We start from the raw sequence: 72,089 nt of genomic DNA on the forward strand, positions 1-72,089 counted from the left end.
TAGGGGCATTGTGGCCATTTGACACTCCGAGTTACCTTTTGACTTAAATTTCCATTAAAAATAAATGATATTAAGCTTTGAAAATATCATGAAAATTAAAATTATGATACATTATTGGAATAGTAAAAGAAATGAGGTAAAATGTGGGAATTGTAAAACTTTGGACTATTTAACTCCTAAATAATAGTAAGTTCTCCACTAACTCATGTTATATGACACATATGCAAGCCTTTGGACAGCCATCTCCACTAAGTCACCTTCTTCTTCCTTTTTCATCTTCATTGCTGAAACCAAGTTGCTCTCCCAACTCTCCCATGGCCGTTCACATGCAATGGCCAATCCACCATCTTCAAGCCACCATTTCCTTCAGAGTTCTTCATTAAATTTTTGTATACACCTTGGGCAGTAGTTTGGGAGCAAGAAGGGAGAGATTTGAAGAGGTTTAACAAGTTCCACTTGAGGTACATGTCCATTTCTTCATCCTTTCTTCATTAAAGCTTGTGTGGGTGTTGTGGTGAGTTGATTTATGGAAGAAAAGTTGAGGTTTGATAAGTTAAGGTGATACTCCATTTTGGCAGCCATGGAAGTTCAACATATTAACTTGTTTTCATCATGTATTTGGTGATTTGGGGGTATTAATTTAAGTTCTTATATGTATAGGAGTGAATTACCATGTATAAAGTTTGATTTGTGAGTTTGAAAAGTTAAAATGGAAAGCTTGATGCATATGTATTACTTTGGCAGCCTCATGGTGAAGATTGGTAATGTTTAAGTTCATAAAAAGTTATTGAGTCATGGTACAAAAAGTGGCAGCACATGGATATCAAATAGTAGTGATAATGTATGTAATTTGGTAGTGTAAATTATATGTATTGGTTAGGAGTATTATATGGAAAATTGTTTAGAATTGGATATTGTAAATTAGGAGTTATATTTGGTGTATGTAAGCTCATTGTATTAAGCCCAAAGTTGCTATAATGTAAACTATTGAATGAGTAGTGGGATGATACAAGTGCAGGATGGTTTGGGAAGTAAAGATATAGTTGGTGAATGTTTGATTAGTTTAGCGTTTAAGAGACATGCAAAGGCAATATGCAAATAACCCTATAAACCTAAGCGTGTGACTCCAATTGGTATGAGGCCAATTAGAGGTGAAACTAGGCACAAAATGTGCAAACTTTCATGAAGAAAGCCTACCTAAATTCTGTCCAAAAAGTGACATGAGAAATGACCAAATTCGGATTAGTGACTTTGCAAAGCTGAAAATTGACCATTTGAACAGCAGTCAGTATTTTGGCCATAACTCACTCAAAACAGGTCCAAATGACCAAAACCCATAAATAACAATAAGCAAGTCAAAATGCTTGCATAAGTTCGAGTATAAAAACTACCAGAATCAGAAATGACCTAAAAATGATATAAGTTTGCCATTTTAGTGCAATCTGTCCAGCAATAGTAAAATGACCATAACTTGGTCTTGTAAACTCCAAATAACCTAAAATTTGTGGCAAAAGTTCACTAAGACATAGACCTACAAGTTTGTAATTCGAACCAGAACCCGAAAATCGAGGGAACTAGGTCATCTGGTTAGGTCAAAACGGCATACTGAAATTTGATAAATTGCGATAAAATGCAATACACTTAAAAATGAATTTGGTAACATGTACCAACACTAAAGGACTATAAAATGTGACATATTGGTAATATTAAAATTTATTCCCCTAGAGTGCATCAAAGTTCAACATTATAGGTTGACTAAGGAAAGCAATAGTATTAAATAAATTTAATTATTGAACTTTGTTATTAGAAACAATATAAAAGAGTTATGAAATACTTCAAATTATGAGTTTTAGTTAGCAAAGACTCAAAGTAGGAGAAGGAACCACTGAGTCAAGGCCAAGAGGCATTTATCAGACGTTTGTACACAATAGTTATTTCTTTTGAATTTTCAATTGAAATAAATTATGATAATTTGTATGTTATTGTTTTAAATTGTGGAAAATTGTTTGAATGATATTTGATGGATACTTATTTCTTGAAAAATATTACAAATGGTTTGAAACCATAGCTATCATGTATATTTGATTGAATTCCTCGCTAGCTTATCTAGTGGGACGAATTGACTTTGAATTCCCTCTCTGGCTGAAGTATTAAGGTGTGTGCCAGTTGAGGACGAATAGGATGAGTACTCATATAATTGCTAGCTAGCTATGTTATTCCTTACTAGCCATCGGCTTTTGGGACGAATTGGACTATGGAATTATGATTAAGCTGTGTGTGTGATTTATTGATATTTATTGTGATATTGTGAAATGGAGTTTAAATTCTTTATGACATTCTCTGTCTTTTGAATTTAACTATGATTTTAAGTATCGACAGTTTATATGATTTATGATTTATGGTTTTAAATTATATTTTCTTAATGTTGTGCACCACTGAGACATTGGCTCAGTGATAGTTTTTTCATTGCTGTCGCAGATAGACAGACAGACAAAGCAGCAGAGTAGGCTGCTTGTGCTATATTTTGGGATTCCGCCAAGTATATTGAGTATATCATATTTTTGTAATTTTTATTATAATATATGTGCACTGTATGTATATATTGTACTTGGTATTGAGCAGTTGTAATATAAAATTGTAAATCTTTTTGGCCTGTAAAAATATTGTGACATAATTCTCTTATCTCAGCTTTTGAAATCACTAAAAAAATGATGTTGAATTGAGTTGAAAATTGTTGAGAAATTTATTGTGTTGAATTATTATTGGAGTTTGGGATTGAAGAAAAATATTGGAAGTGCTTTTTACAGGTTTTTGAAGAACTGTTTTATTCAAAAAACAGATGGCACTATGCAAAAATTTTTACAGAAATTATTGATACTTCAGATTTGTTAATTGGTTCACTTTAGATAAAAAAAAAATTTACACCTATCAAAAGTGCTCACCACTGTAAAAAGAATTAAGAAAAGGTTTAAAATCCCTTGTAGTGTATTTAATGAGTTATCAGTAGGTAAAGTTTGGTAATTCATTAGGTATACTACGGGATCATATTATGCCTTACGGAGGGGTAAGGTGTGACATGTTTTAGTGGCATTAGAGCTACTTTTTAAATTCTATTTTGACCTGTAATTTGAATATTCTTTCTTCATAGTACAACTGCTCAATGTCTTTGTTTGATAAATACAGTACATTACATTATAAATATAAACTAATGGGAGGAAATTTCTTTGTGTTATTTGTCCAGGAGGTGTAATATCCTCTAATTAACTATGGAAGAAGGGGACTGTTCAGTCGATCAGTCAATAAAGGCTGAGGTACAAGGGGATGCCTCAGCCCTACATAATGTGAGTGGATCAGCCGCACCAGCCTCCTCAGTACTGCAGTTTCCTACTCAGTTTGCTCAATAGATGGCTGCAATGTTCCAACAGATGGCTAGTAATATGCCTACTCAAGCTCTACTACAGACAGCAGTGGTACAATCGCAGCCTTCAGCTAGGCAGTATGACAAGTTGATTAAATACGGGGCTACTAAGTTCAAGGGGGCAGTACATCCTTTAGAGGCAGAACAATGGTTGGAATGAATGGATAGGGTGTTCAAGAAATTACACTGTATAGAAGAGCTCAGATTTGAGTATTCAGTGTTACTACTACTACAAGGGGATGCATATGACTAGTGGAAAACCATTCCTCATAGTTTGGTGGAACCTCCAATACTAACCTGGGATGACTTTCTTTGGGAGTTCAGACAAAAATATGTCCCAGATACCTATGTGGACCAGAAGCTATAGGAGTTCTTAAGTCTGAAATAAGAAAGTAGATCAGTGGCAGAATATGAAAGGGAATTTTCCCACCTGAGCCACTATACAGGAAGTCTCCTTTCTACCAGCAGGGAAAGATGTAAGAGGTTTGAAACCGGCTTGAAGCCCAGTTTCAGACTACAAGTAGTTGGATTCAAACATAGTAACTTCTCTGAGCTCATTTCTCAAGCACTTGAATTAGAAAGAATTGAGTCAGAAGCGGCCCGAAAGAAAAAGAAATCAGATAAGACAAAAAAAGAGAAAGAGGGAAAGTCAGTAGATCAGAGTTCCAGTGGTCCTACTGGAATGAGAAAGAACTTTGGGGGACACAGCAGGGGTGGTAAAAAGTCTGGTAGGGGAAGATTTTTAGGATAGAGACCTCCACCATCTGGTCAGCAGACTACCAGAAGTTCATACCCTCCCTGCCAATGTGAAACTTGTGGTAGAAATCATGGTGGGGTATGCTACAAGACCACATGAGCCTATTATAACTGCAGAGGCACAGGACACTTTGCTAAAGACTGCACCAATGCTCGTAGAGTTAGGCTACCTCGTCCTACTATAGAAGGGTCAGTTCAAAATCTTGTCACCAGAGGTTCACAACCACCTAGCATAGGTAGAGGCAGGGGTAGAGGTAGTCCAGCAGGATGCCAAGGTACAGTGAATCAGTCAGAGCAAGGTAGTGCTTCAGTCAGAGTCTGCACAATGAGACAGAGAGAAGAGGCTGAGACATCTAATATTGTGGCTGGTACCTTCTCAACTTTTAATCAAGATGTGTTTGTGTTATTTGATTTGGGTTCTACCCACTCCTATGTGAGTGCTAGCATCATTGATTGCACTGCTATTCCGTGTACAAAAATGAACTTTGAGGTGCTAGTAACAAGTCCGCTAGGACAAGAGGTCAGGGTTCATAGAATGTATAGGGATTGTCCTTTGGTGATCCAAGGACATACTTTTCTATCTGATCTAATTGAAATGCCCTTCAGAGATTATAATATCGTCTTGGGCATGGATTGGTTAGCCAGGCATCACACCATGATTGACTGTAGACTAAAAACAGTCACTTTTGGTCTCCCTCAGTACAGTGATGTGGTAATACATGGGGAGAGGCAGCTATTGCCATCAAACATCATTTCGGCTGCACTAGCCAGAAAAATGATCAGAAAGGGGTGTGAAGCATACTTGGCACATGTGGTAGACACCCAAGTGGGAAGCCTAGCATTGAGGGACATCCCTATAGTATATGACTTTCCAGATGTGTTTCCTGATGAATTGCGAGGATTACCTCTAGAGAGAGAAGTGCAGTTTGAGATTAATATTATGCCTAGTGTGTGACACCCCTTACCCGTCTACAGTATATCCAAATAAGGTATGTCACACGGTGTACCGGAACACTCAATTTTATCTCAATCATTTTTATTCTTCCATACCACTAAATGTGACACCCCTTACCCGTCTACAGTATATGCAAGTAAGGTATGTCACACGGTGTACCGGAACACTCAATTTTATCTCAATCATTTTTATTCTTCCTTAATTTATTTTTATCATAGTTTTGAATATAATTTATGAAATATAATTCATTTAAGTCATTTATTGAAATTATAATTTATTTGAGGTTCCTAAAATTTTATAGAAAATCCAGTAGAGTACCGACTAAAAATGGAGAAAACAGTTCTTCAAAACCTGTGAAAAACACTTCCAATATTTTCAATCAATCCCAAACTCCATTTCATCAACAAAATCTCAATATGTTTTTCAACAACATTTCCATTTCTCAATCATTCATCTCATATGATAATCATGTAAAAGTCATAAATAAATGTTCACTTTTTCATTCATAAACACAATTTCTACTATTTACATTAATACCAAAATACATTACATAAGTTTCAATTACATATGAGAAAATAAAAGTTAATTACAAAATATCAAAATAAAACCTAGTGTCCCACCAATGCACTGATGACGGTGAGGTGACACGGACACTATGCAGAGCTGCAGGAGGTCTTACCCAGTCTGTGGTCTACTGGGCTCTCGGTCAGTATCTCCAGAACCTACGTGCGGCAAAAGCAACGCGCTAAGCAATAATGCTTAGTGGTGCTAATAATAAAATAAAAATAAATAACAGAAAATAAATATGCAGTGAATGTATTGATATCTCATTGCAAATAAATTTTCGTTGAGTATTTGTAGATTTACTTATTTTGTACTTATTATATTCATTATTTCATTAAATTTATCCACTTTCATTTTTGGTTGCCCAAGTAACCTATAGTGGACGACTGGACTGGATAAACGGGTAAATTGGCACTGGGTATCAAGTACCTCGAGCCGTCACACCATCGGTCACATATGTATCTCCGTGGCAAATGTAACGGCTAATAAGTCAGAATAACATTAGCGTAAGGCCAAGTCTCAACATAATGTCGAATGGCTAAAAGCCATGAAATCACGAATGGCATAATGCCATGTGCGATCGCTAACTGAAGCCTATTGGCATGCCAAACTATCCAAACCAATCTTGTTAGGTATACTAGGGCATTTGACACTTTTGAATTTTTCAATTTTTGAATTTCAAGTTTTGGTGTTACTATTCCCTTCATTAGTCAACAAAAATGTTGACTTTCGTATAGAAAATAGGTGCATTGGTTTTAACACTCCCAACATACCACATTTTGCATTCAAAATTTGTTGGCATTGATTACCAATACCATTTCTAAGCTTAAAATTTATGGAGCAGAATTTTCAGTTTTAATACCCTATTTTACTGTTCTATTAGTTACTGTTGCAGTGGGAATTTGAGAAACTGATAAACATGAAAGTTGTTCCTCATTTTGTCTAGTTGAATTTCCTTTTTTGAATCACTCCATTTGGAGATTTGTAACTCAAGTTATGGTCCAAAAACCAACTGCCCGGATTGGAATTTTTCTGGACAGACCATATCTACAGTGCATTGAACAGTGACTGCAACTCCCTTGTTTGATGGGTTCTGTTCATAATTTGGGGTAGGTTTCTTCATGAAAGTTGTTGGTCTATATCTAAGCTTGTCGCTGGTAAAAGTTCAGGTCAATTGGACCATTCTACACTGAGTTATGGCCAAATGAACAATCACTGTTCATTTGGTCATTCTGCAGAAACAGATTGCAGGTCACCCAGATTGGGGCAAGCTTTTGGTCCACTTGGTTTGGTCTTATGGGCATGGTTTCTTCACCAAAGTTGTGCCATTATGTGTCTAGTTTCATGTCCAATTGGCTAAACACCAATTGAACCGCTACAATTTAAGTTATGGCTGCCCAAACCTGCTGGACTCATGTCTAATTCTGCAGGTCACCTAGGGCAGCCACACTAAACCTAAATCCCATCACTAAACACACTTCATTTCTTGTTTACCAATAACCAAATGGTCACTAATTGACCATTAAAACTCACTTTCATCATTACATGAGCAAACCCTATTGTTGTTAATTGTCCACATTTTCCATGTTCATACATGCTTAAATTTTGTATTTCACTTACACAATTTGGTTCAATTAATCATTTAATACCAAGGGCAGCCTATAAACCACTTTACTTCAAGAAAACTCATCAACCCTAATCAACCCTAAGCTGCCAAAATTCTAGGAAATAAACACACATAATTTTTATTTAGTTTTTCTCACATTTTCTACTTATCTCATGGCATTAAGCATGAATTAAGTAAAAGTAGTAAGAGTTTGGACACTAACCTTATTAAAGCTCCCACTTGAGCTTATCAATCTTTAAGATTTCTCCCTCTAATGGCTGTCTAAATATGATTTAGGGTGTGAGGATAAATTTTAGTGAAGTGAGGATGAGGTTTTATGGTGTAAAGGGTGAGGTTTTAGCAAGAAAAAGAGAAAGTTTTAATGGAGATAGTGAGGGAAAGAGGGGCTGCCGGAAATGGAAGAAGATGAGCAGAAAAATTTTTCAATTTTTAACTCCTTTTTGTCCTTTTTAATTGATTTAAAAGTGCTTGTTAAAAGATGATTGGTGGAGCTCTTTTTAAAGACATCACATGATGTCATAATTAAGTATTTTCTTTCATTTTCTTTTCTTCTTTTCTCAACTCATTTTCAATTCAATTTTTAGCAATATTTATTCACATTTTATATTATAATAATTATTTACTTAACTGGACAAGTCGGCCAAAAATCGCCTCTGAAGGCGAAATGACCAAAATGCCCTCCGTTTGGCTTAACGGGTCAAAATTGTCTGTACCGATTGAAAAATTTTTCTAAATATTTTCTTGGCATTCTAATGCCATAGGAACCTCAATGACCCTTCTCTGGAGTCCCAAAAATTATTTTATGAATTTTTCCCTGGGTCTAGGGCTCCTAGTTGCGAGAACCGCAACTTCTCACTAGGTTACCCATCGCTAGGGCACCGGCTCATTTAACTTGGTTGTATTTTATTTCTAAAATTTTTCCTAAATTTTTCTTATTAATATTTGAGTTAATTATGGTTCCTCACTTTAGTTTAAATATTTTTTCCAGACGTTCTAGCTGTCCGGACCGACACTGGTTACCGGGACAGTAGAATGTACGGAGTTGCTACAGGGAGGGTGTTACAACTCTTCCCCTCTAATTTAAATTTCATCCTCGAAATTTACCTGATGCAAACAGTTGAGGGAACTGTTGCCTCATTGTCTCTTCACTTTCCCAAGTTGCCTCTTCGGTGTTGTGGTGCCTCCAAAGCACTTTCACCAGTGGAATCTGCTTATTCCTCAATTATTTCACTTCCCGAGCCAGAATTCTTATGGGTTCTTCTTCATATGTCAAATCCGGTTGTACTTCAATTTTTTCCATGGACATGACATGTGAAGGATCTGAGCGGCATCTTCTTAGCATAGATACGTGGAACACATTGTGGATCTTGTCCAGCTCTGGTGGTAAAGCTAGCCTGTAGGCTACTGGTCCCACACGTTCAATGACTTCATATGGGCCAATGAACCTAGGGCTCAACTTACTTTTTCTTCTAAACCTCAGTACCTTCTTCCACGGTGACACCTTGAGGAACACTTTATCGCCAACCGCATATTCTATTTCTTTTCTCTTCAGGTCGGCATAAGATTTCTGTCTATCTGAGGCAACCTTCAGATTGCCTTTGATTAGTTTTACTTTCTCCTCAGTCTGTTTCACCAGGTCTGGCCCCACCAGTTTGTCTTCGCCCAATTCAGTCCAGCACACTAGAGTTCTACATTTTCTCCCATACAGTGCTTCATACGGGGCCATTTGGATAATAGCTTGGTAGCTATTGTTGTATGCAAATTTTGCCAGTGGGAGGTATCTATCCCAACTTCCCTCAAACTCAATTACACAACTCCTCAGCATATCCTCAAGGACCTGACATATATTTCATGTTATTATTATCATTTTTGTTCAATATTTGTATTGATTCAATTGGTTCAATTGTTTACCTGGATTACTCTTTCTGATTGCCCATCCGTCTAAGGATGGAAAGCTGTGCTGAAGTGGAGTTGTGTACCTATGGATTCATGCAACTTCTTCCAAAATCTCGATGTAAACCTTGGGTCTCGATCAGATATGATGGAAAGTGGAATTCCATGTAGTCTAACTATCTCACTGATATACAATTCTGCTAACTTCTCCAGTGAGTAGTCAGTCCTAACTAGCAGAAAGTGTGCTGACTTCGTCAATCTATCCACTATCACCCATACTGCATCATATTTCTTCTGGGTGAGAGGTAGACCACTTACAAAATCCATGGTGACCCGATCCCATTTCCATTCAGGTATGCGTATAGGCTGTAGCAAACCTAATGGAACTTGATGTTCTGCCTTGACTTACTGACATGTCAAGCACTTAGTCACATAGTCAGCTATGTCCTTCTTCATACCAGGCCACCAATACTGAAGTTTCAGATCACGATACATTTTTGTACTTCCTGGGTGCATAGCATAAACACTGGCATGTGCCTCTTTCAGAATATTAGCTTTTAATTCCCCATTATCTGGTACACATACTCTTCCTTTGTAGTATAGACACCCATATGCTTTTACTTAATAGTCAGTTGCCTTCCCTTCTAGGATTTTTCTCATAATAGCCTTTAGCTTCTCATCTACTTTCTGCCCATCTAAAATCTGCTGTAACAGGTTTGGCCTCACTTGCAACTCAGCCAAAATAGCTATATCTCGAACCACAGTTAGACGGGCATTCAATGATCTCAAAGCTGTGATGGATTTTCTGCTAAAAGCATCTACAACTACATTTGCTTTCCCAGGATGGTAGTGAATTACACAATCATAGTCCTTCAGGAACTCAATCCATTGTCTCTATCTAAGGTTGAGCTCCTTCTGGGTTGGCAAGTATTTCAGGCTTTTGTGGTCTGTATAAATGTAGCACTTTTCACCATACAAGTAATGCCTCCATATCTTCAGTGCGAAGATAATTGCTGCAAGCTCTAGATCAAGGGTAGGGTAATTCTGTTCATGTGGCCTTAGCTGTCTGGAAGCATAAGCGACCACCTTCCCCTCTTGCATCAATACACACCCTAACCCATTATGAGAGGCATAACTGTAGACCACAAAGTCCTTTCCTAACACTGGCTGTGTTAACACTGGTGCCTCTGTCAACATAGCCTTCAACTTCTCAAAACTGGTCTGACACTTGTCATTCCAGTCAAATCTAACATTCTTGTGTAACAACTTGGTCATTGGAGTAGCTATTAAGGAAAATCCCTTCACAAATCTTCTATAATACCCAGCTAGCCCCAATAAGCTTCTGACCTCAGTTGTATTTCTGGGAGGCTTCCATTCCATCACTGCTTTTATTTTCTTGGGATCCACTCTAATCCCATCAGCTGACACTATGTGTCCAAGGAATGCAATCTCATTCAACCAAAAGTCACACTTGGACAACTTAGCATACAACTTCTTTTCTTTCAAGGTTTGCAGAACAATCCTCAAATGTTCATCATGTTCTTCCCTAGTCTTGGAATACACCAAAATATCATCAATAAAGACCACTACGAACCGATCTAGGTATGGATGGAAGATACGGTTCATAAGGTCCATGAATGGTGCTGGTGCATTTGTTAGACCAAAGGGCATCACCAGAAACTCATAATGCCCATACCGAGTCTTGAATGCAGTCTTTGGCACATCTACCTCCCTCACCCTCAACTGATGATACCCTGATTTGAGATTAATCTTAGAAAATACTCCTGCTCCCTTCAACTGATCAAACAGATCATTAATTCTAGGCAACAGATACTTATTCTTCACTGTCACTTTATTCAACTGCCGGTAATCAATGCATAACCTCAAAGTCCCATCTTTCTTCTTTACAAACAGCACTGGAGCTCCCCATGGTGACACACTGAGGCGTATGAACCCCTTATCAAGAAACTCTTGCAACTGAGTTTTCAACTCCCTCAATTCAGTGGGTGCCATCCTATAAGGAGCAATGGAAATGGGTGTTGTACCCGGCATTACCTCAATAGCAAACTCGACTTCCCTTTCTAGTGGCAAACCAGGCAATTCTTCAGGGAACACATCTGGGAAGTCTTTTACTGTGGGTATGTCACACAGATCTGGCTTAGCCTGCCTAGTATCCACCACATGTGCTAGGTAGGCTTCACAGCCTTTTCTCATCAGTTTTCTTGCAGCTATGGCTGAGATAACATTGGACAGGAAATCTGTCATTTCACCCACAACAGTGATTTCATTACCCTCAGAAGTTTTCAGAGAAATTCTCTTCAATTTGCAATCAACTATTGCCTGATGATGTGATAACCAGTCCATTCCCAAAATCACGTCAAACTCGTGGAAGGGCAACTCAATTAAATCTGCCGAGAATTCATATCCCTGAATCCTTAACGGGCAACCCTTGTACACTTTGTTCACCACTACACTGTGGCCAAATGGATTAGTGACCAGAATGTCTTGGTCACTCTCCTCTACTAGTATCCCCCTTTCTACGGGTAGGTTGATGCAGATGTATGAATGAGTGGATCCTGGATCCACCAATGCATGCACAGATGTATTGTAGAGGGAGAACGTACCCCTGATGACATCCGGGGCATCTTGCTCCTCCTGGGCTCTCATGGCATAGGCTCTGGCAGGTGGTATGCTCTCAGGCCTCTCGGCTGGCTCAGATACAGGCCTCTGTGATGGTCCCACTGCCTCAGATTTGCCAGATTTCCTACCCCTTTGTGGTGCAGGAGCAGGTCTATCTACTTGTGTTGGAGCAGCTGTAGTAGTTCTGCGTGGACAATTCCTCAACTGATACTCTGTTGACCCACACCTTAAGCAGGCACCAGTCACTCTCCAACACTCCCCCTTATGCCACTTCAGGCAATGTGGACATGCAGAAGTTGCTGGGGCTAGTCCCCTGAACCCCATCCCTGGAGAGCTGCCCACTGATGGTGTGGACTGACCTCTCCTAGGGGTAAACTGTGGCCTGGGCCCCTGAGACTGACCCTGACCTTGTGATTGACCTGAACTCTGCGCAGGTGGACCCTTGAACTTCTTCCCAGATGCAGGAGATGAACTAGACTGACCTGGGCCCCTCTTCTGCTGTCTCTCTCTTCTGGTCTGCTCACTTATTCTTACTTTTTCAACTTTTATTGCAGCTTCCACTAACTTGGTGAAGTCGGTGATTCCCAAGGCAGTGATCATGATCTTTATGTTGTCATTTAATCCCTCTTCAAATCTCTTACACCTTTCGGCCTCATTAGGGACTATCTCCCTTCCATAGCGGCTCAATCTGACGAATTCCTTTTCATACTCGGCCACTGTTAGCTGTCTCTGCCTCAGGTTAATGAACTCTCTTCTTCTCTCTTCCAGGTATACACTACCCACATATTTCTTCTTGAATTAGGAGAGGAAGAAGTCCCAAGTTATTACTTATGGCTGTACTTCACTGGACACCGTATCCCACCATTCATATGCATCATCTTGCAACAGAGATACAACAGCTTCTAGATTTTGCTCTGGAGTACAGTGGAGTTGCTTTAAAACTCTGCCTGTTCTGTTCAACTAATTTTCGGCTGTAACAGAATCATCTTCTCTCTTGCCAAAGAAGTCCATTGCTCCAAATTTTCTTAGTCTTTCCAAGTGTGATTTCTACTGTGGAGGTGGTGGTGGTGCTGGCATTACCCCATCCATTTGTATGAAGAATTCGGCCATTCGCTGGAACATGGCCTATGGAGGCCGAAAGGTGCTCGCTTGAGTCAAGTGAGTTCTCCCTACCCCGCCTCACCGCCGCAGTGGAGCATGACTCTCCACTTCCTCCTCAACTGCCCTCTGAGATGTAGGGTCCACATTCTATTCAAAATAACAAAGACAAACAGATCTGCATTAGTGTCACCTCAACTCTTACAAATGCAATGCATGGTATGGACTCAATTTAGGCCCAGAAATGCCTAAACCGTGCTCTGATACCACTAAATGTGACACCCCTTACCGGTCTACAGTATATCCAAGTAAGGTATGTCACACGGTGTACCGGAATACTCAATTTTATCTCAATCATTTTTATTCTTTCATACCACTAAATGTGACACCCCTTACCCGTCTACAGTATATCCAAGTAAGGTATGTCACACAGTGTACCGGAACACTCAATTTATCTCAATCATTTTTATTCTTCCTTAATTTATTTTTATCATAGTTTTGAATATAATTTATGAAATATAATTCATTTAAGTTATTTATTGAAATTATAATTTATTTGAGGTTCCGAAAATTTTATAGAAAATCCGGTAGAGTACAGGTTAAAAATGGAAAAAATAGTTCTTCGAAACCTGTGAAAAACACTTCCAATATTTTCAATCAATCCCAAACTCCATTTCATCAACAACATTTCCATTTCTCAATCATTCATCTCATATGATAATCATGTAAAAGTCATAAATAAATGTCCACTTTTTCATTCATAAACACAATTTCTACTATTTACATTAATACCAAAATACATTACATAAGTTTCAATTACATATGAGAAAATAAAATTTAATTACAAAATATCAAAATAAAACCGAGTGTCCCACCAATGCTCTGATGACGGTGAGGTGACACGGACACTATGCAGAGCTGCAGGAAGTCTTACCCAGTCTGTGGTCTACTGGGCTCTCGGTCAGTATCTCCAGAACCTATGCGTGGCAAAAGCAACGCGCTAAGAAATAATGCTTAGTGGTGCCAATAATAAAATAAAAATAAATAACAGAAAATAAATATGCAGTGAATGTATTGATATCTCATTGCAAATAAATTTTCGTTGAGTATTTGTAGATTTACTTATTTTGTACTTATTATATTCATTATTTCATTAAATTTATCCACTTTCATTTTTGGTTGCCCAAGTAACCTATACTGGATGACTGGACTGGATAAACGGGTAAACTGGCACTAGGTATCAAGTACCTCGGGCCGTCACACCATCGGTCACATATGTATCTCCCAGGCAAATGCAGCGGCTAATAAGCTGTAATAACATTAGGCAGAAGGCCAAGTCTCAACACAATGTCAGAATGGCTAAAAGCCATGAAATCACAGAATTGCATAATGCCATGTGCAGTACTGCTAACTGAAGCCTATTGGCATGCCAAATTATCCAAACCAATCTTGTTAGGTATACTAGCGCATTTGACACTTTTGAATTTTTCAATTTTTGAATTTCAAGTTTTGGTGTTACTATTCCCTTCATTAGTCAACAAAAACGTTGACTTTTGTATAGAAAATAGGTACATTGGTTTTAACACTCCCAACATACTACATTTTGCATTCAAAATTTGTTGGTATTGATTACCAATACCATTTCTAAGCTTAAAATTTATGGAGCAGAATTTTCAGTTTTCATACCCTATTTTACTGTTCTATTAGTTACTATTGCAGTGGGAATTTGAGAAACTGATAAACATGAAAGTTGTTCCTTATTTTGTCTAGTTGAATTTCCTTTTTTGAGTCACTCCATTTGGAGTTTTGTAGCTCAAGTTATGGTCCAAAAACCAACTGGCCAGATTGGAATTTTTTTGGACCGACCATATCTAAAGTACAGTGAACAGTGACTGTAACTCCCTTGTTGGATGGGTTCTGTTCATAATTTGGGCTAGGTTTCTTCATGAAAGTTGTTGGTCTATAACTAAGCTTGTTGCTGGTAAAATTTCAGGTCAATTGGACCATTCTACACTGAGTTATGGCCAAATGACAATCACTGTTTATTTGGTCATTCTGCAGAAACAGATTGCAGGTCACCCAGATTGGGGCAAGCTTTTGGTCCACTTGGTTTGGTCTTATGGGCATGGTTTCTTCACCAAAGTTGTGCCATTATGTGTCTAGTTTCATGTCCAATTGGCTAAACACCAATTGAACCTCTACAATTTAAGTTATGGCTGCCCAAACCTGCTGGACTCATGTCCAATTCTGCAGGTCACCTAGGGCAGCCACACTAAACCTAAATCCCATCACTAAACACCCTTCATTTCTTGTTTACCAATAACCAAATGGTCACTAATTGACCATTAAAACTCACTTTCATCATTACATGAGCAAACCCTATTGTTGTTAATTGTCCACATTTTCCATGTTCATACATGCTTAAATTTTGTATTTCACTTACACAATTTGGTTCAATTAATCATTTAATACCAAGGGCAGCCTATGAACCACTTTACTTCAAGCAAACTCATCAACCCTAATCAACCCTAAGCTGCCAAAATTCTAGGAAATAAACACACATAATTTTTTTTTTGTTTTTCTCACATTTTCTACTTATCTCATGGCATTAAGCATGAATTAAGTAAAAGTAGTAAGAGTTTGGACACTAACCTTATTAAAGCTCCAACTTGAGCTTGTCAATCTTTAAGATTTCTCCCTCTAATGGCTGTCTAAATATGATTTAGGGTGTGAGGATAAATTTTAGTGAAGTGAGGATGAGGTTTTATGGTGTAAAGGGTGAGGTTTTAGCAAGAAAAAGAGAAAGTTTTAATGGAGATAGTGAGGGAAAGAGGGGCTGCCGGAAATGGAAGAAGATGAGCAGAAATTTTTTTCTATTTTTAACTCCTTTTTGTCCTTTTTATTTGATTTAAAAGTGCTTGCTAAAAGATGATTGGTGGAGCTCTTTTTAAAGACATCACATGATGTCATAATTAAGTATTTTCTTTCATTTTCTTTTCTTCTTTTCTCAACACATTTTCAATTCAATTTTTAGCAATATTTATTCACATTTTATATTATAATAATTATTTACTTAACTGGACAAGTCGGCCAAAAATCGCCTCTGAAGGTGAAATGACCAATATGCCCTCCGTTTGGCTTAACGGGTCAAAATTGTCTGTACCGATTGAAAAATTTTTCTAAATATTTTCTTGGCATTCTAATGCCATAGGAACCTTAATGACCCTTCTCTGGAGTCCCAAAAATTATTTTATGAATTTTTCCCCATGTCTAGGGCTCCTAGTTGCGAGAACCGCAACTTCTCACTAGGTTACCCATCGCTATGGCATCGGCTCATTTAACTTGGTTGTATTTTATTTCTAAAATTTTTCCTAAATTTTTCTTATTAATATTTGAGTTAATTATGGTTCCTCACTTTAGTTTAAATATTTTTTCCAGACATTCTAGCTGTCCGGACCGACACTGGTTACTGGGACAGTAGAATGTACGGAGTTGCTACAGGGAGGGTGTTACATAGTGTGGATCCAATCTCCATGACACCATATAGAATGAAACCAACAGAATTGAAGGAGTTGAAGGTACACTTGCAAGAACTACTTGAAAAGGGCTTCATCTGCCCTAGTGTGTCACCTTGGGGAGCACCAGTATTGTTTATTAAGAAGAAAAATGACACCCTCCGCTTCTGTATTGACTACTGGCAGTTGAATAAGGTATCAATAAAGAATAGATATCCATTGCCTCGCATTGATGATCTGTTTGATCAGTTGAAGGGTGCAGCTGTTGTCACACCCCGGCTTAGTGGGCCCCAGCTCAAGCCCCTCTATGGGTGGCCATCTTGCCGGTGTACCCCTCTAGAGGCCGGCGATGCAACTCAAATCGGTACTGTCCGCTTTGGTGGAGTTCAATCCCTTCGCCCTGCAGAGCTAGGATTCGAACCCATATCACCTCACGGGTTTGCTTCGCCTCTTACCAATTGAGCTGTAGTTGTAACATCCTCCCGGTAGCAACTCCGTACATTCTACTGTTCCGGTGACCGGTTTCGGTCCGGACAGCTAGAACGTTCGGAAAAATATTTAAACTAAAGTGAGGAACCATAATTAACTCAAATATTAATGAGAAAATTTTAGTAAAAATTTTAGAAATAAAATACAGTTAAGTCAAATGAGCCGGTGCCCAAGCGATGGGTAACCCAGAGGGAAGTTGCGGTTCTCGCAACGAGGAGCCCTAGACCCGGAAAAAATTCATAAAATAATTTTTGGGACTCCAGAGAAGGGTCATTGAGGTTCCTATGGCATTAGAATGCCAAGAAAATATTTAGAAAAATTTTTAATCAGTACAGACAATTTTGACCCGTTAAGCCAAACGGAGGGCATTTCGGTCATTTCGCCTTTAGAGGTGATTTTTGGTCGACTTGTCCAGTTAAGTAAATAATTATTATGACTCAAAATATGAATAAATATTGTGACATATTATGATATCACTCACTTACTTCCAACCAATCACAATTAAACAACCTATTAATTAATAAATAAAAAGAGATAAATATGGCCAAAAACAAAAGAAATCAGCAGCCCTTCTTCTCCTTAGAAAAATGTTTTACACCCCCTCCCCTCTTCCTCCATTGAATCTCAACCAAAGCTCCATTTTCATCCTTATTTCATCACAAACTCTCCTAAGTCCTTTTACTAAAAACTTGTCTATACCTCTTGGGAAGTGTTTGGCAGCCAAGAAGAAGAAAGAAAGTGAATATTGGGACTTGGAAAAATCTGCCTACAAGAGGTTAAAGTGAGGTTAGTGCACATATGTATTTAAAACTCCTTAATTCCATGTTAGAGATGTGTAATAGGTAAGAAATTGTGAAATAAATGAACTAAACTCATGTGTATGAAGCCCATGGATTTTGGCTGCCCCTAAGGAAGGAACAAGATTAAGTGTTTGGATGGACTTGGAGTGCACTAGAGATTATGTTTAAAGTGTATGAACATAAGGATAATGAAGTAGTTGGTTAATTAAGGTAAATTGTGTAAATTTTGAATTTAAGCTAGGGTTTTGGGAGTGAAAATTTGATTTGCCTAATGTAATGATTAGAGGACATTCTAATGGTCAATAAGTGAAAATTTAAGGCAAGTAAATCATAATTTGAAGTGAGCTAATGCATGGTAAACTGAAATGGGGAGGCTGCCAAGAGACAGCAGAAATGAGGCTGTGAGTCCAGCATGTTTGGACTGCCATATCCTTGGCTGTGTAGGTCCAATTGGTGTTTGGCCAATTGGATATGAAACTAGGCTTATAATGGCACATTTTTTCTGAAGAAACCATGCCCAAAAGACCAAAGCAAGAGGACCAAAACTTGGCCCCAATCCGGATACCCTGCAAACAGCCCCTGCAGAAATGACCAAATGAACAGTAATCATTTGGCCATAACTCACTGTAGATATGGTCAATTGACCTGAAATTTTTACAGCAACAAGATAAGATATAGAAAAACAACTTTCATGAAGGACACCAATCTAAATTATGCCGTTAACCTAATCAAATCATTGAGCAAAGTGAAGTTTACTGTACTGAGATTTCCAGAATTTTCATTTGAGCAGTAATGTTTGGATGGCTATAACTCTCTCTAGAAAACTCGGATTTAGGCGATTCTTGAACCGATGAAAACCTAAGGCATAGTAGAACATTTCATATGAAGAAAGTTAGGCCAAATTATGAACTTAACTTGATCAAATTACTGACCAAAATTGGACCAAAATCTGCCAAAACCCAAAAGTGCAGCATGAACAGTGCATGTGAACAGTAAACTTATTTTGGCCATAACTTGAGCTACAAAACTCCAAATGAAGTGATTCAAAAAAGGAAATTCAACTAGACAAAATAAGGAACAACTTTCATGTTTACCATTTCCTCAAATTCCCACTGTAAAAATAACAAATGTAACAGTAAAGATGAAGCACCAAATCTGAAAATTTTGTTCAATTAGCATTAAGCTTAGAAATGGTATTGGCAACCAATACCAAAAAGTTTTAAATACAAAATGTGGTATGTTTGGGGTGTTAAAACCAATACACCTATTTTCTATCCAAAAGTCAACATTTTTGTTGACCAATGAGGTGAATAGTGACACCAAAACCAAAAATTGGCAATTTTGCCAAAATGACCTAAACTTTGAGAAAGTAACCAAAACCAACAAGTTTTGAATACAAAATGTGGTATGTTGGGAGTACTAAAACCAATGTACCTATTGTTTATGCAAAAGTCAACATTTTAGTTGACTAATGAAATGAATAGTGACATGAAAACTTGAAATTCAAAAATTGTGAAACTTAAAAGTGCAAAATGGCCTAGTAGGCCTAATGTGATTGGTTTGGATAGGTTGGCATGCCAATAGGGTATTGTTTTAGCAGTACTGCGAAAGGCTTTATGCCTGTATTCATGGCTTTATGCCCGTATTCATGGCTTTATGCCCGTATTCATGGCTTTTATGCCCGATTATGTGATATCATGGCTTTTTAGCCATATTGATCGTGATACGTGGTTGACGTTCAAGGTCCCATGGTATGACGACGCCCGAGGCAATCATGGGTCGGTTAACGACCCGTTATCCATCCAATGCCCAAAGATAGGTTACTTGGGCATGAAAAAGTATAACTGTGATTGAATTGATTATTAAAGAAAATACGAAAATTAAGTATCAGGAATGATTACAAAAATACAAAGAAGCTCAATATCATGAAGAAAATAATTAACGAAATGCATGAAGAAGTTAATATCATGAAACATGATTAGCCTCGACTACACAACAAGTTAGTAATTATTCATTTCTTATGAACACAATAGCAAGGAAATTATTATTTTTATTGCATATTGTATTTTCTTGTATTATTGGCACCACTAAGCTTTATGCTTAGCGCGTCGCTTTTGCAACGCGTAGGTACTGAAGATTTGGACAGAGGGCCCAGTATACCACAGATTGGGTAAGGCCGTTCACAGTTCTGCATAGTGTCCGTGTCACCTCAACTTCTGCAGTGCATTGGTAGGACACTAGGTGTCATTTTTGGCATTCTGTAATAAATTTTGATTTTCTCATATGTAATGAAACTTATGTAATGTATTTTGATTTTCATGTAAATAATGAAAATTTGTGTTTGTAAATGGAAAAGTGAATATTGATCTGTGATTGTTACATGACTATCAAATGAGATGAATGATTGAAAATTGAAATTGAGAAACGAATGGTTGACAAATGTTGAGATGATGATTATTGGAGTTTGAGAGTAATTGAATACGAATATATGAATATTGGAAGTGTTTTTCACAGGTTCCGAAGAACTGTTTTCTCCATTTTTAGCCAGATTCACTGGATTTTCTTTAAAATTTTCGGAACCTTAAATAAATTATAATTTCGATAAATGGCTTAAATAAATTATATTTCACAAGTTATATTCAAAAGGAAGAATAAAAATGAATTAAGATAAAATAGAGTGCTCGACACACTGAGTGGCATAACTTGCTCGGCTACACTGTAGTCGGGTAAGGGGTGTCACAGCTGTGTTCTCCAAATTGATTTGCGATCTAGTTATTATCAGTTGAAAGTGTAAGAGCAGAGTATTCCAAAAACTGCTTTCAGAACTCGATATGGCCACTATGAGTTTCTTGTAATGCCATTCGGATTAACTAATGCTCCAGCTGCTTTTATGGATCTGATGAACATTATCTTTAGACCATATCTTGACCAGTTTGTGGTGGTTTTTATTGATGATATTTTAATATATTCGAGGAATACAAAGGAGCATGACAGATATCTGCAAATTGTGCTGCAGACTTTAAAGGAGAAACAACTATACGCCAAATTGTCGAAATGTGAATTTTGGCTAAAAGAAATCTCTTTCTTGGGACTTGTTGTGTCAGCTGAAAGGATCAAGGTAGATTCTAACAAGGTAGAAGCTATCCTTAATTGGAAGCCACCCAGGAATATCATAGAAATTCACAGTTTTATGGGTTTAGCTGGATACTACCACCGATTTGTGAAAGGGTTTTCTATGTTGGCTTTTCCACTGACCAAGCTGCTTTCGAAAAGATGTAAGATTTCAGTAGACAGATCAATACCAGCAGAGTTTTGATTAGTTGAAGATGTGTTTGACTGAAGCTCCAATCCTTACTTTACCTATACAGAGTAAAGAATACACAGTTTATAATGATGCTTCTCACAATGAGTTAGGCTATGTACTGATGCAAGATTGGAATGTCATTTCTTATGCATCACACCAGTTGAAACCGCACAAGAGGAACTATCCGACACATGACTTGGAGCTAATAGCTATTTTTTTTTTGCTCCGAAGATCTGGAGACATTACTTATATGGGGAAAAGTGTTATATCTACATAGATCACAAGAGTTTGAAGTATTTGGGCACTCAGAAGGAATTGAATTTGAGGCAGAGGAGATGGTTAGAACTGATTAAAGATTATGATTGCTTAATAGACTATCAGCCAGGGAAAGCAAATAGGGTGGATGACGCCTTAAGTTGCAAGACTATGGCAAGTCTCAGAGTTTCTCCTTTGTCCATGGTACATGAGTTGAAAGCACAGCATGCCAGTTTGGAGATTGATGATGAGGGATAGATAGTAGTTGCATGGCATGTACAACCAATGTTGATTGATCAGATAAGAATGGTTACTCAGAATGATGAAAAATATCAAAAGCCACTAAAAGAAGTACAGCAGGGCAAGAAACCTGAATTCTCTATGAGAAATGATGGTTTATTGCTACATTAGGGTAGAATGTGTGTCCCTAATGATGTGGAATTGAGACAGATCATTATGAAGGAAGCACATGAGTCTCCTTTTACTATGCATCTTGGTGGAACTAAAATGTATAGAGGGCTAACAGAGCATTACTGGTGGATGGGTATAAAAAGGGATGTGGCTGATTTTGTTTCTAAATGCCTAACTTGTCAACAAATGAAGGCAAAACATCAAGTGCTAGCTAGTTTGTTACATCCATTGCCAGTACCAGAGTGAAAATGGGAACGAATAACTATGGATTTTGTGATGGGACATCTGAGGACACAAAATAGTCATGATATAGTATAGGTTATAGTTGACAGACTGACCAAGTCTGCTCATTTTCTGCCAGTCCGGATGGACAATAGTTTAGAGAGATTGGCCAGATTGTACATAAATGAGATTGTAAAATTGCATGGAGTGCCAGTATCGATTGTGTCACACCTTACCCCTGTGTAAGGCATAACATGATCCCGTAGAATACTTAATGAACTACCGAACTTCACCTACCGATAACTCATTAAGTACCCTACAAGGGATTTTAAAACAATTTTCTTACTTTTGTTAAGTGCTGAGCATTTTCTAATTGGTATTTAAAATATTTAATTAAAATTAAAAACTAGTTAAAACTGTTGGCCAATTTTATTTTCCCGTAAATTTTATAAAAATTTTGACAGAGTTCTGTCTGTATTTTGAGAAACCAGTTCTTTAAATACCTGTAAAAAGCACTTCTAAAAATGTTTTCTAAACAACTACTTCAATTTCACAATCAAACTCAATCCATTTCAACAACTCCACAATCATTTCAATCAATTTCTCAAGTTCAAAATTTAATAATCCTCAAAATACTAGCAATACATTTCATTCAAATTAAATAAAATAGTTCCACTCATATTTCATTAGAGATAAAACAATTTATATACATCCTTACAAAATTTACATCAAAAGAAATACAAACTAAACTTTATTACAAACTTCATATAAATTTTGTACAAGCAGCTCAAGACCCATTTACATGTCCATACTTTTATATGCAATACATACATCAAAAGAAATATTTACAATTAGAGTATAAATTATACCCGATAACTTCAAGCTGAACGATCTTTAATCCTTAGCAGCTCAGTCTGCTGCTCCTCTAGTCTCTGTATCCGCGATAACAATAGAAGCTATCGCTGAGTACTAGGACTCAGTGGTGCACAACATACTAAAATAATCTTTATACAAAATATAAATCACATTTATTCAAAAATTTGACAAAACATGAGCATTAAACACAAAACATGAATTATGAGATTTTAATGCAAACCAAGTTCATTTCAAAGTATCAAAACACATTTCATAAAACCCACAGTTAGATCATGCCATTCGAAGCAAATAGAATCTCTATAGCCAGAGGCTAAAGAGAAATCACATCACAAGGCTAGCTAGTTCAAATATATGGATATCCATTCACATCCTCTTCTACTGGCACACCTCAACACTTCTCGAAAGAAGGAATCAAAATTGGAAACTAATTACCCCCACTAGTCGTGCTAGTGAGGTGTTCAAATATATGGTCATGACACTATGGTTTCAAAACTTATCTTAACAATTTGCTAAACATTTTCATTTCAAATATACATAATAACTTTCAATAATTTAAATCAAACATCATAAGAATGCCATAATCCAATATTTCACATTATTCAAAACAGTATGCAAAAGATGATTATAAAAAGTATACGTTGTGCACAAACCTCAAATGAGTCGCCTCTTGGCCTTGACTCGATTCCTCAGGTTCTTTCCCAGTATTCTTTTCAACTGAAACACTCAATTTCACAATGTTTCAGTATTAGAACTTAACATATATCCAAAATAAATTTAGCTTTACTTTTACATAGCTCTAACGTGTTAAACTCGACGTTCTTGAAATTTTGTGTTTCGGGTTACTATTCATTACACTATTAAAGTCAAATTGTTGACTTTTTAAGGCTTAATAGGTATGGGAATTTCAACTTTTCCCACAAACCACATTTTGGTCACTAAATTTGTTAGTTTTGGTCATTTTCTCAAAACTTAGGTCTTTTAGGCAAAATTGCCAAATTTTCAGTTTTGGAGTCCTAAGTTACACTGTTTCATTGGTCCTTTTACTGTTAGAATTTGGCAAAACTTTCTGCATAGAAAATGTTCCCTATTGTATGAAGTTTATTCTCCTTTTTGAATCACCCCAATTGGAGCTTTGTAGCTCAAGTTATATTCAAATTATGGTTACTGTTCATGCTGTAAAATTTGGTTCTGCAGATTTATTGATCCAACTTTGTTCAGCAATTTAATCAAGTTAAGTCCATAATTTGGTATAATTTTCTTCATATGAAATGTTCTACTATGTCTTAGGTTTCCATCGGTTCAAGAATCACCTAAATTGGAGTTTTCTACAGAGAGTTATAGCCATTGAAACTTTACTGTTCATATGGCAAATCTGCAGTTCTGTTGGTTCAGGTCACCAACTTTGCTCAGTAATTTGATTGGGTTAATGGCATAATTTGGGTTGGTGTTCTTCATAAAAGTTTATATTCCATCTAACCACTAGCCAAATTTTAGGTCATTTTGACCTGCCTAGCTCGAGTTATGACTAAATGAACAAATATTGTTCATTTGGTCAGTTTATACAGGGCAGGCTGCAATTTTCCAACTTTGGTCAATTTGTTCACTAGGTTTTGGTCACTTTTGGGCATGCTTCCTGAATGAAAATTGTGTCATTTAGTGCCTATTTTCATTTCCAATTGGTCCCATACCAATTGGACTTGTAAAATTTCATTTTTGGTCCCTCAAAGTTGACTTTTGGTCATGGTACATACCAAATCCGAATTTGGCTTTGATTCAAACACTTCTAACACACTTAATTAGGTCACAAATGACCATTTCTCACTTCACATTAGGTCAAAAACACCATTTACAAGTTTCTTATATTTTTGGTCTCCAAACCCTAATGTCCAAACCCTAATTCACACTAATTTTTGCATTTACTTGATTCCATGCCTTTAACCATAGTCATTCAACTAACTAAGGTTTATATACCCCCTGCAAGCTATTCAATTCATGCAAATCATCCTCATAACCAAGCTGGCCAAAAATCAGTTTAGTCCCTCAACCAATTTTTCTTTTTATTTTAAGTTTGTTTCTATGTTCTTGATGCTATACATACACTAATTAAACTAAAAACTTGAAGTTTGCATTACTAAATTTGTTAGGTGTCTTTGAACTTTCACTTCCTCTTAATTTTTTTCAATTCTTTGATGACCAATATTCCTCTCAAGTGATTAAATCAAGTTTTTGTGAAGCAAGTATGGGAGGATTTGGGGTTTAATGATGGTTTCAAAGCTTGAAGCAAGCTTTAAATGAGATTTGCAATGGTGAGGGAGAGAGAAGGATGGGAGGCTGCAATTTGAGGAAGATGAGGCTTTTAATTTTTTTTTTCTTTTATTTTGTTTTTAGTCTTATGAAAGACCAAAAAGTCAATTTTATTAAATTTATTAATTATATATTTATTGCATCATGCATGAGGTCATGCATGATGTCATCACCTTTTTCACTTTTCCATTTTCTTTTTTATTTATTTATTTTCCTATTAGTTCTTTTATTTAATTCTCGATTCCAAAATTTTCTTTTCTCCAATTTTATTTGACAGTTAGGTCAGGAGTCAGCTCTCAGGGTCAATTGACCAAATTGCCCCTCACCGGTTCAACCCGGTTTGCAAATAATCCAATATTTCTTCTGGCTCCCTGACCTAATTGTTTGACTAGCTTAACAGTTCTTTTTTTGAGATTTTCTCTTTTCCACTGTGTTTATAATGGTCCTAAGGACCGTGGCATCACATTTTACGGTTCGAAATATGAGTTTAAATTGACTTCGCAGTCATTCCCGAGAAGGTCACCCATCGCTGTGACTCTCGGCTTGTTTAACTTCTTATGTTCTGTTTTTCTTGTTTGTACTTAACTAATTGGACATTACTAATTATTTGTGTTTATGGCTTCTCTAGTTGCCTTAAGTGTGGTTCTAATCTCCTTAATTGTCCAAACCGACTCCGATCACCAGAACAGTGAAATATACCAGGCTATACAAATAGGGGTGTTACAATTCTCCCCCCTTTAAATAAAATTTGTCTTGAAATTTTTCCTGGTATCATTCTCTGAACAGCTGTGGGTGTTGTCTCCTCATGTCCTCCTCTCGTTCCCAAGTAGCTTCCTAGCCCCAATAATGGTTCCATAGCACTTTTACCAACGGTATCTGCTTATTTCGTAGCTGCTTCACCTCATAAGCCAGAATCTCTATGGGTTCCTCCTCATATGTGAGGTCTGGATTCACTTCAATTTCCTCTGCTGGTAGTACATGAGATGGGTCTGATCGATACCTCCTCAGCATAGACACATGGAAGACGTTATGTATCTTCTCCAATTCTGGAGGTAGTGCCAAACGATATGCTAAAGGACCCACCCTTTCCAGAACCTCATATGGCCCGATAAAACGAGGACTCAGTTTCCCCTTTTTGCCGAATCTCATAATTCTCTTCCATGGAGAAACTTTGAGGAAAACTTTCTCACCCACTGTATACTCAATATCTCTTCTCTTCAAATCAATGTAGGACTTCTGATGGTCTGATGCAGTCTTAAGTCGATCTCGGATCACCCTGATTTTCTCTTTAGTTTGTTCAACAATTTCAGGTCCAATCATCTTTCTTTCACCCATGTCATCCCAACACAACGGGGTTCTACATTTTCTGCCATACAAAGCTTCATATGGAGGAATCCCAATGCTTGATTGGTAGCTGTTGTTGTAAGCAAACTCAATCAAAGGCAAGTGTGTATCCCAACTGCCCTTAAACTTAATCACACAAGCCCGTAATATATCCTCCAAGATCTGAATTACCCTCTCAGATTGGCCATCTGTCTATGGGTGGAATGCAGTACTGAAGTTCAATCTAGTTCCTAGGGCTCTCTGAAGACTACCCCAGAATCTAGAAGTGAACCTAGGATCTCTGTCTGATACAATGGATATTGGTACTCCATGAAGTCTCACAATCTCATCGATGTACAACCTGGCCAATCTGTCTAAACTGTAGTCCATTCGGACTGGCAGAAAATGAGCATATTTAGTCAGTCTATCAACAATGACCCATACTGCATCATGACTCTTCTGTGCCTTTGGAAGTCCCATCACAAAATCCATAGTTATTCTCTACCATTTCCATTCTGGCACTGGTAGTGGATGTAATAACCCAGTTGGTACTTGGTGCTCTGCCTTCACTTGCTGACAAGTTAGGCATTTGGAAACAAACTTTGCCACATCTCTTTTCATACCCATCCACCAGTAATGCTCCTTTAGCCCTCTATACATTTTTGTACCACCAGGGTGCATGGCAAAAGGAGACTCATGTGCTTCCTTCAAAATGATCTGTCTCAAATCAACATCATTAGGAGCACATATTCTACCCTGGTGTAGCAGTAGACCATCATCTCTGATTGAAAACTCTGGTTTTTTGCCCTGTCTAACTTCTTCCAACAGCTTCTGATACTTTTCATCATTCTGAACAGCCATTCTGATCTGATCAATCAACATTGGCTGTACATGCCATGCAACTGCTGTCCGCCCATCATCATTAATCTCTAAGCTTGCATGCAATGATCTCAACTCATGTACCAAAGACAAAAGAGTAACCCGTAGACTTGCCATAGTCTTGCGACTTAAGGCATCAGCTACAACGTTAGCTTTCCCTGGCTAATAGTCTATTAGACAATCATAGTCTTTTATCAACTCTAACCATCTCCTCTGTCTTAAATTCAACTCTTTCTGGGTGCCCAAATACTTCAAACTCTTATGATCTATGTAGATGTAACACTTTTCCCCATACAAATAGTGTCTCTAGATCTTAAGAGAAAACACAATGGCTGCAAGCTCCAAGTCATGTGTCGAATAATTCTTCTCATGCGGTTTTAGCTGGCGTGATGCATAGGCAATGACATTCTGATCTTGCATCAACACACAACCTAACCCATTGTGAGAAGCATCGCTGTAAACTGTATATTCTTTACCCGGTGTAGGTAAAGTCAGGACTGGAGCCTCAGTCAAACATCTTTTCAATTCATCAAAACTCTGTTGACATTTATCTGTCCACTAAAATTTCACATCTTTTCTAAGCAGCTTAGTCAATGGAGATGCCAACATGGAGAATCCCTTCACAAATCTACGGTAGTATCCAGCTAAACCCAGAAAACTGCGAATCTCTGTGATATTTCTGGGTGGCTTCCAATTAAGAACAGCTTCTATCTTGCTAGGATCTACCTTGATGCCCTCTTCTGATACTACATGCCCCAAGAAAGATATTTCCTTCAGCCAAAATTCACACTTCGACAATTTGGCATATAGCTGTTTCTCCCTCAAAGTCTGCAGTACAATCCGCAGATGTCTATCATGCTCTTCTGCATTCCTCAAATAGACCAATATATCATCTATAAATACCACAACAAACTGGTCGAGGTATGGTCCGAAGATAGTGTTCATCAGATCCATAAAAGCAGCCAGAGCATTAGTTAACCCGAATGGCATAACCAAAAACTCATAATGGCCATAGCGGGTTCTGAAGGCAGTTTTAGGAATACTCTGCTCTTGTACTTTCAGCTGATAATAACCTGATCTCAGATCAATTTTAGAGAACATAGCTGCACCCCTTAAATGATTAAACAAGTTATCAATATGGGGCAATGGGTATCTATTCTTTATAGTCACCTTATTCAACTGTCGATAATCAATACATAAGCGGAGAGTGTCATCCTTCTTCTTTACAAACAACACAAGCGTTCCCCAAGGTGACACACTAGGGCTGATAAAGCCCTTGTCAAGCAGCTCTTGCAACTGCACTTTCAATTCTTGTACTTCTGCAGGTGCCATTCGATATGGTGTTATGGAGATTGGATCCACACCAGGCATAACATCAATTTCAAACTGCACCTCTCTTTCTGGAGGTAATCCTGACAATTCATTAGGAAACACATTCGGAAAATCACATACAGTAGGGATGTCTCTTAGTGTTGGACTCCCCACTTGGGTGTCTATCACATGTGCCAAGTATGCTTCACACCCCTTTCTGATCATCCTTCTGGCTAGTGCAGCCGAAATGATGTTTGATGGCAGTAAATGCCTCTCCCTTTGTATTACCACATCGCTGTACAGAGGGAGACCAAAAGTGACTGTCTTCAGTCTACAGTCAATAATAGCATGATGCTTGGCTAACCAATCCATGCCCAAGATAATATCATAATCTCTGAAGGGCATTTTAATCAAATCTGACAGGAAAACATGTCCTTGGATCACCAAAGGACAGTCTCTATAGATTATGTTGACCCGGACCTCTTGTCATAATGGACTAGTTACTAGTACTTCAAAACCCATTTGGACACATGGAATAGCAAGTGAACTGACTATGCTAGCACTAACATATGAATGGGTTGAACCTGGATCAAACAACACAAATGCATCTTGCTCAGAGATAGAGAATGTACTAGCTACAACATCAGAAGTCTCAGCCTCTTCTCGCTGTCTCATTGAATAAACCCTGACTGAAGCACTCCCTTGTGCCTACTGACCAATTGTGCCCTGACTGCCAGAAGCAGTGCCTCTACCTCTGTCTCTTCCTCTAAAAACAGACTATAAACCTCTAGGAGCAGGACTCTGAATAGATCCCTCGGCAGTAGTAGGAGCTGGACTATATCTCGAAGACGGAGCACTAGTGCAATCTCTTGCTAAATGACCCTTGCCTTTGTAGTTAAAACAGGCTCCAGTGGCCCAATAACACTCCCCCCCATGAATCTTGCCACAAGTCTCACAGAGGCGGGCAGAATGTGAACCCCTGCTCGACTGCTGACCAGACCTAGGGGGTCTCTATCCGGAAAATCTACCCCTACCAAATCTTCCACCTCGACCCCTGCTGGGTCCACTAAACTTCTTTTTCTTTCCAGAAGTCCCACCAGAACTCTGCTCTACTAACTTTTCCCCCTTGTCTTTTTCTGATTTCTCAGGTTTCTCTAATTTTCTTTTACTGGGGTTGCTTCTGATTATATTCTTTCCAACTCAAGTGCTTGAGACATGAGCTCTGAGAAGTTGCTGTGTCAGAATCCCACAACTTGCATCCTTATGCTGGGCTTCAAACCCGTCTCAAATCTCTTGCACCTTGCCTTGCTGGTAGTAAGGAGACTCCCAGCATAATGACTTAAGTGGGAGAACTCCCTCTCATACTCTGCCACCGATCGGTTCCCTTGTTTCAAACTTAAAAATTCTTGAACTTTCTGATCAACATATTCATCTGGGATGTATTTTTGTCTAAATTCTCTGATGAAGTCATCCCAGGTTAGCACTGCTGGTTCAGCCAAGCTGTGGGGGATAGTCTTCCACCAATCATACGCATCCCCTTACAGTAGAGACACAGAATACTAAAACTTCAGTTCATCTTGGCAGTGCAGCTTCTTAAATACTTTGTCCATTCTTTTGAGCCATTGCTCTGCCTCTAAAGGATCCACTGTACCCGTAAATTCTCTAGCCTCATACTTCAATAATTTATCATACTGTCTGCCTGGAGGCAGTGGTTGTGTCACAGGTATCTGGGGTGGAGCTTGAGCAGGCATACCCCCAGCCATTTATTGAAATATCGCGATCATCACAGCGACCAGTGCAGAAATCGCGCACTTGTGGGGCCGTGTCACGACCCACCGACATTCTCAGAAAGTCGGGCTTCCCCTTATGCCTCAGCTTCAACAGATAGCTCGACTGAGCGATCTCCTTCTTCCATTTCAATCTGAAGTTAGGGTATCTCCTGAACAAGTAACACAAGGAGATTTCCCTCTGTTAGTTCATATTCATGATGTAATGCACTGTATGTAACAATTATGGACATTGAGCAGTTATACTTAACAAGAAAGACACAAATTCTCAAGTTAAAACATACTTCAAAAGTTTTGCTCTGATACCACTAAAACATGTCACACCTTACCCTTCTGCAAGGCAAAATATGATCCCGTAGAATACCTAATGAACTACTGAACTTCACCTATCGATAACTCATTAAGTACCCTACAAGGGATTTTAAAACAATTTTCTTACTTTTGTTAAGTGGTGAGCATTTTCTAATTGGTATTTAAAACATTTAATTAAAATTAAAAACTAGTTAAAATTGTTGGCCCATTTTATTTTTCCGCAAATTTTATAAAAATTTTGACAGAGTTCTGTCTATATTTTGAGAAACCAATTCTTCAAATACCTGTGAAAAGTACTTCTAAGAATGTTTTCTCAACAACTACTTCAATTTCACAATCAAACTCAATCCATTTCAATAACTCCATAATCATTTCAATCAATTTCTCAAGTTCAAAATTTAATAATCCTCAAAATACTAGCAATACATTTCATTCAAATTAAATAAAATAGTTCCACTCATATTACATTAAAGACAAAACAATTTATATACATCCTTACAAAATTTACATCAAAAGAAATACAAACTAAACTTTATTACAAACTTCATACAAATTTTGTACAAGCTGCTCAAGACCCATTTACATGTCCATACTTTTATATGCAATACATACGTCAAAAGAAATATTTACAATTAGGGTATAAATTATACTCGATAACTTCAAGCTGAATGATCTTTAATCCTTAGCAGCCTACCATCGCTTCCTCTAGTCTCTTTATCTCATGACAAAGAATAAGCTATCACTGAGTACTAGGACTCAGTGGTGCACAACATACTAAAATAATCTTTATGCAAAATATAAATCACATTTATTCAAAAATTTGACTAAACATGAGCATTAAACAAAAAACATGAATTATGAGATTTTAATGCAAACCAAGTTCATTTCAAAGTATCAAAACACATTTCATAAAACCCACAGTTAGATCATGCCATTTGAAACAAATAGAATCTCTATAGCTAGAGGCTAAAGAGAAATCACATCACAAGGCTAGCTAACTCAAATATATGGATATCCATTCACATCCTCTTCTATTGGCACACCTCAACACTTCTCCAGAGAAAGAATCAAAATTCGAAACTAATTACCCCCACTAGTCGTGCTAGTGAGCTATTCAAATATATGGTCATGACACTGTGGTTTCAAAACTTATCTTAACAATTTGCTAAACATTGTCATTTCAAATATACATAATAACTTTCAACAATTTAAATCAAATATCATAAGAGTGCCATAATCCAATATTTCACATTATCATTCAAAATAGTATGCAAAAGATGATTATAAAAAGTACACGTTGTGCACAAACCTCAAACGAGTTGCCTCTTGGCCATGACTCGGTTCCTCGGGTTCTTTCCCGGTATTCTTTTCAACTGAAACACACAATTTCACAATGTTTCAGTACTAGAACTTAACATAAATCCAAAATAAATTTAGCTTCACTTTTACCTAGCTCTAACGTGCTAAACTCGACGTTTTTGAAATTTGTGTTCCGGGTTACTATTCATTATACTATTCAAGTCAAATTGTTGACTTTCTAAGGCTTAATAGGTATGGGAATTCCAACTTCACCCACATACCACATTTTGGTCACTGAATTTGTTAGTTTTGGTCATTTTCTCAAAACTAAGGTCTTTTAGACCAAATTGTCAAAGTTTCAGTTTTGGAGTCCTAAGTTGCACTATTTCATTGGTCTTTTTACTGTTGGAATTTGGAAAAACTTTCTTCATATAAAATGTTCTCTATTGTCTTAAGTTTATTCTCCTTTTTGAATCACCCCAATTGGAGTTTTGTAGCTCAAGTTATACTCAAATTACTGTTATTGTTCATGCTGTAAAATTTAGTTCTGCAAATTTATTGATCCAACTTCGTTCAGTAATTTGATCAAGTTAAGTCCATAATTTGGTCTAATTTTCTCCATATGAAATGTTCTACTATGTCTTAGGTTTCCATCGGTTTAAGAATCACCTAAATCGGAGTTTTCTAGAGAGAGTTATAGCTATTGAAACTTTACTATTCATATGGCAAATCTGCAGGTTCAGGTTACCAACTTTGCTCAGTAATTTGATTGGGTTAATGGCATAATTTGGGTTGGTGTTCTTCATGAAAGTTTATATTCCATCTAACCACTGGTCAAATTTCAGGTCATTTTGACCTGCCTAGCTCGAGTTCATTTGGTCAGTTTATATAGGGCAGGCTGCAATTTTCCAAATTTGGTCAATTTGTTCACTAGGTTTTTGTCACTTTTTGGGCATGCTTCCTAAATGAAAATTGTGTCATTTAGTGCCTATTTTCATTCCCAATTGGTCCCATACCAATTGGACTTGTAAAATTTCATTTTTGGTCCCTCAAAGTTGACTTTTGGTCATGGTGCATACCCAATCCGAATTTAGCTTTGATTTAAACACTTCTAACACACTTAATTAGGTCACAAATGACCATTTCTCACTTCACATTGGGTCAAAAAAACCATTTACAAGTTTCTCACATTTTTGGTCTCCAAACCCTAATGTCCAAACCCTAATTCACACTAATTTTTGCATTTACTTGATTCCATGCCTTTAACCATAGTCATTCAACTAACTAAGGTTTATATACCCCTTTCAAACCATTCAATTCATGCAAATCATCCTCATAACCAAGCTGGCCGAAAATCAGTTTAGTCCCTCAACCAATTTTTCTTTTTATTTTAAGTTTGTTTCTATGTTCTTGATGCTATACATACACTAATTAAACTAAAAACTTGAAGTTTGCATTACTAACCTTGTTAGGTGTCTTTGAACTTTCACTTCCTCTCAATTTTCTTCAATTCTTTGATGATCAATCTTCCTCTCAAGTGATTAAATCAAGTTTTTTTGAAGCAAGTATGGGAGGATTTGGGGTTTAATGATGGTTTCAAAGCTTAAAGCAAGCTTTAAATGAGATTTGCAATGGTGAGGGAGAGAGAAGGATGGGAAGCGGCACTTTGAGGAAGATGAGGCTTTTAATTTTTTTTTCTTTTCTTTTCTTTTATTTTTAGTCTTATGAAAGACCAAAAAATCAATTTAATTAAATTTATTAATTATATATTTATTGCATCATGCATGAGGTCATGCATGATGTCATCACCTTTTTCACTTTTCCATTTTCTTTTTTTTCTATTTATTTTCCTATTAGTTATTTTATTTAATTATCGATTCTGAAATTTTCTTTTCTCCGATTTTATTTGACAGTTAGGTTAGGAGTCAGGTCTCGGGGTCAATTGTCTAAATTGCCCCTCATCGGTTCAACCCGGTTTGCAAATAATCTAATATTTCTTTCGGCTCCCTAACCTAATTATTTGACTGGCTTAATAGTTCTTTTTCGTGATTTCCTCTTTTTCACTATGTTTATAAGGGTCCTAAGGACCGCGGCGTCACATTTTACAGTTCGAAATTTGAGTTTAAATCGACTTCGCAGTCGTTCTCGAAAAGGTCACCCATCGCTGTGACTCTCAGCTCGTTTAACTTCTTATGTTCTGTTTTTCTTGTTTATACTTAACTAATTGGACATTACTAATTATTTGTGTTTATGGCTTCTCTAGTTGTCTTAAGTATGGTTCTAATCTCCTTAATTATCCAGACCGACTTCGGTGACCGGAATAGTGAAATATACCAGGCTATACAAATGGGGGTGTTACAGATTGTATCAAACAGAGATCCTAGGTTCACTTCTATATTCTGGGGTAGTCTTTAGAGGGCCCTAGGAACTAGATTGAACTTTAGCACGGCATTCCACCCATAGACAGATGGCCAGTCTGAGAGGGTAATTCAAATATTGGAGGATATGCTACAGGCTTGTGTGATTGAGTTTAAAGGTAGTTGGATATACACTTGCCTTCGATTGAGTTTGCTTACAACAATAGCTACCAATCAAGCATTGGGATGCCTATATATGAAGCTTTGTAAGGCAGAAAGTGCAGAACTCCCCTGTGTTGGGATGAAGTAGGTGAAAGAAAGATGATTGGCCCATAAATTGTTCAACAGACAGAAGAAAATATCAGATTTATCAAAGATCGATTCAAGGCTGCTTCAGACCATCAGAAGTCATATATCGATTTAAAAAGAAGTGATATTGAATATGCAGTGGGTGATAAGGTATTCCTCAAAGTTCCTCCTTGGAAGAGGATTATGAGATTTGGCAAAAAGGGGAAGCTGAGTCCTCATTTTATTGGACCATATGAGGTTCTGGAAAGAGTGGGTCCTTTGGCATATCGGTTAGCATTACCTCCAGAGCTAGAAAGGATACACAGTGTCTTCCATGTTTCCATCTTAAGGAGGTGCAGATCTGACCCATCTCATGTTCTATCAGTTGAAGAGATTGAGGCAAATCTAGACCTTTCATATGAAGAAGAACCTATAGAGATTGTGGCACATAAGGTAAAGCAGCTAAGAAACAAATAGATACCCTTGGTGAAAGTGCTGTGGAACCGTTATTCAGGCCAGAAAGCTACTTGGAAATGTGAAGAGGACATGAGGAGACAGCACCCACAGCTGTTCAGAGACTTAAGCCAGTTAAAATTTCGAGACAAAATTTATTTTAAGGGAGGGGAGAATTGTAACACCCCTATGTTCGATAGTGTGTTCTACTGTTCCGGTGACCATTGTGTTTGTCCGGACAGCTAGAATGCATGGAACTACACTTAAATGTTAGTGAGGAGACATGAAATAATGAAATACAATAGAGAAAAATATAAGAAAAATAAAAAGGAGAAAATGTAACTAAGTTAAACGAGCAAAAAATTGTAGGGATGGGTGACCGCACCAGAAAGTTGTGGCGTGGACCGTTGACTAGCCTTGGACTGCGGGGAACCCTAAAAAATATTTTTAAGACTTAAATAAAGATCTATTGAAGTATGAATGACATTGGAAATGTCAAAGAAAAATTAATTAATTAATTAGTGCAAAGAAAAACGAGAAATTGAGAAATCAACAAAACCCGGTGTTACCGAAAAATCGGGAATACAACCCGAATAGGGGCATTGTGCATTAGTAGTATGCCCTAAAGCATATCATTTAGTATATATCTTGTACATATTTTTATTAATAAAAGGCATTTCCACTTTTCTGTTTACATAAGATATTTATGTGTAATAGAAAAGGTCCATTGATATTTTGTTAGAAATTCTATTCTTAGGTTGTTAAGAATATGAATGATAGTATTTCTAGTACAAAGTATCATAAATAGGTTCACAATCGAGGATACTTCATAATAAGGACATGACTTATCGAGAAAGATTATATTCGTGTTTGTTCCCAAGTTATTTATATGAGATATAAATAAGATGGAATGGTGAGTCTCATGCCATATAACAAACATGATAGGCACTTATAAATGATAAGTAGGCCGAACCAGTGACACTTATGACAAGCACATGGAGTTTACTCTTGTCAATGTTTCGTTATAAATCATATCAGTGCATATAATCTTTAGACCTGAGATAGCACATTTATCTTGTATATAGGTAGTTTGAGTTTGATACTGCTTTCATACTTGTACTATGTATGGGTATATGGGCATGTGTTGGCTCGTACTAGTTATATATGAAGGTAGGTGTTGATCAAGAAGGATTATGTTCCTCTAAGTAAATAGAGATAAAATCCTATGTTCATTTAATTGTTCTTGATGTTTCAAGTTCCTGGCCAGAACAAATAGATTTAATGGAATTAAAAGAGAACATAATATTCATAGCAAATGGAGTTTGACATAAACCATGACTCTAGCTTGAGTTGGGATTTTGTAACAGAGAGATTCTAATGCATGGTAACATATGATTATAGGTTCATTTAAGGTCAACTTTATTACTAATTGGGTAGCCATGGCATGCTATGCTAGGTGTTCACCATGGTCTATGAGGTGCATAAAATGATTTAGAGAAATCATTTATGGTAAGAAAGAGTTCTGAAGATATTAAGAGTTGATATCATATCTCATTGCCAATTGATGATGAGCCTAGTAAGTCACACACATATACAAGTTATCACCTAATTAAATATAATTTAATTAATTAATTAAAGAGTTTAATTGATTAATTAAATAGGTTTGGTTTGCAATTAGATTGCAAAGTCCCTAGCATGACATGAAACCAAATATAGATTATTGGATGTATAGTATAAGTTAAATTTACATTTAAAGTGTTTAAATATAAATTTAATTAATAAGAAATTAATTAATAGAGATTAATTAATTAATTTATATTTGATATAAATTGATTAGAAGAAGAGAAATAATTATTTTGGGTTAAGAACTCAAAATTAAGACACAGGGGAATTTTGGTCATTTCAGAGGGTGACATGTGGCACTATGAGATGGTGACACATGAAATTACACATAAGCTTGCCAAATGTCTTTTAATCATGTAAGATGATTAAAATTAAAATTAAATATAGGTTTCACAGTTGGCACAATGTGATTGGGTCAATTAAACCTAGAACCAATCAAAGGGTGACATGTGGCAAGGGTTTAAGTGGTGACCTAGCTATATAAGTATTGTTATGAAAAAATAAAAACACAAGCTACTGCCTCCCATTGTGCGCCACCACCCTTGAGACTCATATTCTCTCTTCCTCTTCATCTCTCATTTATTCCAAGAGATTAGCAAACAATCTCTTGAATTAAAAATACTAGAAATCGTTTCTAGTGTCCTGCTTACATCTTTAATCTCTTAAAAGGCAGAACTTGATTTTCTAAATAATAGAAAAAGCTTTAGAAGTTGTTCAAGGGCTGCCATAGGTGTTCTTGGTGTGGACAAGCTAGAAGGACAACATCTGGTGTCCTGAAGATGAATATCAAAAGTGCAAATACACTGCAGTGCATCAAGAGGTTAGTGTGTTTGTTCTTGATTTAATCTATGATTCTAAAATTAATCTGATTAATTCTAAAATCTTAAATGGGAAATACAGATCCAAAAATATATTAAAAGAGTTTTAATATGTTGTTTATCATTGAAATCAAATAGATAAAAATAAATCTTGCATGATGTTTGTGACCCTAGGTGAAAATTTTTGAATTCAATGGTATAAACTTGTATTTTTCACGCTTCTGCTCCTTCAATTGGTATTAGAGCCACTATATTTGCCATTTAGATTGTTGATTATATGATTTAATTGTGTTTTTTGATCATGGGATGATTTATCCATTGCTAGTTGCAATGGATGTGTGGCAGCATGCTTGAAGAACACCATCAATGGTGCGCATGGTTTGGCTTCATGGGTGGTGCAAAGGTTTGGCTTTTTAATTTGCAATTGTTGTATGATCTAAAAGCTCATCATATGTCTAATTATATTGTTTAATTAGAATTTTAATCACACAATTAAATTTTGATTCAAATCAGAATTTTAAAAATTGTTTGAATGTGATTCAAATCTGAATTTTAAAAGTTATTTGAATGTGATTCAAATCTGAATTTTTAAAGCTGTTTGAATCATATTTAAATCTGATTTTTTAAAGTTTTTTGAATAATATATTCAGATCTGAATTTTTAAAAATTATTTGAATGTGATTCAAATCTGATTTTTTAAAAATTGTTTAAATGTGATTCAAATATAAATTTTTAAGGTTGTTTGAATGTGATTCAAATCTGAATTTTTAAATTTGTTTGAATGAGATTCAAATCTGAATTTTTAAATTTCTTTGAATCATATTCAAATCTGGATTTTTAAGTTGAATATAAGATATTCAATTTAATTTAAGTATGTATGTTTTATTTAATTGTTAAATAGTGATATACATGATGAATGATCATGGACTATAAAAGACCAATGTGATTGGATTTATTTCTTTTATGTTTCTTTGCGATTGTAAATTAATTTATTTATTTTAATTTATTTTGGGCATGTATTATTAATGTTGTAATAATTTTTGGGTTGTAATTTCATTTATTTACTTCTTGTAAATTCACCTTGGTATGCCAAGGATTACTATGTAATATTGGATTGCAAGAAGTTCAACGAGGTCAAGAGCATTGGTGGGACCAGTGGGAGAAATTCAAGATCAAGTATTGATTATGTACTCCTTCAGCAACTCTTGTAAAATGAATGAATGAAATGCACCTAGGAATGCCCTGATTCAATTCTTGGTGGCTCAGAATTGAATCCCTTAGAAAGTGCATGAACATACCATATTTAATGCTTATCGATGAATGCATGAGATGTATGGGAATGTATGCAATTATATGATATATGCATGCTAAATGGATAATGTGCAAAGTGAGACCTTAATAGTAATTAGGATGATCATAAAATCTTCCAAACAAATGATTAAGTTGGAAATGCTATACTTAAAGTAATTATAACATGGGCCCTCCATTGGGGCAATTATTTTAAGAAATTTTAAGTAGTTGCATAAGATGCAATTAATTTAAGAGATTTTCTTAAGAATAATTGTTAAACATGAGATGTTGTAAATATGTAAATGGTTTGGTGGCCAATATTGGATGTACCTGAGGACATTAAAATTATTTGCATAATTACTGGCTCAATGGGATCAACTTAACTAATGCAAGATAAGTAAATATGGATGTACCTGAGATTTTGAGCATTACGGGCTAGGTAAAGGATTGAACCTCACATGAGATGTGATGGGTAAGGAGTTGCTCACTTATAGTTTATTGTAATTCTAACAACGGATGTCCTTGAGGATGATCAATAGAATTATAAGAATTCTATCACCCACTAGAAATCTACCCAACTAGGATTTCCGTTTCCTACTTTGAAAGTGTAGGATTTGCTAAGTTAGTGAGAGGACCAATTTGATTAAAAGACTATAATCATTTTGGTTAATTACTTGATACATTTACTAATTAATCTAGTTTTTTTCTGCAATTAATTTTCTGATAATAATGAGCACAAAACAACCACCACCATCCAATATCCTTGCAAGCATACTTGATCACAATAGGTTGACAAGACCTAATCTCTCTGATTGGCTAAGAAATTTGAAACTTGTCCTAAACCTTGAACATATAGGATATGTTCTAGATTCAAATGTTCCTGGTCCCTTACCTCCAGAGGCCACTCAAAAGGAACATGAAATTTTGGACAAGTGGAAGGAGCATGTTATGAGAGCTAAATGTTACATGCTTGCTTCCATGAGTAATGAGCTACAGAAGCAGCATGAGAACATGCAGAGTGCGAGTGAGATCCTCCGTTGTATGGTGATCACAGTAGGAATGCTAGGTATGAGATATCTAGGCGGCTGTTTCGCATAAGGATGTCTGAGGGACAGAATGTTGGGGATCATGTCCACAAGATGATTTGGCTGATTGAGCAGTTGGAACATCTTGACTTCAACATGGATTTCCAACTATAGACGGATTTGATCCTTCAGTCCCTTCCTGAGTCTTTTGGGAATTTTGTGACAAATTTCCATATGACTAAATAGGAATGCACCTTAGCTGGTTTACTCAACATGCTGGTTATTGCCCAAAAGAATATGCTGGGCAATAAAGAAAAAGAGGTAGCTTTGATTGCATATTTTTCTGCTGGAAAGTCCAATAAGAAAAAAGGCAATTAGAAAAAGAAAACATGAAGGAAAGTATTTCCACTACCAGCAGGAAAGTGTTTCCACTGCCAGCAAGAAAGTGTTTCCACTGTCCAGAATATAGCAATCTAAAAGAATGCAATGCCATGATGAAAATCAACTCAAGTTCAAAATGTATTTGGCACTTAATATTAGGTCATTTAGCAGAAGATAGGATTGCAAAATTGGAGAAAATGGGGATTTTATCCTCATTGGGCTCTGAGCTTACTCCAACTCGTGAATCTTGCCTTCAAGGCAAAATGACTAGATCACCCTTTGTTGGACAAGGACTAAGAGCTGAAAATATTTTGGAACTAATACATAGTGATGTATGTGATCCATTTAAGGAAATGGTTAAAGGCGATTTTCATTACTTTATTACCTTTACTGATGATAAATCAAGGTTTGGGTATTTGTATTTGATGAAATACAAACATGAATCCTTTGAAAAGTTCAAAGAATTTAAATCTGAAGTAGAAAATCAAACAGGAAAGAGTATTAAAGCTCTTCGATCAGATTGTGGAGGAGAATATTTGAGTACTGAATTTGATAAATACTTGAGAGGGCATGGGATTATTTCCCAACTGACTCCTCCAGGAATGCCACAGCTGAATGGTGTATCTGAAAGAAGAAATTGTGCCCTAATGGATATGGTACGTAGTATGATGAGCTATACAGATATGCCAATCTCCTTTTGGGGATTTACATTAGAATCAGCTTTGTATATTCTGAATAGGATTCCATCAAAATCAGTTTCTTCCACACCTTATGAGATATGGCATGGAAGAAAACCAAGTCCTAAGCACGTTAAGATTTGGGGTTGTCTAGCTTATATCAAAAAACTGAACACTGATAAATTGGAAACCATATCAGAAAAGGGTCAATTTGTTGGATATCCAAAAGATAGTGTTGGATATTATTTGCCTACATCACAAAAGGTTGTGGTGAGTAGAGATGCCACATTTCTTGAAAGGCAAATAGAGTTGGAATTGGAGAATTCTAACCAACCAACAGATCAGATGGATATAGATCCATGTAGTCAACCTACACCCATTAATGAAACATCTACAGCTGTTCCTCGTAGAACAAGCATGGTATCTCACCCACCAGTGAGGTATGGTTTCCTTCATGAAGAAGAACAAAAGTTATCTACTCATGAAGAAGTAGATCATGGAGATGATCCATTTACCTATGAAGAAGTTATATCAAATATAGACTCTTCAAAATGCATTGATGCTATGAAATCCAAAATTGATTCCATTTATAAAAATCAAGTTTGGGATCTTGTTGACCCACCTGAAGGTATTGTACCTATAGGGAACAAATGGGTTTTCAAGAAGAAAATTTGTTCTGATGGAAAGGTAGAGACCTATAAGGCAAGGCTAGTAGCAAAAGGGTTTCGCCAAAGGCAAGGAATCGACTATGAAGAGACTTCCTCGCCTGTTGCCATGCTTAAATCAATTAGGATTCTATTAGCAATAGCTGCATACTATGATTATGAGATTTGGCAGATGGATGTCAAAACAGCTTTTTTTAATGGATACATTGAAGAAAACATTTTCATGGAACAACTTAGGGGTTTTGAATCCCAATATGGTTCCAAGGTATGCAAGCTAAAGCGATACATTTATGGGTTGAAGCAAGCTTCGAGGAGTTGGAACATCCATTTTGATGAAGCCATTAAATCCTTTGGTTTTATCAAAAATGAGGATGAGCCGTGTGTATATAAGAAGGCTAGTGACAGTGCTATCACATTCCTTGTCTTATATGTGGATGATATACTGTTGATGGGTAATGACACAGGTATGTTGACAACTATAAAGGTATTGCTGTCAAACACATTCTCCATGAAAAACTTAGGGGAGATAACCTATATTTTTGGGATTCGTATTTATAGAGATAGAGCAAAAAGAATAATTGGTTTATCCCAAAGTCTATACTTGGAAAAGGTGTTAAAGAGGTGTACCATGCTTGATTCTAAGAGAGGATTGTTACCAGTGAGACATGGTATCCATCTTTCTAAAGGGATGTCTCTAAAGACACTTAAAGAAAGAGATAAAATGGCCAAGATTCCATATGCTTTGGCTATTGGAAGTTTAATGTATGCAATGTTGTGTAGTAGGCCAGATATCACATATGCTATTAGTTTGACTAGCAGATATCAATCCAATCCAGGTTTGGAATACTGGATAGCTGTCAAGAATATCCTTAAGTACTTGAGAAGAATTAAGGATTTATTCTTGATCTATGGAGGTGGAGACTTGCAATTGGATGGTTATACTGATTCTGATTTCCAATTAGATATCGATGATAGAAAGTCTATCTGTGGATATGAGTTCATTTGTAATGGAGGTGCAGTCAGTTAGAAGAGTTCCAAACAGAACACGATTGCAGATTTCACTACCGAGGCTGAGTATATTGCTGCATCAGATGCTACAAAGGAAGCTGTTTGGATAAAAAAGTTCATGACAAAACTTACAGTAGTTCCTTCTATTGAATCAGCAGTTCCACAGCACTGTGACAATAATAGAGCAGTCATACAGGCTAAGGAACCCCGGTCTCACCAGAAATCCAAACACATAGAAAGGTGCTACCACATTATCAGAAAAATAGTTGGGCAAGGCAATATAGCCATACAGAAAATAGCATCAGCTGAAAATCCAGCTAATCCATTCACTAAGCCTATATCACAGACTCAGCTAGACCGACATCTTGAGAAGATGGGTCTAAGATATTGTAATGAATGGCTCTAGTGCTAGTAGGAGATTGTTAGTAGTATGCCCTAGAGCATATTATTTAGTATGTATCTTGTACATATTTTTATTAATAAAAGAAATTTCCACTTTTCCGTTTACATAAGATATTTATGTGTAATAGAAAATGTCTATTGATATTTTGTTAGAAATTCTATTCTTAAGTTGTTAAGAATATGAATGATAGTATTTCTAGTACAAAGTATCATAAATAGGTTTACAATCGAGGATACTTCATAATAAGGACATGACTTATCCAGAAAGATTATATTCGTGTTTGTTCCCAAGTTATTTATATGAGATATAAATAAGATGGAATGGTGAGTCTCATCCCATATAACAAATATGATAGGAACTTATAAATGATAAGTAGGCCGAACCAGTGACACTTATGACAAGCACATGGAGTTTAGTCTTGTTAATGTTTTGTCATAAATCATATCAGTGCATATAATATTTAGACCTGAGATGGCACAGTTATCTCGTACATAGGTAGTTTGAGTTTGATACTGCTTTCATACTTGTATTGTGTATGGGTATATGGGCATGTGTTGGCTCCTACTAGTTATATATGGAGGTAGGTGTTGATCAAGATGGAATCTGTTCCTCTAAGTAAATAGAGATAAAGTCCTATGTTCATTTAATTGTTGATGTTTCAAGTTCCTAGCTAGGACAGATAGATTTAATTAGAAAAGAGTTTTTGATGAGAAAATATTTTTAATCAAGAACTGGAATTAAAAGAGAATATAAATCATGACTCCAGCTTGAGTTGAGATTTTGTAACAGAGATATTCTAGTGCATGGCAACATATGATTATAGGTTCATTTAAGGTAAACCCTATTACTAATTGGGTGGCCATGGCATGCTATGCTAGGTGTTAACCATGGTTTATGAGTCTCATAAAATGATTTAGAGAAATCATTTATGGTAAGAAAGAGTTCTGATGATATTAAGAGTTAATATCATGTCTCATTGCCAATTAGTGATGAGCCTAGTAAGTCACACACATACACAAGTTATCACCTAATTAAATATGATTTAATTAATTAATTAAAGAGTTTAATTTATTAGTTAAATAGGTTTAGTTTGTAATTAGATTGCAAAGTCCCTAGCATGACTTGAAACCAAATCTAGATTATTGGATGTATAGTATAAGTTAAATTTATATTTAAAGTGTTTAAATATGAATTTAATTAATGAGAAATTAATTAGTAGAGATTAATTAATTAATTTATATTTGATATAAATTGATCAGAAGAAGAGAAATAATTATTTTCGGTTAAGAACTCAAAATTAAGATACAGGGGCATTTTGGTCATTTCACAGGGTGGCATGTGGCACCATCAGATGGTGACACATGGAATTGCACATAAGTTTGCCAAATGTCTTTTAATCATGTAAGATGATTAAAACTAAGATTAAATATAGGTTTCACAATTGGCACAATGTGATTGGGTCAATTAAACCTAGAACCAATCAAAGGGTGACATGTGGCAAGGGTTTAAGTGGTGACCTAGCTATATAAGTGTTGTTATGAAAAAATAAAAACACAAGCTGCTGCCTCCCATTGTGTAACGCCACCCTTGAGACTCATATTCTCTCTTCCTCTTCATCTCTCATCTATTCCAAGAGATTAGCAAACAATCTCTTGAATTAAAAATACTATAAATCATTTCTAGTGTCCTGTTTACATCTTAATCTCTTAAAAGGCAGAACTTGATTTTCTAAATAATAGAAAAAGCTTTAGAAGCTGTTCAAGGGCTGCCATAGGTGTTCTTGGTGTGGACAAGGTAGAGGGACAACATCTGGTGTCCTGAAGATGAATCTCAAAGGCACAAATACACAGCAGTGCATCAAGAGGTTAGTGTGTTTGTTATTGATTTAATCTTAAATGGGAAATACAGATCCAAAAACATATTAAAAGAGTTTTAATATGTTGTTTATCATTGAAATCAAATAGATAAAAATAAATCTTGCTTGATGTTTGTGACCCTAGGTGAAAATTTTTGAATTCAATGGTATAAACTTGTGTTTTTCATGCTTCCGCTTTTTCATTATGGTCATTTGACACCCCGAGTTGCCTTTTAACCTAAATTCCATTAAAAATAAATGATATTAAACTTTGAATATATCATGAAAATTAAAATTGTGATACATTATTGGAATAGTAAAAGAAATGAGGTAAAATGTGGGAATTGTGAAACTTTAGACTATTTAACTCTTAAATAATAGTTAGTGCTCCACTAACTCATGTTATATGGCACATATGCAAGCCTTTGGACAGCCATCTCCACTGAGTCACCTTCTTCTTCCTTTTTCTTCTTCATTGCCAAAACCAAGTTGCTCTCCCAACTCTCCCATGGCCGTCCACATGCAATGGCCAATCCACCATCTTCAAGCCACCGTTATACACCTTGGGCAGTAGTTTGGGAGCAAGAAGGGAGAGGTTTGACAAGTTCCACTTGAGGTGCATGTCCATTTCTTCATCCTTTCTTCATTAAAGCTTGTGTGGGTGTTGTGGTGAGTTGATTTATGGAAGAAAAGTTGAGGTTTAATAAGTTAGGGTGATACTCCATTTTGGCTACCATGGAAGTTCAATATGTTAACTTGTTTTCTTTATGTATTTGGTGATTTGGGGTATTAATTTAAGTGCTTATATGTGTAGAAGTGAATTACCATGTATAAAGTTTGATTTGTGAGTTTGAAAAGTTAAAATGGAAAGCTTGATGTATGTGTATTACTTTGGCAGCCTCATGGTGAAGATTGGTAATGTTTAAGTTCATGAAAAGTTGTTGAGTTATGGTACAAAAAGTGGCAGCACATGTATATTAAATAGTAGTGATAATGTATGTAATTTGGTAGTGTAAATTGTATGTATTGGTTAGGAGTATTATATGGAAAATTGTTTAGAATTGCATATTGTAAATTAGGAGTTATATTTGGTGTATGTAAGCTCATTGTATTCTGCCTAAAGTTGCTATAATGTAAATTATTGAATGAGTAGTGGTATGGTACAAGTGCAAAATGGTTTGGGAAGTAAAGATATAGTTGTTGAATGTGTGATTGGTTTAGTGTTTGAGAGACATGTAAAGGCAGTATGCAAATGACCCTATAACCCTAAGTGTGTGACTCCAATTGGTATGCGGCCAATTGGAGGTAAACTAGGCATAAAATGTGTGAACTTTCATGATGAAAGCCTACCTAAATTCTATCCAAAAAGTGACATGAGAATTGACCAAATCCGAATTAGTGACTTTGCAAAGCTGAAAATTGACCATTTGAACGGCAGTAAGTATTTTGGCCATAAGTCACTCAAAACAAGTCCAAATGACCTGAAATTTATACCATGGATAGCTTAGACATAGAGCTACAACTCTTATGAAGACACCAAAACCCAGAAATGACCATAAGTAAGTCAAAATGCTTGTACAAATTTGGGTATAAAAACTGCCAGAATCGGAAATGACCTAAAAATGACCTAAGTTTGCCATTTTAGTGCAATCTGTCCAGCAATAGTAAAATGACCATAACTTGGTCTAGTAAACTCCAAATGACCTAAAATTTATGGCAAAAGTTCATTAAGACATAGACCTACAAGTTTGTAATTCGGACCAGAACTCGAAATCCGATAAATTGCAATAAAATGCAATACACTTAAAAATGAATTTAGTAACATGTACTAACAGTAAAGGACTATAAATTGTGATTTATTGATAACATTAAAATTTATGCTGGTAGAGTGCATCAAAGTTCAACATTATAGGTTGACTAAGAAAAGCAATAGTATTAAATAAATATAATTATTGAACTTTATTATTAGAAACAATTTAAAAGAGTTCTGATGTTAGTAGTATGCCCTAGAGCATATCATTTAGTATGTATCTTGTATATCTTTTATTAATAAAAGGCATTTCCACTTTTCCATTTACATAATATATTTATGCATAATAGAAAAGGTCCATTGATATTTTGTTAGAAATTCTATTCTTAAATTGTTAAGAATATGAGTGACCATATCTCTAGCACAAAGTATCATAAATAGGTTCACAATCGAGGATACTTCATAATAAGGTCATGACTTATCTATAAAGATTGTGTTCATGTTTGCTCCCAAGTTATTTATATGAGATATAAATAAGATGGAATGGTGAGTCTCATGCCATATAACAAACATGATAGGCACTTATACATGATAAGTAGGCCGAACCAGTAACACTTATGATAAGCACATGGAGTTTACTCTTGTCAATGTATTGTCATAAATCATATCAGTGCATATAATCTTTAGACCTGAGATAGCACAGTTATCTTGTATATAGGTGGTTTGAGTTTGATACTGCTTTCATATTTGTACTGTATATGGGTATATGGGCATGTGTTGGCTCCTACTAGTTATATATGGAGGTAGGTGATGATCAAGATGGAATCTGTTCTTCTAAGTAAATAGGGATAAAATCCTATGCTCATTTAATTATTCTTGATGTTTTAAGTTCCTAGCCAGGACAGATAGATTTAATCAGAAAAGAGTTTTTGATGAGAAAATCTTTTTAATCAAGAACTGGAATTAAAAGATAACATAATATTCATAGCAAATGGGGTTTGACAAAAACCATGACTCCAGTTTGAATTGGGATTTTATAACAGAGAGATTCTAGTGCATGGTAACATATGATTATAGGTTCATTTAAGGTAAACCTTATTACTGATTGGGTGGCCATGGCATGCTATGCTAGGTGTTAACCATGGTCTATAAGGTGCATAAAATGATTTAGAGAAATCATTTATGGTAAGAAAGAGTTCTGATGATATTAAGAGTTGATATCAAGTCTCATTGCCGATTAGTGATGAGCCTAGTAAGTCACACACATACACAAGTAATCACCAAATTAAATATGATTTAATTAATTAATTAAATAGTTTAATTTATTAATTAAATAGGTTTGGTTTACAATTAAATTGCAAAGTCCCTAGCATGGCTTGAAACCAAATCTAGATTATTGGATGTATAGTATAAGTTAAATTTATATTTAAAGTGTTTAAATATGAATTTAGTTAATGAGAAATTAATTAATAGAGATTAATTAATTAATTTATATTTGATATAAATTGATTAGAAGAAGAGAAATAATTATTTTGGGTTGAGAACTCAAAATTAAGACACAGGGGCATTTTGGTCATTTCACAGGGTGATATGTGGCACCATGCGATGGTGACACATGGCACTACACATAAGCTTGCCAAATGTCTTTTAATCATGTTAGATGATTAAAATTAAGATTAAATATAGGTTTGACAATTGGCACTATGTGATGGGTCAATTAAACCTAGAACCAATCAGAATGTGACATGTGGCAAGGGTTTTAAGTGGTGACTTAGCTATATAAGTGTTGTTATGAAAAGAAAAAAATAACAATCAGCTGCTACCTCCTTTGTGCCGCCGCCCTTGAGGCTCCCATTCTCTCTTCTTCTTCATCTCTCATCAAGTCCAAGAGATTAGCAAACAATCTCTTGAATTAAAAATACTAGAAATTATTTTTAGTGTCCTGTTTACATCTTTAATCTCTTAAAAGGCAAAACTTGATTTTCTAATTAATAAAAAAAGCTTTAGAAGCTGTTCAAGGGTAGCCATTGGTGATCTTGGTGTGGACAAGCTAGAAGGACAACATCTAGTGTCCTAAAGACACATCCTAAAGGCACAAATATGCTGCAGTGCATCAATAGGTTAGTGTATTTGTTAATTGTAAAATTTTAAATGGCAAATACAGATCCAAAAACATATTAAAAGAATTTTAATATATTATTTATCATTGAAGTCAAATAGATAAAAATAAATCTTGCATGATGCATGTGACCTTAAGTGAAAATTTTTGAATTCAATGGTATAAACTTGTGTTTTTCTTGCTTTTGCTCCTTCAAATGGTATTAGAGCCACTATATTTGCCATTTAGATTGTTGATTATATGTTTTAATTATGTTGAATAATCATAAGATGATAGATCCATTGCTAGTTGCAAGAAAAGTGGCGGCTTGGGTGAAGAACACCATCATTGGTGTGCCATCTTTGGCCTTCATGGGTGGCATAAGGTTTGGTTTTAAATTTTGCAATTTTTGTATGATCTAAGGCCTATCCTATTACTAATTAAAGTGTTTAATTAGTAGTTTTAATCACACAATTAAATTTTGATTCAAATCAGAATTTTAAGAATTGTTTGAATGTGATTCAAATTTGAATTTTAAAAGTTGTTTGAATGTGATTCAAATATGAATTTTTAAAGTTATTTGAATCATATTCAAATATGAATTTTTAAAGTTGTTTGAATAATTTTCAAATCTGAATTTTTAAAAATTGTTTGAATGTGATTGAAATCTGATTTTTTAAAAATTGTTTGAATGTGATTCAAATCTAAATTTTTAAGGTTGTTTGAATGTGATTCAAATCCAAATTTTTAAATTTGTTTGAATGTGATTTAAATCTAAATTTTTAAATTTGTTTGAATCATATTCAAATCTGGATTTTTAAGTTGAATATGATATATTCAATTTAATTTAAGTATGTATATTTTATTTAATTATTAAATAGTGATATGCATGATGGATGACCATGGACTATGAAAAACCAATGTAATTGGATTTATTTCTTTTATGTTTCTTTGGGATTATAAATTAATTAATTTATTTTAAATTATTTTGGGCATGTATTATTAAGGTTATAATAATTTTGGATTGTAATTTCATTTATTTAAGTTCTTGTAAATTCGCCTTGGTATGCCTAGGATTACTATGTAATTGGATTGCAAGAAGTTCAAGGAGGTCAAGAGCATTGGTGGGACCAGTGGGAGGAATTCAAGATCAAGTGTTGATTATGTACTCCTTCAGCAACTATTGTAAAATGAATGAATGAAATGCACCTAGGAATGTCCTGATTCAATTCTTGGTGGCTCAGAATTGAATCCCTTAGAAAGTCCATGATCATACCATATTTACTGTTTATCCATGAATGCATGAGATGTATGGGAATGTATGCAATTATATGATATATGCATGCTAAATGGATAATGTGCAAAGTGAGACCTTAATAGTAATTAGGATGACCATAAAATCTTCCAAACAAATGATTAAGTTGAAAATGCTATAATTAAAGTAATTATAACATAAGCCCTCCATTGGGGCAATTATTTTAAGAAATTTTAAATGGTTGCATAAGATGTAATTAATTTAAGAGATTTTTCTTAAGAATAATTATTAAGCATGAGATGTTGTAAATATGTAAATGGTTTGGTGGCCAATATTGGATGTACCTGAGAACATTAAAATTATTTGCATAATTACTGGCTCAATGGGATCAACTTAACTAATGCAAGATAAGTCAATAATGGATGTAGCTGAGATTTTGAGCATTAGGGGCTAGGTAAATGATTAAACCTCATATGAGATGTGATAGGTAAGGAGTTGCTCACTTATAGTTTATTGTAATTCCAATAATGGACGTACCTGAGGATGATCAATAGAATTATAATAATTCAATCACCCACTAGAAATCCATCCAACTAGAATTTCTGTTTTCTGCTTTGGAAGTGTAGGATTCGTTAAGTTAGTGGGAGGACCAATTTGATTAAAAGACCATAATCATTTTGGTTAATTACATGATATATTTACTAATTAATCTGGTTATTTTCTGTAGTTAATTTTCTGATAATAATGAGCACAGAATAACTACCACCATCCAATATCCTTGCAAGCATACTTGATCGCAATAGGTTGACAGGACCTAATCTCTCTAATTGGCTAAAAAATTTGAAACTTGTCCTGAACCTTGAACATATAGGATATGCTCTAGACTTAAATGTTCCTAGTCCCTTACCTCCAGAGGCCACTCTAGAGGAACATGAAACTTTGGACAAGTGGAAGGAGTATGATAAGAGAGCTAAGTGTTACATGCTTGATTCTATGAGTAATGAGTTACAAAAGCAGCATGAAAATATGCAGAGTGCGAGTGAGATCCTCCTTCACCTACAAGAGTTGTATGGTGAGCACAACAGGAATGCTAGGTATGAGATATCTAGACAACTATTCCGCATGAGGATGTCTGAGGGATAGAATGTTGGGATCATGTTCACAAGATGATTCGGCTGATTGAACAGTTGGAACATCTTGACTTCAACATGGATTTCCAACTGTAGACGGATTTGATCCTTCAGTCCCTTCCTGAGTCTTTTGGGAATTTTGTGACAAATTTCCATATGACTAAATAGGAATGCACCTTGGCTGGTTTACTCAACATGCTAGTTATTGCCCAAAAGAATATACCGGGCAATAAAGGAAAAAAGGTAGCTTTGATTGCATCTTCTTCTACTGGAAAGTCCAATAAGAAGAAGGGCAATAAGAAAAAGAAACCTCTGATTCCTAGTCCTTCCAAGAAAATAGCTAAACAGAAAGGGAAGTTTAAAGCTGATGGAGGCAAAGGAAACTGTTTCCACTGCCAAAAGGATAGGCACTGGAAAAAAAACTGCCCAGAGTATCTTGCTTTTCTTAAGGACAAGAAGGATAGACCTTCGGAAGGTATGTCCATATCTTGTTATTTAGTTTCTGATGATGCTCATAGTTCATCTACAGCTTGGGTTTTAGATATTGGTGCCAGTTCTCACATTTCTTATGATATGCAGGAACTAGCAAATAGTAGCAGCTTGCGTTCTCAAGATGTTAGAGTCTGGATTGGCAATGACTCAACTGTTGAAGCTTTAGCCATAGGATCTAAATCTTTTTACATGTTTGGACATATTTTTTGTTTGGATAATATTTTATATGTACCTAATGCTTTTAAGAACATCATTTATATATCTAGTTTAACTAGAAATGGCTATAAATTTCAATTCACAGATGATGTTTGCAATATTTATTTTGGAAATAAATATATTGGTTCAGGTTATATGAATGATGGTCTTTACTATTTGGATAATAATGACAAATACAAAATGAATGCAAGTGATCTGAATGAATGCAATGCCATGATGAAAATCAACTCAAGTTCAAAATATATTTGGCACTTAAGGTTATGTCATGTTGCAGAAGATAGGATTGCAAAATTAGAGAAAATGGGGATTCTATCCTCATTGGGCTCTGAGCCTACTCCAACTTGTGAATCTTGCCTTCAGGGAAAAATACTAGATCACCCTTTGTTGGACAAGGGCTAAGGGCTAAAAATATTTTGGAGCTAATACATAGTGATGTATGTGGTCCATTTAAGGAAATGGCTAAAGGTGGTTTTCATTACTTTATTACCTTTACTGATGATAAATCAAGGTTTGCGTATTTGTATTTGATGAAATACAAACATGAATCCTTGAAAAAGTGTAAAGAATTTAAATCTGAAGTAGAAAATCAAACAGGAAAGAGTATTAAAGCTCTTCAATCAGATCGTGGAGGTGAATATTTGAGTACTGAATTTGATGAATACTTGAGAGAGCACGGCATTGTTTCCCAGCTAACTCCTCCAGGAACACCACAGCTGAATGGTGTATCTGAAAGGAGAAATCGTACCCTATTGGATATGGTACGTAGTATGATGAGCTGTACTGATATGCCAATCTCCTTTTGGGGATTTGCAGTAGAATCAGCTTTGTATATTCTAAATAGGATTTCATCAAAATCAATTTCTTCCACACCTTATGAGATATGGCATGGAAGAAAACCAAGTCTTAAGCATGTTAAGATTTGGGGTTGTCCAGCTTATATCAAAAAGCTGAACATTGATAAATTGGAAACCAGATCAGAAAAAGTTCGATTTGTTGGATATCCAAAAGATAGTTTTGGATATTATTTTTATTTGCCTACTTAACAAAAGGTTGTGGTAAGTAGAGATGCCACATTTCTTGAGCAACAGTTTGTTCAAAAAAGAGGTAAAGGAAGGCAAGTAGAGTTAGAATTGGAGAATTCTGACCGACCAACAGATCAGATGGATATAGATCCATCTAGTTAACCTACACCCGTTGATGAAACATCTACAGCTATTCCTCGTAGAACAACCAGGGTATCTCACCCACCAGTGAGATATGGTTTCTTTTATGAAAAAGAACAATAGTTGTCTACTCATGAAGAAGTAAATAATGGAGATGATCCACTTACCTATGAAGAAGCTATATCAGATATAGATTCTTCAAAATGGATTGATGTTATGAAATCCAAGATTGATTCCATGTATAAGAATCAAGTTTGGGATCTTGTTGACCCACTTGAAGGTATTGTACCTATAGGGAACAAATGGGTTTTCAAGAAGAAAATTGGTTCTGATTGAAAGGTAGAGACCTATAAGGCAAGGTTAGTAGAGAAAGGGTTTCGCCAAAGGCAAGGAATTGACTATGAGGAGACTTTCTTGCCTGTTGCCATGCTTAAATCAATTAAGATTCTATTAGCAATAGCTGTATACTATGATTATGAGATTTGACAGATGGATGTCAAAACAACTTTTCTCAATGGTACATTGAAGAAAACATTTTCATGGAATAACCTAGGGGTTTTGAATCCCAAGATGGTTTCAAGGTATGCAAGCTAAAGCGATCCATTTATGGGTTGAAACAAGCTTCGAGGAGTTGGAACATCCGTTTTGATGAAGCCATTAAATCATTTGGTTTTATAAAAAATTAGGATGAGCCATTTGTATATAAGAAGGTTAGTGACAGTGCTATCACTTTCTTTGTCTTATATGTGGATGACATACTGTTGATGGGTAATGATATATGTATGTTGACAACTATAAAGGTATGGTTGTCAAATACATTCTCCATGAAAGACTTAGGGGAGGCAGCCTATATTCTTGGGATTCGCATCTATAGAGATAGAGTAAAAAGAATAATTGGTTTATCCCAAAGTCTATAATTGGAAAAGGTGTTAAAGAGGTTTAACATGCTTGATTCCAAGAGAGGATTGTTGCCAATGAGACATGGTATCCACCTTTCTAAAGAGATGTCTCCAAAGACACCTGAAGAAAGAGATAAAATGGCTAGGATTCCATATGCTTCAGCTATTGGAAGTTTAATGTATGCAATGTTGTCTACTTGGCCGGATATCGCATATGCTGTTAGTTTGACTAGCAAGTATCAATCCAATCCAGGTTTGGAACACTGGATAGCTGTCAAGAATATCCTTAAGTACTTGAGAAGAACTAAGGATTTATTCTTGATTTATGGAGGTGGAGACTTGCAATTGGATGGTTATACTGATTCTGATTTTCAATCAGATATCGAGGATAAAAAGTCTACCTCTAGGTATGTGTTCATTTGTAATGGAGGTGCAGTCAGTTGGAGGAGTTCCAAACAGAGTACGACTGCAAATTCCACTACCAAGGCTGAGTATATTGCTGCATCAGATGCTGCAAAGGAAGCTGTTTGGATAAAGAAGTTTATGAAAGAACTTACAGTAGTTTCTTCCATTGAGTCAGCAGTTCAATTACACTGTGACAATAATGGAACAGTCATACAGGCTAAGGAACCCTGGTCTCACCAGAAATTTAAATACATAGAAAAGCGCTACCACATTATCAGAGAAATAATTGGATGAGGCGATGTAGCCATGCAGAAAATAGCATCAGTTGAAAATCCAGCTAATCCATTCACTAAGCCTATGTCACAGACTCAGCTAGACCGACATCATGAGAAGATGGGTCTACGATATTGTAATGAATGGCTCCAGTGCTAGTGGGAGATTGTTAGTAGTATGCCCTAGAGCATATCATTTAGTATGTATCTTGTACATTTTTTATTAATAAAAGGCATTTCCACTTTTTCGTTTATATAATATATTTATGTGTAATAGAAAAGGTCCATTGATATTTTGTTAGGAATTTTATTCTTAAGTTGTTAAGAATACGAGTGACAGTATCTCTCACACAAAGTATCATAAATAGATTCACAATCGAGGATACTTCATAATAAGGACATGACTTATCCAGAAAGATTGTATTCATGTTTGTTCCCAAGTTATTTATATGAGATATAACTAAGATGGAATAGTGAGTCTCATGCCATATAACAAACATGATAGGCACTTATACATGATAAGTAGGCCGAACCAGTGACACTTATGGCAAGCACATGGAGTTTACTCTTGTTAATATATTGTCATAAATCATATCAGTGCATATAATCTTTATACCTGAGATAGCACAGTTATCTTGTATATAGGTGGTTTGAGTTTGATATTGCTTTCATACTTGTATTGTGTATGGGTATATGGGTATGTGTTGGCTCCTACTAGTTATATATGGAGGTAGGTGTTGATCAAGATAGAATCTGTTCCTCTAAGTGAATAGGGATAAAATCCTATGTTCATTTAATTGTTCTTGATGTTTCAAGTTCCTAGCCATGACAGATAAATTTAATTAGAAAAGAGTTTCTGATGAGAAAATCTTTTTAATCAAGAACTGGAATTAAAAGAGAACATAATATTCACCACGAATGGGGTTTGACATAAACCATGACTCCAACTTGAATTGGGATTTTGTAACAGAGAGATTCTAGTGCATAGTAACATATGGTTATAGGTTCATTTAAGGTAAACCTTATCACTGATTGGGTGGCCATGGCATGCTATGCTAGGTGTTAACCATGGTCTACGAGGTGCATAAAATGATTTAGAGAAATCATTTATGGTAAGAAAGAGTTCTGATGATATTAAGAGTTGATATCATGTCTCATTGCCAATTAGTGATGAGCCTAGTAAGTCACACACATACACAAGTAATCACCAAATTAAATATGATTTAGTTAATTAATTAAAGAGTTTAATTGTTTAATTAAATAGGTTTGGTTTGCAATTAGATTGCAAAGTCCCTAGCATGGCTTGAAACCAAATCTAGATTATTTGATGTATAGCATAAGTTAAATTTATATTTAAAGTGTTTAAATATGAATTTAATCAATGAGAAATTAATTATTAAAGATTAATTAATTTATTTATATTTGATATAAATTGATTAGAAGAAGAGAAATAATTATTTTGGGTTGAGAACTCAAAATGAAGAAACAGGGGCATTTTGGTCATTTCACAGGGTGACATGTGGCACCATGTGATGGTGACACATGGCACTATACATAAGCTTGCCAAATGTCTTTTAATCATGTAAGATGATTAAAATTAAGATTAAATATGGGTTTAACACTTGGCACAATGTGATTGGATCAATTAAACCTAGAACCAATCAGAAGGTGACATGTGGCAAGGGTTTTAAGTGGTGACCTAGCTATATAAGTGTTGTTATGAAAAGAAAAAAATAACAATCAGTTGCTGCCTCCTTTGTGTCACCACCCTTGAGGCTCCCATTCTCTCTTCTTCTTCATATCTCATCAATTCAAAGAGATTAGCAAACAATCTCTTGAATTAAAAATACTAGAAATTATTTATAGTGTCCTGTTTACATCTTTAATCTCTTAAAAGGCAAAACTTAATTTTCTAATTGATAGAAAAACCTTTAGAAGCTGTTCAAGGGCTGCCATAGGTGATCTTAGTATGGACAAGCAAGAGAGACAACATCTAGTGTCCTAAAGACGCATCTCAAAAGCACAAATACGCTGCAATGCATCAAGAGGTAAGTGTATTTGTTCTTGATTCAATCTAGGGTTCTAAAATTAATCTGATTAATTCTAAAATCTTAAATGACAAATACAGATCCAAAAACATATTAAAAGAGTTTTAATATGTTGTTTATCATTGAAATCAAATAGATAAAAATAAATCTTGCATGATGCATCTGACCCTAGGTAAAAATTTTTGAATTCAATGCTATAAACTTGTGTTTTTCATGCTTTCGCTCCTTCATCTGAAACACTTCAAATTGTGTGTTTCAGTTAGCAAAAACTCAGAGAAGGAGAAGGAACCATTGAGTCAAGGCCAAGAGGCATTTATCAGAGGTTTGTGCACAATAGTTATTTCTTTTGAATGTCACACCTTACCCCTCTGTAAGGCATAACATGATCCCGTAGAATACCTAATGAACTATCGAACTTCACCTACCAATAACTCATTAAGTACCCTACAAGGGATTTTAAAACAATTTCCTTACTTTTGATAAGTGGTGAGCATTTTTATTGAAAAATTTAATTAAAGTTGAAAACTAGTTAAAATTTTTGGCTCATTATATTTTTTCGCAAATTTTATAAAAATTTCGGTAGAGTGCCATCTGTATTTTGAGAAAATAGTTCTTCAAATACATGAAAAAAGACACTTCCAATAATTTTTCTCAGCAGCTTCTTCAAATTCACAATCAATTCCAACCAATTTCTCAAGTTTCAAAATTCAACAATCCTCATTTCTCAATTTCCAAAAATTCAGTAATCATCAAGATACTATCAATCAATTTCATTCATTCATATTTCATTAAAGATAAACGATTTATATATACATCATACTAAAAATTTACATTAAAAGAAATTCAAACTAAATTTTATTACAAACTTTACACAAACTTTGTACAAGCTGCTCAAGACCGATTTTACATGTCCATACAATTACGTGTATTCCATACATCAAAATAAATATTTACAGTCAGGGTATAAAATATACCCGATATAACTTCAAGGTAAGTCGCTCCACAATCCTCAGTAGCTCAACCTACTGCTCCTCTAGTCTCTATATCTATAACAGTAGTAACAGCCATCGCTGAGTACTAGGACTCAGTGGTGCACAACATACTAAAATAATCTTTATGCAGAATTTAAATCACATTTATTCAAAAATTGGACTGAACATGAGAATTTAATAGAAAACATGAATTATGAGATTTTAATCCAAACAAGTTCATTTTGAAGTGTCAAAACCAATTTCATAAAACCCATAGTTATATCATGCCATTCAAAACAAATATAATCTCAATAGCCAGAGGCTAAGGAGAAGTCACATTACAAGGCTAGCTAGCTCAAATATATGGATGTTCATTCAATTTCTTCTTCTACTGACACATACCTCAACACTTCAGCCAGAGAAGGAATCAAAATTCGAAATTGATTACCCCCACTAGTCATGCTAGTGAGGTGTTCAAATATATGGTCATGACAATGTGGTTTCAAAACTTATCTTAACAATTTACTAAACATTGTCATTTCAAATATACATAAATAACTTTCAACAATTTAAATAAAAACCATCATAAATACTTCATCATAGTAATGTCACAATTCAATATTTCAAATTATTCAAAACAATATGCAGAAGATAATTTACAAAAATTATACGTTGTGCACAAACCTTAAGAAAGTCGCCTCTTGGCCTTGACTCGATTCCTCAGCTTCTTTCCCGGTGTTCCATTCCACTGAAACACACAGTTTCACAGTGTTTCAGTACCATAGGTTAGCATAAATCCAAAAATAAATTTAAATTCACTTTTACCCAGCTCTAATGTGCTAAACTTGACATTCTTTAAAATTTGTGTTTTGGGGCTACTATTCAAGTCAATTTGTTGACTTTCTAAGGCTTAATAGTTATGGGAATTCCAACTTCACCCACATACCACATTTTGGTCACTAAATTTGTTGGTTTTGGTTGTTTACTCAAATTCTAAGTCTTTTATGCAAATTTGCAAATTTTCAGTTTTGGTGTCGTAAGTTGCACTATTCCATTAGTCATTTTTTTGTTAGAATTTGGCAAAACTTCCTTCACAGAAAATGTTCCCTATTGTCTTAACTTTATTCTTCTTTTTGGATTACTCCAATTGGAGTTTTGTAGCTCAAGTTATAGCCATTTGAATCATGGCTGCCGGATTGGACTTAACCCAGATTTCTGGGCAAATTCTGGTTCTAGCAGTTTTAGGTTACCAATTTTGGGTGGCCAAATGACTTGGTTAATGGCATAATTTGGGTTTGTGTTCTTCATGAAAGTTTTAGGTTTATATCTCAACTGTCCAATGGTAAAATTTCAGGTCATTTAGACTTGTATAGATCAAGTTATGGCCAAATGAACAAATACTATTCATTTGGCCATTTTTTGTACAGGTCAGACTGAGAAAATCCGGATTTGGTCAATTTGTTCACTAGGTTTTGGTCACTTTTTGGGTGTGATTCCTCAATGAAAATTGTGTCATTTTGTATCTATTTTCATTCCCAATTGGTCTCATACCAATTGGACTTGTAAATGTTCAGTTTTGGTCCCTCAAAGGGACCTTGGTCCTGCTGCCTGCAGCATGACCACATTCAATCCGAATTTGAACTTAATTCCAACACTTCCAACACACTTCATTTGGTCACAAATGACCATTTCTCACCTCAAACTAGGTCAAACACATCATTTCATCATTTCTCCAAATTTTGTCTCCCAAACCCTAGGTCCAAAACCCTAACTTCCATGTTTAGTTCATTTGTTGAATTATAAACGCATATTTAGTTCTCATTCACTTATTCTAACTTAACTACTTTCTAATTTGCATCAAATCACCCATTTCAAACATAAACCCTAGCTGGTTGAATTCATATATAGTCCCTCAATAATTGTTTTCTTTTCATTTAAAGTTAATTTCTAACTTACATTAATTACTTAAACAAGAATTCAATAGATAATTTGAAGAATTTGTCCCTAACCTCTTGTGAAGTTTCCCAAAGTTTCAATTTCCCTTTATTTTCCCTCAAATTTCCTTCTTAATAGGCTTGCCAAGATCCAAGAACAAGTTTTATTTAGGAAAATTGTAGGATTTATGGGGTTGATTCAAGCTTTAAAAGTTTTAAATTAAGTAGCTATGGAGGATTTAGTCAGAAAAGGGAGAGAGATGAGAAGCTACGGAAAAAAGAAGAAGAAGAAGATAAAAATTTGGCTTTTTAATTTTGTTTTTATTCTTTAATTTGACTTAGTCAATTAGTTAATTAAATCAAAATTAATTATGAAGTTATAGTTGCATCATCATGATGATGTCATCAGTTGCTTTAACTTTCTTTTTTCATTTTTTTTTATTTTTCTTTAGTTCTTTTAATTTAATTCTCAATTACAAAATTTTCTTTTCTTCAGTTTTATTTGACAGTCAGGTCAGGAGTCAGCTCCAGGGGTCAATTGACCAAATTGCCCCTCACCAGTCGACCCGATTTGCAAATAATTCAATATTTCTTTCTGCTCCCTAACCTAATTATTTGACTGGCTTAGCAATTCTTTTTTGTGATTTTCTCTTTTCCACTATGTTCGCAATAGTCTTAAGGACCGCAGCGTCACATTTTACACTTCGAAATTCAAGTTTAAATCGACTTCGCAATCTTTTCTGAGAAGGTCACCCATCGCTGTGACTCTCATCTCATTTAACTTCTTATGTTATGTTTTTCTTATTTATACTTAACTAATTGACAATTACTAATTATTTGTGTTTATGGCTTATCTAGTTGTCTTAAGTGTGGTTCTAATCCCCTTAATTGTCCAGACCGACTCCGATCACCGGAACAGTGAAATATACCAGGCTATACAAATAGGGGTGTTACAATTCTCCCCCCCCCCCCTTAAATAAATATCATCTCGAAATTTTACCTGGTATCATTCTCTGAACAGCTGTGGGTGTTGTCTCCTCATGTCTTCCTTTCGTTCCCAAGTAGCTTCTTGGCCCGAATGATGGTTCCACAGCACTTTTACCAACGGGATCTGCTTATTCCGTAGCTGTTTCACCTCGTAAGCCAGAATCTCTATGGGTTCTTCTTTATATGTGAGGTCTAGATTCACTTTAATTTCCTCTATTAGCAGTACATGAGATGGGTCTGATCGATACCTCCTCAACATAGACATATGGAAGACATTATATATCTTCTCCAACTCTGGAGGTAGTGCCAAACGATATTCCAAAGAACCCACACTTTCCAGAACCTCATAAGGCCCAATAAAACGGAGACTCAGTTTCCCCTTCCTGCCGAATCTCATAATTATCTTCCAAGGGGAAACCTTGAGGAATACTTTCTCACCCACTGCATGCTCAATATCCCTTCTCTTCAGATCAATGTAGGACTTTCTGACGGTCTGATGCAGTCTTAAGTCGATCTTTGATCAATATGATTTTCTCTTCAGTTTCTTGAACAATTTCTGACCCAATCATCTTTCTTTCACCCACGTCATCCCAACACAATGGGGTTCTGTCACACCCTACTCCCTTGTAAGATGTAACATGATACCGTAGTACACCTAATGAATTACCGTACTTCGCCTATCGATAATCCATTAAATATACTACAAGGAATTTTAAAACAATTTTCATGAAATTTAAATCATCGATTAAAATCTAGTGTTATAAAATTTTTTCAAAATTTCGGCAAAGTGCCGGTTGTATTTTGAGAAAACAGTTCTTCAAAACCTACAAAGAACACACTCCCAATATGTTTTCTCAAATACAACTTCAATAACTTCAATTGAACCCATAATTCAAATCTCAATAATCAAATCAATCTCCTCATAAAAGAAACATTTCATTGATTATAAGACTCAAAATTAATATTACAAAACTATTCAGATAAATGAAATCCCAAATTTACATTTACAATAATTTACATTTAATTACATACCAAAATATTTTACAAGAGTTTTTATATGACTGCTCAAATAATTTACATACATATTATTACATGCATACATGAAAACCTATGTACATGGGTATACCTATGATATACGTGGAGCTGATCTGAATGTGTCTTCAAAGAAACTTACTCACTGCTCTATGCTCTTTTTACCTGTGACAGCATACAAAGTTATCGCTGAGTGGTGAACTCAGTGGTGCACAACTATAATTTAAAACATAGTACAATATACATCAATAAAATTTACAGCAAATAATTTGGAAATCTGAATACTCATCGAATTCCAAAACTCAAAATATTCATTGCCAATAATGTAAATCATTTGTATGAAATGACTTTGATCACGAAATTCAATTTATCAAATCATGACTAACCATTTAAGGTAGTTCCAACAAAATCAATTATATATAAATCATAACTGAAATCACAATTCTTTATTATTCAAAAATATTCTGTATCTCAAAAACCATGTTGTATCTCAAAAACTATGTTCTATCTTAAAAACCATGCTGTATCTCAAAAATCATGCTGTATCTCAAAAATATTCATTATCTCAAAAAAAATTCATTCTTTATCTCAAAAATCATTCTTTATCTCACTAATTATGCAAGATTAATCCGAAAGGGCCATATTCGATGTGATTCTAACTCCCTATGGTCGGGGAGGTCGAATCATTGTGCACAGTACACACCACAATAATGAATCTTCCGCAAGGGCCATAACGATAAAAAAGCTTAGATCTAACCTCAAATCAGAGGAAAATCTAAGCCTATGCACATACCATGGTAATCAAAACACAACTAACTCCATTGTCTTTTCAACAAATGAGAGAGACGGGTAATAACCTAGTCAAGCATCTATAGTGAGATATAAAACAATATGACAATCCTTTTAGCGAGCATAAATCACAATACAATTTGATTTAAAGTCAATTCCAATATCCAATAATTTTTATGCTCATCACAATTCAAATCATAAATTTGCATTTTTCAATGAAAATTATCATCACAATTCAAAACATGTTCTATCACAATTTTCCAAAACATAATTTATTCAATCCATAACAATGCTTAATACTTGTGGAAATACCATTTCACAAAGCTAAATTCATACATACTATAACAATTTCAATAATCATGGAATTAAATCCAATGCTTGTTAAACACAATACATAAGAAAAATATGTCATTTAATCATATGAAATATTCAAAACAAAATCAGTTAAAAACTAGTTGTGCACAAACCTCTGATAACTGTCTCTTGGCTCTGACTCAGTGTTTCCTTTCCCTTCCCTGAGTGTTTGCTAACTGAAACACACAATTTGAAGTGTTTCAGTACTCATTTAAACTGTCTCTAAGAATAATGCTTGATAATTAATTCACTGAATTCTATTATTTGCTTAGTCAACCTAATATGTCGACCCTCGATGCATTCTAGGTAAATTAGGTTTTAATGTTACTAATATGTCACATGCAATAGTCTTTTAGGATTGGTACATGTTACCAAATTCATTTCCATGTATATTGCGTTTTATTGCAATTTGTCGGATCCCGGTATACTAATTTGACCTAGTAGGACGACCTAGTTCCCTCGGTTTTTGGGTTTTGGTCAAAACTACAAACTTGTAGATCTATGTCTTATTGCACGTGGGGCAAAATTTCAGGTCATTCTAAGTTATGTAAACCAAGTTATGGTCATTTTACTATTACTGGTCAAAATGCATCAAGATTGGTAACTTTAGGTCATTTTAGGTCAATTTTGGTTCGGCCAATTTTTGGACCCGAACTTGTGTAAGCTGTTTGACTTACTTATGGTCATTTATGGGCTTTGGTGTCTTCATAAGACTTGTAGATATATGTCTTATCTATTCATGGTCAAAATTTCAGGTCAATTGGACCTGTATTGAGTGAGTTATAGCCTAAATACTAACTGCTGCCCAAATGGTAAATTTTCAGGCCTTAATTGCACTAATCCGGATTTGGTCACTTTTCAAGTTACCTTACAAGCAGAATTTTGGCAATCTTCCTTCATGAAAGTTGGCACATTTTGTGCCTAGTTTCACCTCCAATTGGTCTCATTCCAATTGGAGTCACCAATTGTCACTTAAGGTTTAATTTACCTACTGCCTTCACAACACATAATCTGCACACAATTAACACTTCCAAATGACATTTCTCCTCCTTCCCAAAACTACCAACATACATTCATAACACTTCTATATCATTTATCAAATCTCAAACATGTCTATTTGGACAGAATATACAAGTCTTAAAAATGCAATACACAACCTTAGTTTCAAAAGTCAAAATCAACATCTTACACATGAAATTACTTAGCTAATACATATACATCAATTAGCAACATACAATACACTTTTACTAATCCAATCAATACCATAATTTACCAATTAATTTCATGAAACTATCAACCTTCTAAGCTCATCAAGGCTGCCTGAATTTTTCACTTGTCCAAGGTCTTCCACAATTACTCAAATCCTACCTCAAAACATCAACATTTAACATACCCATGAAATAATCTTTTTACCTCATGCAATACCTTAATTTACATCACAAAACACTTCTTTTACCCATGAATAAATCAAAGTCTAAATTCTTCCTTGGCTGCCAAAAATTGTACACATCAATAACCCATTAAAATCTTCCAATTTCTTCACCATTCAACTCATTTCAACCTTAGTATAAAGTTTAATCAAGTGAGGTAAGGACAACTAGCACTAACCTTTTGTGGAGCTTGATCAAAACTCACCAATCTTGCTTCCTTTTGCTGCCAAAATACTGCCCAAGCTATGTAGTGTAACTTTAATGAAGAACAAGTGAAGAAATTATGGCTTGAAATGGTGGATTGGAGTTCATGCATGGTGGGTGGCCATGGAGTCTTAAGGAGAGAAAATCAAATTTGGCAAGGTTGCTTGAAATGAAGAAATGAGGTGGTTCTTGGTAATGAAATCTGTCCACTTAGGTATTTATACACTCCACTAATTGAGATTAATAAATATAATATGTGCCATTAACATTAGATTAACATTATAATAATTAAACTTATGAATATATCAATTATTTCCTCATAATTCCTTTAATTGCATTATGTGTAAAATTTCTTATTTTCATGAAATTTTCAAAATTTTTATATCACTTATTTTTAATGGACATTTAGGTCAAAAGGAAACTCTAGGTGTCAAATGACCAAAATACCCCACTTCGGGTTATATTCTCGATTTTTCGGTAACACCGATTTTTGTCTGTTTCTTGATTTTTCATTTTTCTTTGTACTAATTAATTAATTTTTTTTTTGTTATTTCTAATGGTATTTATACTTCAATAGGTGGCTATCTAAGTCCTAAAAATATTTTCCAGGGTTCTCCGCGGTCCAGGGCTAGTCAATGGTCCACGCCACGACTTCCCGGTGCAGTCACCCATCGCTATGGTTCTCGGCTCGTTTAACTTGGTTACATTTCATTGCTATTATTTTTCCTTTGTTTTTCTTGTATTTTCTTTTCTTGTAGTTCATTATTTTATGTCTCCTCACTCATATCAAAGTGTAGTTCTAGGCATCCTAGCTGTCCGGACAACACTGGTCACCGGAACAGTAGAACGCACTACCGAACTTAGGGGTGTTACAGGTTCTACATTTTCCGCCATACAAAGCTTCACATGGAGGCATCCCAATGCTAGATTGGTAGCTGTTGTTGTAAGCAAACTCAATCAAAGGTAAGTGTGTGTCCCACCTGCCCTCAAACTCAATCACACAAGCCCGTAGCATATCCTTCAAGATCAGAATTACCCTCTCAGATTGGCCATCTGTCTGTGGGTGGAATGCTGTACTAAAGTTCAATCTAGTTCCTAGGGCTCTCTGAAGACTACCCTAGAATCTAGAAGTGAACCTAGAATCTCTATCTGATACAATGGATACTAGCACTCCATGCAGTCTCACAATCTCATCGATTTACAACTTGGCCAATCTTTCTAAACTGTAGTCCATCAAGACTAGCAGAAAAAGAGCAGACTTGGTCAATCTGTCAATAATGACCCATACTGCATCATGACTCTTCTGTGTCCTCGGAAATCCCATCACAAAATCCATCGTTATTCTCTCCCATTTCCATTCTGGTACTGGTAGTGGATGTAACAACCCAGTGGGTACTTGATGCTCTGCCTTCACTTGCTGACAAGTTAGACATTTATAAACAAACTTTGCCACATCTCTTTTCATACGCATCCACCAGTAATGCTCCTTTAGCACTCTATACATTTTTTTACCACCAGGGTGCATGGCAAAAGGAGACTCTTGTGCTTCCTTCAAAATGATTTGCCTCAAATCGACATCATTAGGAACACATATTCTGCCCTGGTGTAGCAGTAGAATATCAACTTTGATTGAGAATTCTGGTTTCTTGCCCTGCCGGACTTCTTGCAATAATTTTTGATACTTCTGGTCATTCTGAGCAGCCATTCTGATTTGATCAATCAACACTGGATATACATGCCATGCAACTGCTGTCTGCCCTTCATTATTAATCTCTAAGCTGGCATATAATGATCTCAACTCATGTACCATAGACAAAGGAGTAACCCGTAGACTTGCTATAGTCTTGCGACTTAAGGCGTTAGCCACAACATTAGCTTTCCCTGGCTGATAGTCTATCAGACAATCATAGTCTTTTATCAACTCTAACCATCTCCTCTGTCTCAAATTCAACTCCTTCTGAGTGCCCAAATACTTCAAACTCTTATGATCTGTGTAGATGTAACATTTCTCCCCATACAAATAGTGCCCCTAGATCTTAAGAGCAAACACAATAGCTGCAAGCTCCAAATCATGTGTTGGATAGTTCCTCTCATGCGGTTTCAACTGGCGTGATGCTTAGGCAATGACATTTCGATCTTGCATCAATACACAGCCTAACCCATTGTGAGAAGCATCACTATAAACTGTGTATTCTTTACCCAGATAGGTAAAGTCAGGAGTAGAGCTTCAGTCAAACATTTCTTCAATTCATCAAAACTCTGTTGGCATTTATCCATCCACTGAAATTTTACATTTTTCCTAAGCAGCTTGGTTAGTAGAGATGCCAACATGGAGAAACCCTTCACAAATCTACGGCAGTATCCAACTAAACCCAGAAAACTACGAATTTTTGTGATATTTCTGGGCGGCCTCTAATTAAGGACAGCTTCTATCTTGCTAGGATCTACCTTAATACCCTCTGCTGATACTATGTGCCCCAAAAAGGATATCTCACTTAACCAAAATTCACATTTCAATAATTTGGCATATAGTTGTTTCTCCCTCAAAGTCTGTAGTACAATCCACAGATGTCTATCATGCTCTTCTACACTCCTCGAATAGACCAATATATCATTAATGAATACCATAAAAAACTGATCGAGGTATAGTCTGAAGATAGTGTTCATCAGATCCATAAAAGCAGCCGGAACATTAGTTAACCCGAATGGCATAATCAAGAACTCATAATGGCCATAGCGGGTTCTAAAGGCAGTTTTAGGAATACTCTGCTCTTGTACTTTTAGCTGATAATAACTTGATCTCAGGTCAATTTTGGAGAACACAGCTGCACCCCTCAACTGATCGAACAAGTCATCAATACGGAGCAATGGGTATCTGTTCTTTATTGTCACCTTATTCAATTGTCGATAGTCAATGCATAACTAGAGAGTGCCATCCTTCTTCCTTACAAACAACACTGGTGCTCCCCAAGGTGACACACTAGGGCTGATAAAGCCCTTGTCAAGCAATTCTTGCAACTGCACTTTCAACTCTTTCAATTCTGCAGGTGCCATTCTATATGGTGTTATGGAGATTGGGTCCACATTAGGCATAACATCAATTTCAAACTGCACTTCTCTTTCTGGAGGTAATCCTGGTAATTCATCAGGAAACACATCTGGGAAGTCACATACTGTACAGATGTCCCTCAGTGCTGGACTCCCCACTTGGGTGTCTATCACATGTGCCAAGTATGCTTCACACCCCTTTCTGATCATCCTTCTAGCTAGTGCAGCCGAAATGATGTTTGATGGCAGTAAATGCCTCTCCCTATGTATTATCACATCACCGTACAGAGGGAGACCAAAAGTGACTGTCTTCAGTCTATAGTCAATCATGGCGTGATGCCTGGCTAACCAATCCATGCCCAAGATAATATTATAATTTCTGAAGGGTATTTCAATTAAATCTGACAGAAAAACACTCCTTGGATCACCAAAGGACAGTCTCTATAGATTCTGTTTACTCGAACCTCTTGTCCTAATGGACTAGTTACTAGCACTTCAAAACCTATTTGGACACATGGAACAGTAAGTGAACTGACTATGCTAGCACTAACATATGAGTGGGTAGAACCCGGATCAAACAACACAAATACTTCTTGATCAAAGATAGAAAATGTACCGGCTATAACATCAGAAGTCTCAGCCTCTTTTCGTTGTCTCATCGTATAAACTCTGGCTGAAGCACTTCCTTGTGCTGACTGACCAACTGTACCCTGACTGCCAAAAGCAGTCCTCTACCTCTGCCTCTTCCTCTGCCAATTGGTTGTGAACTTCTAGAAGCAGGACTCTGAATAGATCCTTCTGCAGTCATAGGAGCTGAACCATATTTGGGAGGACTAGTGCAGTCTTTTGCTAAATGGCCCTTACCTCCACAGTTAAAGTAGGCTCTCGTAGCCCAATAGCATTCTCCCCCATGAATCTTGCCACAAGTCTCACAGGGGTGGGCAGGATATGAACCCCTGCTCGATCACCGACTGGACATAGGGGTCTCGTCCCAGAATCTGCCCCTTCCAAATCTTCCACCTCGACCTCTGCTAGGTCCACCAAATTTCTTTCTCTTCCCAGAAGTACCACCAGAACTTTGTTCAACTAATTTTTCCCTCCTGTCTTTCTCTGATTTTTCAACCTTTTCTGAATTTTCTTTTGTTGGGGTCGCTTTTGATTCAATCTTTTCTAACTCGAGTGCTTGAGACATGAGTTTTGAAAAATTACTGTGTCTGAATCCCACTACTTGCATTCTCAAACTAGGCTTCAAACCAGTCTCAAATCTCTTGCACCGTTCCTTGCTGGTAGAAAGGAGACTCCCAGCATAATGGCTTAAGCGGGAGAACTCCCTCTCATACTTTGCCACCGATTTACTCCCTTGTTTCAAACTCAAAAATTCTTGCAACTTTTGATCCACATATGCGTCTGGCATGTATTTTTGTCTGAATTCTCTGATGAAGTCATCCCAGGTCAGTACTGGTGGTTTAGCTAAGCTGTGGGGGATGGTCTTCCACCAATCATACGCATCTCCTTGCAGTAGTGACACAGAATATTCAAACTTCAGTTCATCTTGGCAGTGCAGCTTCTTATATACTCTATCCATCCTTTCAAGCCATTGCTCTGCCTCTAAAGGATCCACTGTACCCTTAAATTCTGTAGCCCCATACTTCAATAACTTATCATACTGTCTGGCTGGAGGTAGTGGTTGTGCCACAGGTGTCTGGGGTGGAGCTTGAGCAGGCATACCCTCAGCCATTTGTTGAAACATCGCAGCCATCTACTGTGCAAACTGTGCAGGAAACTGCAGTATTTGTGGGGCTGGTGCTACTGATTCACTGACATTCTGTAGAGCTAGTGTAACACCCCTAGTTGTATAGCCTGGTATATTTCACTGTTCTGGTAACCGGAGTCGGTCCGGACAATTAAGGGGATTAGAACCACACTTAAGACAACTAAATAAGCTATAAACACAAACAATTAGTAATTGCCAATTATTTAAGCACAAATAAGAAAAACAGAACATAAGAAGTTAAACGAGCAGAGAGTCCCAGCGATGGGTGACCTTCTCGGGAAGGACTGCGAAGTCATTTTAAACTCAAATTTCGAACCATAAAATGTGACGCTACAGTCCTTAGGACTATTATAAACATAATGGAAAAGAGAAAATCACGAAAAAGAACTGTTAAGCCAATCAAATAATTAGGTCAGGAAGCCAGAAGAAATATTGAATTAATTATAAACCGGGATGAACCGGCGAAGGGCAATTTGGTCAATTGACCCCGAGAGCTAACTCCTGACCTAACTGTCAAATAAAATCGAATAAAAGAAAATTTCAGAATCGAGAATTAAATTAAAGAACTAATAGAAAACTAAATAGAAAAAAAAAAGAAAAAGAAAAAGTTAAAAAAGTGCCATAAAAATAATAATTAATATATTTAATTAATTGGAATTTTTGGTCTTCCTAAGTCATAAAAGAAAAGAAAAGAAACAAAAAAAAAAAAGAAAGTCATCTTCTTCGTCAAAAAAACGTGACCTATCTCTTTCTTCCCTTCCACACCAAAAACCACCATTGAAGCTCATCTTTGAGCTTGAAGACTACAAAATCCCACCATAGAAAATTGTCTTACCATGGTTAAAGTTTGTTTGGGCAACTAGAAAAGAAGATTCAAGGGAAAGAAAGGAGGAGAAATAAGAAGAGGAAAAGACACCTAACAAGGTTAGTGATTTAAGATACAAAATTAGTTTATTTGTTGTATTTTTAGCTTGATTAACTTGTAAATAAATTTAAAATGAAAAGAAAAATTTGTTGAGGTACCATGACTGAATTTCGGCCAGCATGTGTATGGGGGTTTTATTGCATGGTTTGAATGATTTGAATGGGTATATGAACCTTAATTAGTTGAATGGTTATGATTTAAGACTTTGAATTAGCTAAATGCAACAATTATTGTAAATTAGGGTTTTGGACATTAGGGTTTAGAGACAAAAAGGTGAGAAACTTGTAAATGATGTCTTTGACCTAGTTTGAAGTGAGAAATGGTCAATGGTGGCCAAATGAAGTGTGTTGGAATGGTTGGAGTTAAAGCCAAATTCGGATTGAGTGTGGTCATGCTGCTGGCAGCATGACCAAGTTATCTTTGAGGGACCAAAAATGAAATTTTACAAGTCTAATTGGTATGAGACCAATTGGGAATGAAAATAGACACTAAATGACACAATTTTCATTTAGAAACCATAACTAAAAAGTGACCAAAATCTAGTGAATAAATTGACCAAACTTGGAAAATCATAGTCTACCCTGTACAAAATGACCTTCATTCGGCCATAACTTGAGCTAGGTAGGTCAAAATATCCTGAAATTTTACCAGTGGATATTTAGATATAGACCTAAAACTTTCATGAAGAACACAAACCGAAATTATGCCATTAACCAAGTCATTTGGCCACCCAAAATTGGTGACCTAAAACTGCCAGAACCAAAAATTGCCCAAAAAATTGGGTTGAGTCCAATCCGGCAGCTATGATTCAAATGGCTATAACTTGAGCTACGAAACTCCAATTGGAGTGATTCAAAAAGGAGAATAAACTTTAGACAATAAGGAACATTTCCTATGAAGAAGGTTTTGCCAAATTTCAACAGTAAGATAACCAATGGAACAGTGCAACCTTAGACTCCAAAACTGAAATTTTATCAAATTCACCTAAAAGATTTAGAATTTGAATAAACAAGCAAAACCAACAAATTTAGTGATCAAAATGTGGTATGTGGGTGAAGTTGGAATTCCCATACCTATTAAGCCTTAGAAAGTCAATAATTTGACTTGAATAGTAACCCCAAAACACAAAATTTCAAGAACGTCGAGTTTAGCACGTTAGAGCTAGGTAAAAGTGAAGTTAAATTTAGTTTTGGATTTATGCTAAGTTATGGTACTGAAACATTGTAAAATTGTCTGTTTCAGTTGAAAAGAATACCGGGAAAGAACTCGAGGAATCGAGTCAAGGACAAGAGGCGACTCGCTTAAGGTTTGTGCACAACACCACTATGCTTTAAAATTCATTGATAAAGTGAATGAAATATGCATTTTACTTTTGCATTGAATTGTGGAAAGTTTATTTTGACCTTATTTATGATGTTTTGATTTAAACTGTGAAAGTTATTGTGTATATTTCAAATGATAATGTTTAGCAAATTGTTAAGATAAGCTTTGAAACCACAGTGTCATGACCATATATTTGAACACCTCACTAGCACGACTAGTGGGGGTAATTAGTTTCGAATTTTGATTCCTTCTGTGGAGAAGTGTTGAGGTGTGCCAGTAGAAGAGGATGTGAATAGATATCCATATATTTGAGCTAGCTAGCCTTGTGATGTGATTTCTCTTTAGCCTCTGGCTATTGAGATTCTTTTTGTTTCGAATGGCGTGAACTAACTGTGGGTTTTATGAAATGTGATTTAATACTTCAAAATGAAACGGTTTGGGATTAAAATCTCATAATGAATGATTTGTATTTAATTCTCATGTTCAGTTAAATTTTTTAATAAATGTTATTTAAGTTCTGCATAATGATTATTTTAGTATTTTGTGCACCATTGAGTCCTAGTACTCAGCGATAGCTGTTATTGCTGTCCCAGATTCAGAGACTAGATGAGCAGCAGAGTGAGCTGTTGAGGATTATTGAGCGACTCATCCTGAAGTTATATCGGGTATATTTTATACCCTGATTATAGAAATTTATTTTGATGTATGT

This window comes from Hevea brasiliensis, chromosome 6 (assembly GCF_030052815.1).
Source record: "Hevea brasiliensis isolate MT/VB/25A 57/8 chromosome 6, ASM3005281v1, whole genome shotgun sequence".
Taxonomy (NCBI): Eukaryota; Viridiplantae; Streptophyta; class Magnoliopsida; order Malpighiales; family Euphorbiaceae; genus Hevea; species Hevea brasiliensis.